This window comes from Ranitomeya imitator, chromosome 8 (assembly GCF_032444005.1).
Source record: "Ranitomeya imitator isolate aRanImi1 chromosome 8, aRanImi1.pri, whole genome shotgun sequence".
Lineage (NCBI taxonomy): Eukaryota > Metazoa > Chordata > Amphibia > Anura > Dendrobatidae > Ranitomeya > Ranitomeya imitator.
The window spans coordinates 61,211,449-61,283,537 of record NC_091289.1 but is presented as its reverse complement, the minus strand read 5'-3'; the positions used below and the strand labels follow the sequence as shown (position 1 = coordinate 61,283,537).

Here is a 72,089-nt window from a genome sequence, read left to right as displayed (position 1 = left end):
CCCCAGCTGGATACCGACATGGAATTCCAATCCAATACTGGATTATGGGTTTGTAGCCATGGCAACCCCAACACGACCACATCATGCAGATTATGCAACACCAGAAAGCGAATAACTTCCTGATGTGCAGGAGCCATGCACATGGTCAGCTGGGCCCAGTATTGAGGTTTATTCTTGGCCAAAGGTGTAGCATCAATTCCTCTCAATGGAATAGGACACCGCAAAGGCTCCAAGAAAAACCCACAACGTTTAGCATAATCCAAATCCATCAGATTCAGGGCAGCGCCCGAATCCACAAACGCCATGACAGAAAACGACGACAAAGAGCATATCAAGGTAATGGACAGAAGGAATTTGGACTGTACAGTACCAATGACGGCAGACCTAGCGGACCGCTTAGTGCGCTTAGGACAATCAGAAATAGCATGAGTGGAATCACCACAGTAGAAACACAGACCATTCAGACGTCTGTATTCCTGCCGTTCAACTCTAGTCATAGTCCTATCGCACTGCATAGGCTCAGGTTTAACCTCAGGCAGTACCGCCAAATGGTGCACAGATTTACGCTCGCGCAAGCGTCGACCGATCTGAATGGCCAAAGACAAAGACTCATTCAAACCAGCAGGCACAGGAAATCCCACCATGACATCCTTAAGAGCCTCAGAGAGACCCTTTCTGAACAAAGCTGCCAGCGCAGATTCATTCCACTAAGTGAGTACTGACCATTTCCTAAATTTCTGACAATATACTTCTATATCATCCTGACCCTGGCACAAAGCCAGCAAATTTTTCTCAGCCTGATCCACTGAATTAGGCTCATCGTACAGCAATCCGAGCGCCAGGAAAAACGCATCGACACTACTCAATGCAGGGTCTCCTGGCGCAAGAGAAAAAATAATCAAAACCTGTTGAATAGGATTACCAGAAGAATGAGGTTTCAAGGCCAGAAATAGCTTACAATTATTTTTGAAACTTAGAAACTTAGTTCTATCTCCAAAAAACAAATCAGGAATAGGAATTTTTGGTTCTAACATAGATTTCTGATCAATAGTATCTTGAATTTTTTGTACATTTATAACGAGATTATCCATTGAAGAGCACAGACCCTGAATATCCATGTCCACACCTGTGTCCAGAATCACCCAATTGTCTAGGGGAAAAAAAAAATGAACACAGAGCAGAAAAAAAAAAAATGATGTCAGAACTTTTTCTTTCCCTCTATTGAGAATCATTAGTTAGGCTCCTTGTACTGTTATGTTTGCTAATGACAGGTGTTATGAAGGCAATCCAGAAACACAGTGTGCTTAGCGATCAGAGCGCACACAGTGATCTGACAAATACCCAAAAATACAAGAACGAGCTCTGAGACGTGGAAACTCTGTAGACTGCACACCTGATCCTATCCTAAACACAACTAAAAGCGGCTGTGGATTGCGCCTAACAACTACCTAGGCAACTCGGCACAGCCTAAGAAACTAGCTAGCCTGAAGATAGAAAAATAGGCCTGACTTGCCCCAGAGAAATTCCCCAAAGGAAAAGGCAGCCCCCCACATATAATGAATGTGAGTAAGATGAAAAGACAAAACGTAGGGATGAAATAGATTCAGCAAAGTGGGGCCCGATATTCTAGGACAGAGCGAGGACAGTAAAGCGAACTTTGCAGTCTACAAAAAACCCTAAAGCAAAACCACGCAAAGGGGGCAAAAAAAAACCCACCGTGCCGAACTAACGGCACGGCGGTACACCCTTTGCGTCTCAGAGCTTCCAGCAAAACAAAAGACAAGCTGGACAGAAAAAAAGCAACAAAAAAACAAAAAGCACTTAGCTATACAGAGCAGCAGGTCACAGGAACAATCAGGAGAAGCTCAGATCCAACACTGAAACATTGACAAGGAGCAAGGATAGCAGCATCAGGCGGAGTTAAGTAATGAAGCAGTTAACGAGCTCACCAGAACACCTGAGGGAGGAAGCTCAGAAGCTGCAGTACCACTTGTGACCACAGGAGTGAATTCAGCCACAGAATTCACAACAGTGCTTCTCTACTTAACTCCACCTAATGCTTTGATCCTGGCTTCCTGTCAATGTTCCAGTGTTGGTCTTGTTTTTCCCTGGATCATTCCTGTGGCCTGCTGCTCTGCATAGCTAAGTTCTTCTTTGCTATTTGTTTGCTATTTTTTCTGTCCAGCTTGTCTAATTTGTTGCTGGAAGCTCTGGGACGCAAAGGGTGTACCTCCGTGCCGTTAGTTCGGTACGGAGGGTCTTTTTGCCCCCTTTGCGTGGTTTTCTTTAGGGTTTTGTGTAGACCGCAAAGTTACCTTTTCTATCCTCGATCTGTTAAGAAAGTCGGGCCTCACTTTGCTGAATCTATTTCATCTCTACGTTTGTCTTTTCATCTTAACTCACAGTCATTATATGTGGGGTCTGCCTTTTCCTTTGGGGTTTTTCTCTGAGGCAAGGGAGGCTTATTTTCTATCTTCAGGCTAGTTAGTTTCTCAGGCTGTGCCGAGTTGCATAGGCAGAGTTAGGCGCAATCCACGGCTGCCTCTAGTGTTGTTTGGAGAGGATTAGGGATTGCGGTCTGCAGAGTTCCCACGTCTCAGAGCTCGTTCTATGATTTTGGGTTATTGTCAGATCACTGTATGTGCTCTGACCGCTATGTCCATTGTAGTACTGAATTGCCTTTCATAACAGTACAGGAAGCCAAAAGTACTAATGATTCTCAATAGAGGGAAAAAAGAAGTTCTGAGGTTCCAGCGTTCTTGTCTGATTACCGGGATGTATTTGATGAGCCTAAGTCCGATGCCCTACCTCCGCATAGGGATTGTGATTGTGCTATCAATTTGATTCCTGGTAGTAAATTCCCAAAAGGTCGACTGTTTAATTTATCCGTGCCTGAGCACGCCGCTATGCGCAGTTATGTGAAGGAATCCCTGGAGAAGGGGCATATTCGCCCGTCATCGTCACCATTAGGAGCAGGGTTCTTTTTTGTAGCCAAGAAGGATGGTTCGCTGAGACCTTGTATAGATTACCGCCTTCTAATTAAGATCACGGTTAAATTTCAGTACCCCTTACCATTGTTATCTGATTTGTTTGCTCGGATTAAGGGGGCTAGTTGGTTCACCAAGATAGATCTTCGTGGTGCGTATAATCTGGTGCGAATCAGGCGAGGAGATGAATGGAAAACTGCATTTAATACGCCCGAGGGTCATTTTGAGTATCTAGTGAAGCCATTCGGACTTGCCAATGCTCCATCAGTGTTTCAGTCCTTTATGCATGACATCTTCCGAGAGTACCTGGACAAATTCCTGATTGTGTACTTGGATGACATTTTGATCTTCTCGGATGATTGGGAGTCTCATGTGAAGCAGGTCAGAACAGTTTTTCAGGTCCTGCGTGCTAATTCTTTGTTTGTGAAGGGATCAAAGTGTCTCTTTGGTGTGCAGAAGGTTTCATTTTTGGGGTTCATCTTTTCCCCTTCTACTATCGAGGTGGATCCTGTTAAGGTCCAAGCCATCCATGATTGGACTCAGCCAACATCTCTGAAAAGTCTGCAAAAGTTCCTGGGCTTTGCTAATTTTTATCGTCGATTCATCTGCAATTTTTCTAGTATTGCCAAACCATTGACCGATTTGACCAAGAAGGGTGCTGATTTGGTCAATTGGTCTTCTGCTGCTGTGGAAGCTTTTCAAGACTTGAAGCGTCGTTTTTCTTCTGCCCCTGTGTTGTGTCAACCAGATGTTTCTCTTCCGTTCCAGGTCGAGGTTGATGCTTCTGAGATTGGCGCAGGGGCTGTTTTGTCGCAGAGAGGTTCTGATTGCTCAGTGATGAAACCATGCGCTTTTTTTTCCAGGAAGTTTTCGCCTGCTGAGCGAAATTATGATGTGGGCAACCGAGAGTTGCTGGCCATGAAGTGGGCATTCGAGGAGTGGCGTCATTGGCTTGAAGGAGCTAAGCATCGCGTGGTGGTATTGACTGATCATAAGAACTTGACTTATCTTGAGTCTGCCAAACGGTTGAATCCTAGACAGGCTCGTTGGTCGCTATTTTTCTCCCGTTTTGATTTTGTGGTTTCGTACCTTCCAGGCTCTAAGAATGTGAAGGCTGATGCTCTGTCAAGGAGTTTTGTGCCTGACTCTCCGGGTTTGTCTGAGCCGGCGGGTATCCTCAAGGAAGGAGTAATTGTGTCTGCCATCTCCCCAGATTTGCGGCGGGTGCTGCAAAAATTTCAGGCTAATAAACCTGATCGTTGTCCAGCGGAGAGACTTTTTGTCCCTGATAGGTGGACCAATAAAGTTATCTCTGAGGTTCATTGTTCGGTGTTGGCTGGTCATCCTGGAATCTTTGGTACCAGAGAGTTGGTGGCTAGATCCTTTTGGTGGCCGTCTCTGTCGCGGGATGTGCGTGTTTTTGTGCAGTCCTGTGGGATTTGTGCTCGGGCTAAGCCCTGCTGTTCTCATGCCAGTGGGTTGCTTTTGCCCTTGCCGGTCCCGAAGAGGCCTTGGACACATATCTCTATGGATTTTATTTCTGATCTTCCCGTTTCTCAAAAGATGTCGGTCATTTGGGTGGTCTGTGATCGCTTTTCTAAGATGGTCCATCTGGTACCCTTGTCTAAATTGCCTTCCTCCTCTGATTTGGTGCCATTGTTCTTCCAGCATGTGGTTCGTTTACATGGCATTCCAGAGAATATCGTTTCTGACAGAGGTTCCCAGTTTGTTTCAAGGTTTTGGCGAGCCTTTTGTGGTAGGATGGGCATTGACTTGTCTTTTTCCTCGGCTTTCCATCCTCAGACTAATGGTCAGACCGAACGAACCAATCAGACCTTGGAAACATATCTGAGATGCTTTGTTTCTGCCGATCAGGATGACTGGGTGTCCTTTTTGCCTTTGGCTGAGTTCGCCCTTAATAATCGGGCCAGCTCGGCTACCTTGGTTTCGCCATTTTTCTGCAATTCTGGGTTCCATCCTCGTTTCTCTTCAGGACAGGTTGAGTCTTCGGACTGTCCTGGTGTGGATACTGTGGTGGACAGGTTGCAGCAGATTTGGACTCATGTAGTGGACAATTTGACCTTGTCCCAGGAGAAGGCTCAACGTTTCGCTAATTGCAGACGCCGTGTGGGTCCCCGACTTCGTGTTGGGGATCTGGTTTGGTTATCTTCTCGTCATATTCCTATGAAGGTTTCCTCTCCTAAGTTTAAACCTCGTTTCATTGGTCCGTATAGGATTTCTGAGGTTCTTAATCCTGTGTCTTTTCGTCTGACCCTTCCAGATTCTTTTTCCATACATAACGTATTCCGTAGGTCATTGTTGCGGAGATACGTGGCACCTATGGTTCCATCTGTTGATCCTCCTGCCCCGGTTTTGGTGGAGGGGGAATTGGAGTATATTGTGGAGAAGATTTTGGATTCTCGTGTTTCTAGACGGAAACTCCAGTATCTGGTTAAATGGAAGGGTTATGCTCAGGAAGATAATTCCTGGGTTTTTGCCTCTGATGTCCATGCTCCCGATCTTGTTCGTGCCTTTCATGTGGCTCATCCTGGTCGGCCTGGGGGCTCTGGTGAGGGTTCAGTGACCCCTCCTCAAGGGGGGGGTACTGTTGTGAATTCTGTGGCAGAGCTCCCTCCTGTGGTCACAAGTGGTACTTCGGCTGATTCTCTCTGTGAGCTTCTGTTGGTGGAGGGAAGTGTTATGTCTGCAAATGAAAGGTGTTATGAAGGCAATCCAGAGACACAGTGTGCCTAGCGATCAGAGCGCACACAGTGATCTGACAAATACCCAAAAACAAAAGAACGAGCTCTGAGACGTGGAAACTCTGCAGACTGCACACCTGATCCTATCCTAAACACAACTAAAAGTGGCTGTGGATTGCGCCTAACAACTACCTAGGCAACTCGGCACAGCCTAAGAAACTAGCTAGCCTGAAGATAGAAAAATAGGCCTGACTTGCCCCCAGAGAAATACCCCAAAGGAAAAGGCAGCCCCCCACATATAATGACTGTGAGTAAGATGAAAAGACAAAACGTAGGGATGAAATAGATTCAGCAAAGTGGGGCCCGATAATCTTAGACAGAGCGAGGACAGTAAAGCGAACTTTGCAGTCTACAAAAAACCCTAAAGCAAAAACCACGCAAAGGGGGCAAAAAGACCCACCGTGCTGGACTAACGGCACGGCGGTACACCCTTTGCGTCTCAGAGCTTCCAGCAAAACAAAAGACAAGCTGGACAGAAAAAAAAACAACAAAATACCAAAAAAGCACTTAGCTATACAGAGCAGCAGGTAACAGGAACAATCAGGAGAAGCTCAGATCCAACACTGGAACATTGACAAGGAGCAAGGATAGCAGCATCAGGTGGAGTTAAGTAACGAAGCAGCCAATGAGCTCACCAGAACACCTGAGGAAGGAAACTCAGAAGCTGCAGTACCACTTGTGACCACAGGAGTGAATTCAGCCACAGAATTCACAACAGTACCCCCCCCTTGAGGAGGGGTCACCGAACCCTCACCAGATCCCCCAGGCCTACCAGGATGAGCCGCATGAAAGGCACGAACAAGATCGGAAGCATGAACATCAGAGGCAAAAACCCAGGAATTATCTTCCTGAGCATAACCCTTCCATTTAACCAGATACTGGAGTTTCCGTCTAGAAACACGAGAATCCAAAATCTTCTCCACAATATACTCCAATTCCCCCTCCACCAAAACCGGGGCAGGAGGATCAACAGATGGAACCATAGGTGCCACGTATCTCCGCAACAACGACCTATGGAATACATTATGTATGGAAAAGGAGTCTGGGAGGGTCAGACGAAAAGACACAGGATTGAGAATTTCAGAAATCCTATACGGACCAATAAAACGAGGTTTAAATTTAGGAGAGGAAACCTTCATAGGAATATGACGAGAAGATAACCAAACCAGATCCCCAACACGAAGTCGGGGACCCACACGGCGTCTGCGATTAGCAAAAAGTTGAGCCTTCTCCTGGGACAAGGTCAAATTGTCCACTACCTGAGTCCAGATCTGCTGCAACCTGTCCACCACAGAATCCACACCAAGACAGTACGAAGACTCAACCTGTCCTGAAGAGAAACGAGGATGGAACCCAGAATTGCAAAAAAATGGAGAAACCAAGGTAGCCGAGCTGGCCCGATTATTAAGGGCGAACTCAGCCAACGGCAAAAAGGACACCCAATCATCCTGATCGGCAGAAACAAAACATCTCAGATATGTTTCCAAGGTCTGATTGGTTCGTTCGGTCTGGCCATTAGTCTGAGGATGGAAAGCCGAGGAAAAGGATAGGTCAATGCCCATCCTACCACAAAAGGCTCGCCAGAACCTTGAAACAAACTGGGAACCTCTGTCAGAAACAATATTCTCAGGAATGCCATGCAACCGAACCACATGCTGAAAGAACAAAGGTACCAAATCAGAGGAGGAAGGCAATTTAGCCAAGGGCACCAGATGGACCATTTTAGAAAAGCGATCACAGACCACCCAAATGACTGACATCTTTTGAGAAACGGGAAGGTCAGAAATGAAATCCATCGAAATATGTGTCCAAGGCCTCTTTGGGACCGGCAAGGGCAAAAGCAACCCACTGGCACGAGAACAGGAGGGCTTAGCCCTAGCACAAATCCCACAGGACTGCACAAAAGTACGTACATCCCGTGACAGAGATGGCCACCAGAAGGATCTAGCCACTAACTCTCTGGTACCAAAGATTCCAGGATGACCAGCCAACACCGAACAATGAAGTTCAGAGATAAGTTTATTAGTCCACCTATCAGGGACGAACAGTTTCTCCGCTGGACAACGATCAGGTTTATTCGCCTGAAATTTTTGCAGCACCCGCCGCAAATCAGGGGAGATGGCAGACACAATGACTCCTTCCTTGAGGATACCCGCTGGCTCAGATAAACCCGGAGAGTCGGGCACAAAACTCCTAGACAGAGCATCCGCCTTCACATTTTTAGAGCCCGGAAGGTACGAAATCACAAAGTCGAAGCGGGCAAAAAATAAGGACCAACGGGCCTGTCTAGGATTCAAGCGCTTGGCAGACTCGAGATAAGTCAAGTTCTTATGATCAGTCAATACCACCACGCGATGCTTAGCTCCTTCAAGCCAATGACGCCACTCCTCGAATGCCCACTTCATGGCCAGCAACTCTCGGTTGCCCGCATCATAATTACGCTCAGCGGGCGAAAACTTCCTGGAAAAGAAAGCACATGGTTTCATCACTGAGCAATCAGAACCTCTCTGTGACAAAACCGCCCCTGCTCCAATCTCAGAAGCATCAACCTCGACCTGGAACGGAAGAGAAACATCTGGCTGACACAACACAGGGGCAGAACAAAAACGACGCTTCAACTCCTGAAAAGCTTCCACAGCAGCAGAAGACCAATTAACCAAATCAGCACCCTTCTTGGTCAAATCGGTCAATGGTTTGGCAATGCTAGAAAAATTACAGATGAAGCGACGATAAAAATTAGCAAAGCCCAGGAACTTTTGCAGACTTTTCAGAGATGTCGGCTGAATCCAATCCTGGATGGCTTGGACCTTAACTGGATCCATCTCGATAGTAGAAGGGGTAAAGATGAACCCCAAAAATGAAACTTTCTGCACACCGAAGAGACACTTTGATCCCTTCACCAACAAAGAGTTAGCACGCAGGACCTGAAAAACCATTCTGACCTGCTTCACATGAGACTCCCAATCATCTGAGAAGATCAAAATGTCATCCAAGTAAACAATCAGGAATTTATCCAGGTACTCACGGAAGATGTCATGCATAAAGGATTGAAACACTGATGGAGCATTGGCAAGTCCGAACGGCATCACTAGATACTCAAAATGACCCTCGGGCGTATTGAATGCAGTTTTCCATTCATCTCCTTGCCTGATTCTCACCAGATTATACGCACCACGAAGATCTATCTTAGTGAACCAACTAGCCCCCTTAATCTGAGCAAACAAGTCAGATAACAATGGCAAGGGATACTGAAATTTAACAGTGATCTTATTAAGAAGGCGGTAATCAATACACGGTCTCAGCGAACCATCCTTCTTGGCTACAAAGAAGAACCCTGCTCCCAGTGGTGATGACGATGGGCGAATATGTCCCTTCTCTAGGGATTCCTTCACATAACTGCGCATAGCGGCGTGTTCGGGCACGGATAAATTAAATAATCGACCTTTAGGGAATTTACTACCAGGAATCAAATTGATAGCACAATCACAGTCCCTATGCGGAGGTAGGGCATCGGACTTGGGCTCTTCAAATACATCCTGATAATCAGACAAGAACTCTGGGACCTCAGAAGGGGTGGATGACGAAATCGACAAAAATGGAACATCACCATGTACCCCCTGACAACCCCAGCTGGATACCGACATGGAATTCCAATCCAATACTGGATTATGGGTTTGTAGCCATGGCAACCCCAACACGACCACATCATGCAGATTATGCAACACCAGAAAGCGAATAACTTCCTGATGTGCAGGAGCCATGCACATGGTCAGCTGGGCCCAGTACTGAGGTTTATTCTTGGCCAAAGGTGTAGCATCAATTCCTCTCAATGGAATAGGACACCGCAAAGGCTCCAAGAAAAACCCACAACGTTTAGCATAATCCAAATCCATCAGATTCAGGGCAGCGCCTGAATCCACAAACGCCATGACAGAAAACGACGACAAAGAGCATATCAAGGTAATGGACAGAAGGAATTTGGACTGTACAGTACCAATGACGGCAGACCTAGCGGACCGCTTAGTGCGCTTAGGACAATCAGAAATAGTATGAGTGGAATCACCACAGTAGAAACATAGCCCATTCAGACATCTGTATTCCTGCCGTTCAACTCTGGTCATAGTCCTATCGCACTGCATAGGCTCAGGTTTAACCTCAGGCAATACCGCCAAATGGTGCACAGATTTACGCTCGCGCAAGCGTCGACCGATCTGAATGGCTAAAGACAAAGACTCATTCAAACCAGCAGGCATAGGAAATCCCACCATGACATCCTTAAGAGCCTCAGAGAGACCCTTTCTGAACAAAGCTGCCAGCGCAGATTCATTCCACTGAGTGAGTACTGACCATTTCCTAAATTTCTGACAATATACTTCTATATCATCCTGACCCTGGCACAAAGCCAGCAAATTTTTCTCAGCCTGATCCACCGAATTAGGCTCATCGTACAGCAATCCGAGCGCCAGGAAAAACGCATCGACACTACTCAATGCAGGGTCTCCTGGCGCAAAAGAAAATGCCCAGTCTTGAGGGTCGCCGCGCAAAAAAGAAATAATAATCAAAACCTGTTGACTAGGATTACCAGAAGAATGAGGTTTCAAGGCCAGAAATAGCTTACAATTATTTTTGAAACTTAGAAACTTCGTTCTATCTCCAAAAAACAAATCAGGCATAGGAATTCTTGGTTCTAGCATAGATTTCTGATCTATAGTATCTTGAATCTTTTGTACATTTATAACGAGATTATCCATTGAAGAGCACAGACCCTGAAAATCCATGTCCACACCTGTGTCCAGAAACACCCAAATGTCTAGGGGAAAAAAAAAAAAAGTGAACACAGAGCAGAAAAAAAAAAATGATGTCAGAACTTTTTCTTTCCCTCTATTGAGAATCATTAGTTGGCTCCTAGTACTGTTATGTCTGCAAATGAAAGGTGTTATGAAGGCAATCCAGAGACACAGTGTGCCTAGCGATCAGAGCCCACACAGTGATCTGACAAATACCCAAAAACAAAAGAACGAGCTCTGAGACGTGGAAACTCTGCAGACTGCACACCTGATCCTATCCTAAACACAACTAAAAGTGGCTGTGGATTGCGCCTAACAACTACCTAGGCAACTCGGCACAGCCTAAGAAACTAGCTAGCTTGAAGATAGAAAAATAGGCCTGACTTGCCCCCAGAGAAATACCCCAAAGGAAAAGGCAGCCCCCACATATAATGACTGTGAGTAAGATGAAAAGACAAAACGTAGGGATGAAATAGATTCAGCAAAGTGGGGCCCGATAATCTTAGACAGAGCGAGGACAGTAAAGCGAACTTTGCAGTCTACAAAAAACCCTAAAGCAAAAACCACGCAAAGGGGGCAAAAAGACCCACCGTGCCGGACTAACGGCACGGCGGTACACCCTTTGCGTCTCAGAGCTTCCAGCAAAACAAAAGACAAGCTGGACAGAAAAAAAAACAACAAAATACCAAAAAAGCACTTAGCTATACAGAGCAGCAGGTAACAGGAACAATCAGGAGAAGCTCAGATCCAACACTGGAACATTGACTAGGAGCAAGGATAGCAGCATCAGGTGGAGTTAAGTAACGAAGCAGCCAATGAGCTCACCAGAACACCTGAGGAAGGAAACTCAGAAGCTGCAGTACCACTTGTGACCACAGGAGTGAATTCAGCCACAGAATTCACAACAGGGAAGTGGTACTGCGGCTTCTGAGTTTCCTCCCTCAGGTGATCTGGTGAGGTCGTTAGGTGCTTCTCTACTTAACTCCACCTAATGCTTTGATCCTGGCTTCCTGTCAATGTTCCAGTGTTGATCTTGCTTTTCCCTGGATCATTCCTGTGGCCTGCTGCTCTGCATAGCTAAGTTCTTCTTTGCTATTTGTTTGCTATTTTTTCTGTCCAGCTTGTCTAATTTGTTGCTGGAAGCTCTGGGACGCAAAGGGTGTACCTCCGTGCCGTTAGTTCGGTACGGAGGGTCTTTTTCCCCCTTTTCGTGGTTTTCTTTAGGGTTTTGTGTAGACCGCAAAGTTACCTTTTCTATCCTCGATCTGTTAAGAAAGTCGGGCCTCACTTTGCTGAATCTATTTCATCTCTACGTTTGTCTTTTCATCTTAACTCACAGTCATTATATGTGGGGGGCTGCCTTTTCCTTTGGGGTATTTCTCTGAGGCAAGGTAGGCTTATTTTCTATCTTCAGGCTAGTTAGTTTCTCAGGCTGTGCCGAGTTGCATAGGCAGAGTTAGGCGCAATCCACGGCTGCCTCTAGTGTTGTTTGGAGAGGATTAGGGATTGCGGTCTGCAGAGTTCCCACGTCTCAGAGCTCGTTCTATGATTTTGGGTTATTGTCAGATCACTGTATGTGCTCTGACCGCTATGTCCATTGTAGTACTGAATTGCCTTTCATAACAATGTGCGTTCTTTTGTGCAGTCCTGTGGGATTTGTGCTCGGGCTAAGCCCTGCTGTTCTCGTGCCAGTGGGTTGCTTTTGCCCTTGCCGGTCCCGAAGAGGCCTTGGACACATATCTCTATGGATTTTATTTCAGATCTTCCCGTCTCTCAAAAGATGTCAGTCATTTGGGTGGTCTGTGATCGCTTCTCTAAGATGGTCCATTTGGTACCCTTGTCTAAATTGCCTTCCTCCTCTGATTTGGTGCCATTGTTCTTCCAGCATGTGGTTCGTTTACATGGCATTCCAGAGAATATCGTTTCTGACAGAGGTTCCCAGTTTGTTTCGAGGTTTTGGCGAGCCTTTTGTGGTAGGATGGGCATTGACTTGTCTTTTTCCTCGGCTTTCCATCCTCAGACTAATGGCCAGACCGAACGAACCAATCAGACCTTGGAAACATATCTGAGATGCTTTGTTTCTGCTGATCAGGATGACTGGGTGTCCTTTTTGCCTTTGGCTGAGTTCGCCCTTAATAATCGGGCCAGCTCGGCTACCTTGGTTTCGCCATTTTTCTGCAACTCTGGATTCCATCCTCCTTTCTCTTCAGGGCAGGTTGAGTCTTCGGACTGTCCTGGTGTGGATACTGTGGTGGACAGGTTGCAGCAGATTTGGACTCATGTAGTGGACAATTTGACCTTGTCCCAGGAGAAGGCTCAACGTTTCGCTAATCGCAGACGCTGTGTGGGTCCCCGACTTCGTGTTGGGGATTTGGTTTGGTTATCTTCTCGTCATATTCCTATGAAGGTTTCCTCTCCTAAGTTTAAACCTCGTTTCATTGGTCCGTATAGGATTTCTGAGGTTCTTAATCCTGTGTCTTTTCGTCTGACCCTTCCAGATTCTTTTTCCATACATAACGTATTCCACAGGTCATTGTTGCGGAGATACGTGGCACCTATGGTTCCATCTGTTGATCCTCCTACCCCGGTTTTGGTGGAGGGGGAGTTGGAGTATATTGTGGAGAAGATTTTGGATTCTCGTGTTTCAAGACGGAAACTCCAGTATCTGGTTAAGTGGAAGGGTTATGCTCAGGAAGATAATTCCTGGGTCTTTGCCTCTGATGTCCATGCTCCCGATCTTGTTCGTGCCTTTCATTTGGCTCATCCTGGTCGTCCTGGGGGCTCTGGTGAGGGTTCGGTGACCCCTCCTCAAGGGGTGGTACTGTTGTGAATTCTGTGGCAGAGCTCCCTCCTGTGGTCACAAGTGGTAGTTCGGCTGATTCTCTCTGTGAGCTTCCGTTGGTGGAGGAAAGTGGTACTGCGGCTTCTGAGTTTCCTTCCTCAGGTGATGTGGTGAAGTCGTTAGGTGCTGCTCTATTTAACTCCACCTAGTGCTTTGATCCTGGCCTCCAGTCAATGTTCTAGTATTGGACCTGTTTCCTCCTGGATCGTTCCTGTGGCCTGCTGCTCTGCATAGCTAAGTTATAGCTTAGCTCTGCTCTGCATAGCTAAGTTATAGCTTTGCTATTTTGTTTGCTGTTTTTTCTGTCCAGCTTGTCTATTTGTTTTTTCTGCTTGCTGGAAGCTCTGGGACGCAGAGGGTGTACCTCCGTGCCGTTAGTTCGGTACGGAGGGTCTTTTTGCCCCCTTTGCGTGGTTTTTGTAGGGTTTTGTGTTGACCGCAAAGTTACCTTTCCTATCCTCGCTCTGTTCAGAAAGTCGGGCCTCACTTTGCTTAATCTATTTCATCTCTACGTTTGTCTTTTCATCTTAACTCACAGTCATTATATGTGGGGGCTGCCTTTTCCTTTGGGGTATTTCTCTGAGGCAAGGTAGGCTTATTTTCTATCTTCAGGCTAGCTAGTTTCTCAGGCTGTGCCGAGTTGCATAGGGAGCGTTAGGCGCAATCCACAGCTGCCTCTAGTGTGGTTGGAGAGGATTAGGGATTGCGGTCAGCAGAGTTCCCACGTCTCAGAGCTCATTCTATGTTTTTGGGTTATTGTCAGGTCACTGTATGTGCTCTGACCTCTATGTCCATTGTGGTACTGAATTACCTTTTCATAACAGCGAGGGAGACGCGGTCAGGATCATCATACACATGACCCAAGGCTTGAAAAAACTCCTCCACAGTCCGTAACGGCAAAGCGTCAGAGGAAAGTGAAAATGCCCAGGCTTGGGGATCACCTTGTAAGAGCGAGATTACAATCCCGACCCTCTGCTCCTCAGAACCTGAAGTGTGGGGACGCAACCTAAAGTATAATTTACAGGCCTCCCTGAATGTAACAAACTTGTCGCGCCCCCCAGAGAACCTGTCAGGTAATGCAATCTTAGGCTCCAATGAAGCTTGTGGAGGTGTAGCAACCCCTGCAGTGGCCACTGGAGTGCGCTGTAAAACCGCCGAGCGGAGGTCATCCACCTCTAGACTGAGTTGCTGCAATTGTCCAGCTAACGCAGCAATGGGGTCCATATTAGATCAAGAAAATTCTTTATGGTCAGTGATTCTGTCATGCCGTTAACGGCGATAAAGGGGCAGGACGGCGTACTGGGACCCGCACCTGTCCCTATAATGGGGCCCTGGCTTTCCCTTATCTCAGGGGTACCTATGATGGTTAGGAGGCCTGAGCCGCCAGCGTATCCCTGTCTCCTGGACAGACCCGATCAGTGGCCCCCTCTCCCCCCAAGGGCGGTGGACTGCTTCAGTGTATAAATACAACAATTAACAGGGTATACAGACATGGTAACTAAAAGTCTCAAACTCACCAAATGCTCACACAACTACAGAGGTAACACAGAGAAGGGAAGAGAAGGAAAAAACTAGGAAGGAAAACAGGTTTATCATGCAACCAAAACAGCAGACACCAATCTCTAAATAAATAAACCTCCAAGCTCCTAATACCACGCTCCTTCAACCTCCAAGCCAGGCAGAACTGATCACTGACAGTAGATGTAGTCAAGGCTGGGTCTATATAGAGGAGGAGATTACAAAATCCACTTCAGCTGAGAGACCCAGCTCTCAGCAACTCAGCAACAAGGTTAACTCCTGCACTGCTGGCACAATGCAGCCAGGTCAGAATACAGGAGAAGAGTTTCTGTTCACTGTGTGTGAATGAGGCCCAGAGCGCTGCGGTTCTCTGGAACCTCTCTGTCGCGGTAGCCCCGTGACAGCTATCCTCGAATTTTGGATGACTCAGACTTTAAGGTTTGACTTCAAAAAGGCAGATTTTAATGGACTCAGAAAAAGGGTAGGATAGGCCGAATGGCTGGGTGTTCTAAAGGACAGAAATGTCCAAGAAGGATGGGAGATTTTGCTGCATGAAATCCTCACTGTACAATCGGTAACAATCACAAAAAGAAAGAAAAATTGGAAGCTTTTACAGAGACCAGGATGAATGAACTGTTGTGAATTCTGTTGTCAAGCTCCCTCCTGTGGTCATGAATGGTACTTCGGCTGGTTCTGTCCATGGGCTTCCTCTGGTGGTTGTGAGTGGGGCTGCGGCTTCTGAGGTTCCTTCCACAGGTGACGAGGTTAATTCGTTAGCTGGCTGCTCTATTTAACTCCACCTAGATCATTGCTCCATGCCACCTGTCAATGTTCCAGTATTGGTCTAGTTCACTCCTGGATCGTTCTTGTGACCTGTCTTCCCAGCAGAAGCTAAGTTCCTGCTTGTTTTTCTTTGGTTTGCTATTTTTCTGTCCAGCTTGCTATTTTGATTGTTGTCTTGCTTGCTGGAAGCTCTGGGACGCAGAGGGAGCGCCTCCGCACCGTGAGTCGGTGCGGAGGGTCTTTTTGCGCCCTCTGCGTGGTCTTTTTGTAGTTTTTTGTGCTGACCGCAAAGTTACCTTTCCTATCCTCTGTCTGTTCAGTAAGTCGGGCCTCACTTTGCTAAATCTATTTCATCTCTGTGTTTGTAATTTTCATCTTTACTCACAGTCATTATATGTGGGGGGCTGCCTTTTCCTTTGGGGAATTTCTCTGAGGCAAGGTAGGCTTTATTTTTCTATCTTTAGGGCTAGCTAGTTCCTTAGGCTGTGACGAGGCGCCTAGGGAGCGTCAGGAGCGCTCCACGGCTATTTCTAGTGTGTGTGATAGGATTAGGGATTGCGGTCAGCAGAGTTCCCACGTCTCAGAGCTCGTCCTATATTATTAGTAACTATCAGGTCATTCTGTGTGCTCTTAACCACCAGGTCCATTATTGTCCTGACCACCAGGTCATAACAATGAACACAGAACTTAATCTCTTGTTAAAATGGAAAAAAAATGTATATTGAATGGAAAGAGGAGGGCAAATCTAAAGAAGAGTATAATGCTGTTTGCAGGGAATGCAGGGCAAGTGTTAGAAGAGCTAAAGCCAGTAATGAAGTGAAGCTTGCAAGGGAGACCAAAAGCAGCAAAAAAATTTGGGGGGTATTTCAAAAGCAAAATAAAAGTCAAAATTTCTATAGAATTTTTACAGGATGAATTCGGTGCAGTGGTCAAAAATGATGTTGAGCTTTTAAATTCCTATTTTGTATCTGTGTTCTCTAAGAAACCAATTGTAACATCATCTGATATTCATGGTGCTATTGAAGGAATACAGGAATCCACACCATCTATAAACAGAGAGATAATGAGGGAATACTTAGCTAATTTAAATTAATTTTAACCAAAGCCAGCATGGGTTTTCAGCAAACAAGTCATGCCAGACTAATCTAATTTCCTTCAATGATGGAATCACTGACTGAGTGGATCAGGGAAATAAGGTAGAGATAGTATATCCATAACCTGTCTCCTCATATCTCTGAGCTAATCTCCTGATATCTTTCCTCCCATAATCTCCGGTCCTCCCAAGACCTCCTTCTCTCCTCCACACTTATTCTCTCCTCACCCAACCGCCTCCAAGACTTCTCCCGAATATCCCACATCCTCTGGAATTCTTTGCTCCAACACATGCAACTATCAACCTCATTCGGATCCTTCAGACGGAACCTGAAAACCCACCTCTTCGGGAAAGCATACAGCCTGCATTGACCCTGCTGCCTCCTCACCACTACCGGAGCTACAGCCTCACCAACACCGGAGCTTCTGCAACCCTTGACCTACTGTCTCCATCCGCACCATCCTGTAGAATGTAAGCCCCCAAGGGCAGGGTCCTCGCCCCTCTGTATCAGTCTGTACTTGTTAGTTTGCTTACTGTAAGTGGTATGTGTAATTTGTATGTGACCCCTTCCCATGTACAGCACCATGGAATCAGTGGTGCTATACAAATAGTAATAAAAAAAATAATCTGGTGTTCAGCATAGTATTTGATAAAGTATCTCATACTATCCTTATTGAAAAAAATGACCAAGTGTGGGATTGACAAGGCTACAGTTAGGTGGATTCAATACTGGCTCAGTGATCATTCTCAAACAGTGGTAATAAATGGTTGCGCCTCCAACTGAAATGGTGTTTCAAGTTGGGCACCACAAAGCTTTGTCCTGGGCCCATAGTTGTTCAACATTTTTATAAATGATCTAGATAAGGGAACTGAAGATAAACTGATCAAACTTGCAGCCGATGCAAAGCTCGGAGGGATAGCTAACATTAGAGAAGACAGAAAAAGGATTCAGAGAGATCTAGATAAGTTTTAACAATGGACAGTGACTAATAGAATGGTATTTAAAGGGAACTTGTCACCCCCAAAATCGACAATGAGCTAAGCCCACCAGCATCAGGGGCTTATCTACAGCATTCTGGAATGCTGTAGATAAGCCCCCGATGTATCCTAAAAGATGAGAAAAAGAGGTTAGATTATACTCACCCAGGGGCGTTCCCGCTGCGGTCCGGTCCGATGGGTGTCGAAGTCTGGGGCCTCCCATCTTCTTACAATGATGTCCTCTTCTTGTCTTCACGCTGGGGCTCCGGCGCATGAGTACTTTGTCTGCCCTGTTGAGGGCAGACCAAAGTACTGCAGTGCGCAGGCGCCGGGTCTCTCTGACCTTTCCCGGTGCCTGCGCACTGCAGTACTTTGCTCTGCCCTCAACAGGGCAGACAAAGTACGCATGCGCCGGAGCCACAGCGTGAAGACAAGAAGATGACGTCATCGTAAGAAGATGGGAGGCCCCGGACCAGACCGCAATGCCCACCCGCCCCTGGGTGAGTATAATCTAACCTCTTTTTCTTATCTTTCAGGATACATCGGGGGCTTATCTAGAGCATTCCAGAATGCTGTAGATAAGCCCCTGATGCTGGAGTGCTTAGCTCATCGTTGATTTTGGGGGTGACAGGTTCCCTTTAACAGAGAAAAATGCAAGATTCCTCATCTGGGCAAGAAAAATGAAAATTACATCTAGAGGAGATTTAACAGCTGTCTAGAAATCTCTGAAGGGATGTCACAGTGTAGAGGGATCATCCTTCTTTTTTTTTTTTTAATTTGTTTATTAACCACAAAATAAATTGTACAATATACACATTTATATTCGTTATTGTGAATACAATACAATGTCGAGTACACATATTTGTATGCATTATTAGATACGGAGGAAGATGTGTACTCCTATTTATGTCCAAAATAATACTTATAATCTATAAAGTATTATAAAAAAGGACAACCAATTGTGTATATCAGATCCTTTACCCCATTCATATAAGCTATATAGGCAGAAACTTGAAACCATGAATATACAAAGTTCCTAAACTACAACCATGATAACTACTATTTCGCCACTTAATACCTTACATTGTACTTTTCTCTGTGCAATGCCTCCAAAACAAATAAGAAAAACCCTATCTACCTGTACTGATACCAAATCACTGTGAGTTTATAGAGTAAGATGGAACACCGTAACGCCAATACTTTCCGAGCCATAAAAAGCGTCTCCCACAGAAAGATCCCGACATAATGATCCCAAGTCTCCTCATTCCATACCTCAAATAAACAAATCAACGGTTCAAGAGGAACAGGAGTAGATAGTAAGAATGTTAATAATGACATCACCTCTTTCCAATAGTGGAGAATAATAGGGCACTTCCATATCATGTGGATAAAATCAGCATCTAATGAGTGACATCGCATACATTCTGATGATTGGAATCGACCCATCCTAAAAAGTCCTGTCGGAGTCAAATATGATTGATACACTATATACAACTGGGTCATCCTGTTGTTAATCGATGGGGACACCCTGATTGGAGACTCTAGAATCTCTTCCCAGTCCTCTTCTTGCACATCAGGGATAAGTCCCTCCCACTTCCCCTTGATAGATCTTACTGCAGACTCAACTCCCACTGACAGCATATAAGTATACAAAGAGGAAATAAGGCCCTGAAGACCCTGCGAGTTAAGAATTCCTATCAAAAGCAGAGATGAGATTGCTCGGCCTGCACCTACACCTCTCATATAAGATTGAAAAGCTAATCTTAGCAGTAGGTAACAAAAAAATGGGATCTCGGGATTGCGTATTTAGCCTGTAATTTTTCAAAAGACATGAAGGTCCCGTGGTCATATAAATCGCCCACTGAGGAGACACCATATGAAATTCAAAAATCAGTGGATGGGTGGTTCAGCAACGCAGGAAAATAATTGTTTTTCCAGAGGGGCATTTCAGCTATAATATCTTTAAATCCAATAACTTTTTTAATTTGTTTCCAAATTGAACGAGCGATTCGAAGCATAGGCAACAAACGGGGAACGTTAATTTTTTCAGGAAGCTCAGAGGACAGTCAATCCGGGCAGAGTAAAGCAAATGGCTTTCAGAATTAGGAATATAATTATTAGGCATTCATTTACATATCGCTCTAGCCTGTCCTGCCAGATAGTACAAAAAAAAAATCCGGTAACGCCGCACCACCCCCTTGTTTAGGTCTCTGTAGAACAGACAACTTAACTCCTTAGTGACAGAGCCAATTTGGTACTTAATCACCGAGCCAATTTTTGCAATTCTGACCACTGTCACTTTATGAGGTTATAACTCTGGAACGCTTCAACGGATCCCGCTGATTCTGAGATTATTTTTTCGTGACATATTGTACTTCATGTTAGTGGTAACATTTCTTCGATATTACTTGCGATTATTTATGAAAAAAACGGAAATATGGCGAAAATTTTTAAAATTTTGCAATTTTCAAACTTTGTATTTTTATGCCCTTAAATCAGAGAGATATGTCACGAAAAATAGTTAATAAATAACATTTCCCACATGTCTACTTTACATCAGCACAATTTTGGAAACAAAATTTTTTTTGTTAGGGAGTTATAAGGGTTAAAAGTTGACCAGCAATTTCTCATTTTTACAATACCTTTTTTCTTTAGGGACCACATCACATTTGAAGTCATTTTGAGGGGTCTATATGATAGAAAATAACGAAGTGTGACACCATTCTAAAAACTACACCCCTCAAGGTTCTCAAAACCACATTCAAAAAGTTTATTAACCCTTTACGTGCTTCACAGGAACTGAAACAATGTGGAAGGAAAAAATGAACATTTAACTTTTTTTTGCAAACATTTTAATTCAGAACACTTTTGTTTTATTTTCACAAGTGTACAAACAGAAATCTAACCATAAATTTTGTTACGCAATTTCTCCTGAATACGCCAATACCCCATATGTGGGGGTAAACCCCTGTTTGGGCGCACCGCAGAACTTGGAAGTGAAGGAGCGCCGTTTGACTTTTTCAATGCAGAATTGGCTGGAATTGAGATCGGACGCCATGTCACGTTTAGAGAGCCCCTGATGCGCCTAAACAGTGGAAACCCCCCACAAGTGACACCATTTTGTAAACTAGACCCCTTAAGGGACTTATCTAGATGTGTGGTGAGCACTTTGAACCCCCAAGAGCTTCACAGAAGTTTATAACGTAGAGCCGTGAAAATAACAAATCGCATTTGTTTACACAAAAATGATCTTTTCGCCCACAAATTCTTATTTTCACAAGGGTAACAGGAGAAATTAGACCACAAAAGTTGTTGTGCGATTTCTCCTGAATATGCCAATACCCAATATGTGGGGGTAAACCACTGTTTGGGCGCACCGCAGAGCTTGGAAGAGAAGGAGTGCCGTTTTACTTTTTCAATGTAGAATTGTCTAGAATTGAGATCGGACGCCATGTCGCGTTTGGAGAGCCCCTGATGTGCCTAAACAGTGGAAACTGTTGTGAATTCTGTGGCAGAGCTCCCTCCTGTGGTCACAAGTGGTACTTCGGCTGATTCTCTCTGTGAGCTTCAGTTGGTGGAGGAAAGTGGTACTGCGGCTTCTGAGTTTCCTTCCTCAGGTGATGTGGTGAAGTCGTTAGGTGCTGCTCTATTTAACTCCAACTAGTGCTTTGATCCTGGCCTCCAGTCAATGTTCTAGTATTGGACCTGTTTCCTCCTGGATCGTTCCTGTGGCCTGCTGCTCTGCATAGCTAAGTTCCGCTTTGCTATTTTGTTTGCTGTTTTTTCTGTCCAGCTGTCTATTTGTTTTTTTCCTGCTTGCTGGAAGCTCTGGGACGCAGAGGGTGTACCTCCGTGCCTTTAGTTCGGTACGGAGGGTCTTTTTGCCCCCTTTGCGTGGTTTTTGTAGGGTTTTGTGTTGACCGCAAAGTTACCTTTCCTATCCTCGCTCTGTTCAGAAAGTCGGGCCTCACTTTGCTAAATCTATTTCATCTCTACGTTTGTCTTTTCATCTTAACTCACAGTCATTATATGTGGGGGCTGCCTTTTCCTTTGGGGTATTTCTCTGAGGCAAGGTAGGCTTATTTTCTATCTTCAGGCTAGCTAGTTTCTCAGGCTGTGCCGAGTTGCATAGGGAGCGTTAGGCGCAATCCACGGCTGCCTCTAGTGTGGTTGGAGAGGATTAGGGATTGCGGTCAGCAGAGTTCCCACGTCTCAGAGCTCGTTCTATGTTTTTGGGTTATTGTCAGGTCACTGTATGTGCTCTGACCTCTATGTCCATTGTGGTACTGAATTACCTTATCATAACAGTACTGGAGGCCCAAAGTACTAATGATTCTCAATAGAGGGAAAAAAGAAGTTCTGAGACCATTTTTTTTTCTCTGCACTGTGTTTTGCCTTTTTTTTCCCCTAGACATTTGGGTGGTTCAGGACACAGGTGTAGCGATGGACATTAAAGGTCTGTCTTCATGTGTGGATCAGCTCACGGCAAGAGTACAAAATATTCAAGACTTTGTGGTTCAGAATTCTATGTTAGAACCGAGAATTCCTATTCCTGATTTGTTTTTTGGAGATAGAACTAAATTTCTGAGTTTCAAAAATAATTGTAAACTATTTCTGGCTTTGAAACCTCGCTCCTCTGGTGACCCAGTTCAACAAGTTAGGATCATTATTTCTTTTTTACGTGGCGACCCTCAGGACTGGGCATTTTCTCTTGCGTCAGGAGATCCTGCATTAAGTAATATCGATGCGTTTTTCCTGGCGCTCGGATTGCTGTACGATGAACCTAATTCAGTGGATCAGGCAGAGAAAAATTTGCTGGCTCTGTGTCAGGGTCAGGATGAGATAGAGGTATATTGTCAGAAATTTAGAAAGTGGTCCGTACTCACTCAATGGAATGAAGGTGCGCTCGCAGCTATTTTCAGAAAAGGTCTCTCTGAAGCCCTTAAGGATGTCATGGTGGGATTTCCTATGCCTGCTGGTCTGAATGAGTCTATGTCTTTGGCCATTCAAATCGGTCGACGCTTGCGTGAGCGTAAATCTGTGCACCATTTGGCGGTATTACCTGAGCTTAAACCTGAGCCTATGCAGTGCGATAGGACTTTGACCAGAGTTGAACGGCAAGAACACAGACGTCTGAATGGGCTGTGTTTCTACTGTGGTGATTCCACTCATGCTATCTCTGATTGTCCTAAGCGCACTAAGCGGTTCTCTAGGTCTGCCACCATTGGTACGGTACAGTCAAAATTTCTTCTGTCCGTTACCTTGATCTGCTCTTTGTCATCGTATTCTGTCATGGCATTTGTGGATTCAGGCGCTGCCCTGAATTTGATGGACTTGGAGTATGCTAGGCGTTGTGGGTTTTTCTTGGAGCCCTTGCAGTGTCCTATTCCATTGAGAGGAATTGATGCTACGCCTTTGGCCAAGAATAAGCCTCAGTACTGGACCCAGCTGACCATGTGCATGGCTCCTGCACATCAGTAGGTTATTCGCTTTCTGGTGTTGCATAATCTGCATGATGTGGTCGTGTTGGGGTTGCCATGGCTACAAGTCCATAATCCAGTATTAGATTGGAAATCCATGTCTGTGTCCAGCTGGGGTTGTCAGGGGGTACATGGTGATGTCCCATTTCTGACTATTTCGTCATCCACCCCTTCTGAGGTTCCAGAGTTCTTGTCTGATTACCGGGATGTATTTGATGAGCCCAAGTCCGATACCCTACCTCCGCATAGGGATTGTGATTGTGCTATCGATTTGATTCCTGGTAGTAAATTCCCAAAAGGTCGACTGTTTAATTTATCTGTGCCTGAGCACGCCGCTATGCGGAGTTATGTGAAGGAGTCCTTGGAGAAGGGGCATATTCGCCCGTCATCGTCGCCATTAGGAGCAGGGTTCTTTTTTGTAGCCAAGAAGGATGGTTCACTGAGACCTTGTATAGATTACCGCCTTCTAAATAAGATCACGGTTAAATTTCAGTACCCCTTGCCGTTGTTATCTGATTTGTTTGCTCGGATTAAGGGGGCTAGTTGGTTCACCAAGATAGATCTTCGTGGTGCGTATAATCTTGTGCGTATTAAGCGAGGCGATGAATGGAAAACTGCATTTAATACGCCCGAGGGCCATTTTGAGTATCTAGTAATGCCAGTCGGACTTGCCAATGCTCCATCAGTGTTTCAGTCCTTTATGCATGACATATTCCAAGAGTACCTGGATAAATTCCTGATTGTGCACTTGGATGACATTTTGATCTTCTCGGATGATTGGGAGTCTCATGTGAAGCAGGTCAGATCGGTGTTTCAGGTCCTGCGTGCTAATTCTTTGTTTGTGAAGGGATCAAAGTGTCTCTTTGGTGTTCAGAAGGTTTCATTTTTGGGGTTCATCTTTTCCCCTTCTACTATCGAGATGGACCCTGTTAAGGTCCAAGCCATCCATGATTGGACTCAGCCGACATCTCTGAAAAGTCTGCAAAAGTTCCTGGGCTTTGCTAATTTTTATCGTCGCTTCATCTGCAATTTTTCTAGTATTGCTAAACCATTGACCGATTTGACCAAGAAGGGTGCTGATGTGGTCAATTGGTCTTCTGCTGCTGTGGAAGCTTTTCAAGAGTTGAAGCGTCGTTTTTCTTCTGCCCCTGTATTGTGTCAACCAGATGTTTCGCTTCCGTTCCAGGTCGAGGTTGATGCTTCTGAGATTGGAGCAGGGGCTGTTTTGTCGCAGAGAAGTTCTGATTGCTCGGTGATGAAACCATGTGCCTTCTTTTCCAGGAAGTTTTCGCCTGCTTAGCGAAATTATGATGTGGGCAATCGAGAGTTGCTGGCCATGAAGTGGGCATTCGAGGAGTGGTGTCATTGGCTTGAAGGAGCTAAGCATCGCGTGGTGGTCTTGACTGATCATAAAAACTTGACTTATCTCGAGTCTGCCAAGCGGTTGAATCCTAGACAGGCTCGTTGGTCGCTGTTTTTTGCCCGTTTTGACTTTGTGATTTCGTACCTTCCGGGCTCTAAAAATGTGAAGGCGGAGGCTCTGTCTAGGAGTTTTGTGCCCGACTCTCCGGGTTTATCTGAGCCGGCGGGTATCCTCAAAGAGGGAGTAATTGTGTCTGCCATCTCCCCTGATTTGCGGCGGGTGCTGCAAAAATTTCAGGCTAATAAACCTGATCGTTGCCCAGCGGAGAAACTGTTTGTCCCTGATAGGTGGACGAATAAAGTTATCTCTGAGGTTCATTGTTCGGTGTTGGCTGGTCATCCTGGAATCTTTGGTACCAGAGAGTTAGTGGCTAGATCCTTTTGGTGGCCATCTCTGTCGCGGGATGTGCGTACTTTTGTGCAGTCCTGTGGGATTTGTGCTCGGGCTAAGCCCTGCTGTTCTCGTGCCAGTGGGTTGCTTTTGCCCTTGCCGGTCCCGAAGAGGCCTTGGACACATATCTCTATGGATTTTATTTCAGATCTTCCCGTCTCTCAAAAGATGTCAGTCATTTGGGTGGTCTGTGATCGCTTCTCTAAGATGGTCCATTTGGTACCCTTGTCTAAATTACCTTCCTCCTCTGATTTGGTGCCATTGTTCTTCCAGCATGTGGTTCGTTTACATGGCATTCCAGAGAATATCGTTTCTGACAGAGGTTCCCAGTTTGTTTCGAGGTTTTGGCGAGCCTTTTGTGGTAGGATGGGCATTGACTTGTCTTTTTCCTCGGCTTTCCATCCTCAGACTAATGGCCAGACCGAACGAACCAATCAGACCTTGGAAACATATCTGAGATGCTTTGTTTCTGCTGATCAGGATGACTGGGTGTCCTGTTTGCCTTTGGCTGAGTTCGCCCTTAATAATCGGGCCAGCTCGGCTACCTTGGTTTCGCCGTTTTTCTGCAACTCTGGGTTCCATCCTCGTTTCTCTTCAGGGCAGGTTGAGTCTTCGGACTGTCCTGGTGTGGATACTGTGGTGGACAGGTTGCAGCAGATTTGGACTCATGTAGTGGACAATTTGACCTTGTCCCAGGAGAAGGCTCAACGTTTCGCTAATCGCAGACGCTGTGTGGGTCCCCGACTTCGTGTTGGGGATTTGGTTTGGTTATCTTCTCGTCATATTCCTATGAAGGTTTCCTCTCCTAAGTTTAAACCTTGTTTCATTGGTCTGTATAGGATTTCTGAGGTTCTTAATCCTGTGTCTTTTCGTCTGACCCTTCCAGATTCTTTTTCCATACATAACGTATTCCATAGGTCATTGTTGCGGAGATACGTGGCACCTTATGGTTCCATCTGTTGATCCTCCTGCCCCGGTTTTGGTGGAGGGGGAGTTGGAGTATATTGTGGAGAAGATTTTGGATTCTCATGTTTCAAGACGGAAACTCCAGTATCTGGTTAAGTGGAAGGGTTATGCTCAGGAAGATAGTTCCTGGGTTTTTGCCTCTGATGTCCATGCTCCTGATCTTGTTCGTGCCTTTCATATGGCTCATCCTGGTCGTCCTGGGGGCTCTGGTGAGGGTTCGGTGACCCCTCCTCAAGGTGGGGGTACTGTTGTGAATTCTGTGGCAGAGCTCCCTCCTGTGGTCACAAGTGGTACTTCGGCTGATTCTCTCTGTGAGCTTCCGTTGGTGGAGGAAAGTGGTACTGCGGCTTCTGAGTTTCCTTCCTCAGGTGATGTGGTGAAGTCGTTAGGTGATGCTCTATTTAACTCCACCTAGTGCTTTGATCCTAGCCTCCAGTCAATGTTCTAGTATTGGACCTGTTTCCTCCTGGATCGTTCCTGTGGCCTGCTGCTCTGCATAGCTAAGTTCCGCTTTGCTATTTTGTTTGCTGTTTTTTCTGTCCAGCTTGTCTATTTGTTTTTTCCTGCTTGCTGGAAGCTCTGGGACGCAGAGGGTGTACCTCCGTGCCGTTAGTTCGGTACGGAGGGTCTTTTTGCCCCCTTTGCGTGGTTTTTGTAGGGTTTTGTGTTGACCGCAAAGTTACCTTTTCTATCCTCGCTCTGTTCAGAAAGTCAAGCCTCACTTTGCTAAATCTATTTCATCTCTACGTTTGTCTTTTCATCTTAACTCACAGTCATTATATGTGGGGGCTGCCTTTTCCTTTGGGGTATTTCTCTGAGGCAAGGTAGGCTTATTTTCTATCTTCAGGCTAGCTAGTTTCTCAGGCTGTGCCGAGTTGCATAGGGAGCGTTAGGCGCAATCCACGGCTGCCTCTAGTGTGGTTGGAGAGGATTAGGGATTGCGGTCAGCAGAGTTCCCACGTCTCAGAGCTCGTTCTATGTTTTTGGGTTATTGTCAGGTCACTGTATGTGCTCTGACCTCTATGTCCATTGTGGTACTGAATTACCTTATCATAACAGGAAACCCCCCACAAGTGACCCCATTTTGGAAACTAGACCCCCCATGGAACTTATCTAGATGTGTGGTGAGAACTTTGAATGCCCAAGTGCTTCACAGAAGTTTAGAATGCAGAGTCGTGAAAATAAAAATTATTTCTTTTTCCACAAAAAAGATTTTTTAGCCCCCAAGTTTTTATTTTCACAAGGGTAACAAGAGAAATCGGACCCCAAAAGTTGTTGTCCAATTTGTCCTGAGTATGCTGGTACCCCATATGTGGGGTAAACCACTATTTGGGTGCACGGCAGATCTCGGAAGGAAGGAGCGCCGTTTTGGAATGCAGACTTTGATAGAATGGTCTGCGGGCGTTATGTTGCGTTTGCAGAGCCCCTAATGTACCTAAACAGTAGAAACCCTCCACAAGTGACCCCATGTTGGAAACTAGACCCCCTAAGGAACTTATCTAGATGTGTGGTGAGAACTTTGAATGCCCAAGTGCTTCACAGAAGTTTAGAATGCAGAGTCGTGAAAATAAAAAAAAAATTTTTTTCCACAAAAAAGATATTGTAGCCCCCAAGTTTTTATTTTCACAAGGGTAACAGGAGAAATTGGACTGCAATAGTTGTTGTCCAATTTATCCCGAGTACGCTGATGCCCCATATGTGGGGGTAAACCACTGTTTGGGCACACGGCAGAGCTCGGAAGGGAAGGAGCGCTGTTTTGGAATGCAGACTTAGATAGAATGGTCTGTGGGCATTATGTTGCGTTTGCAGAGCTCCTGATGTACCTAAACAGTAGTAACCCCCCACAAGTGACCCTGTTTTGGAAACTAGACCCCCCAAGGAACTTATCTAGATGTGTGGTGAGAACTTTGAATGCCCAAGTGCTTCACAGAAGTTTAGAATGCAGAGTCGTGAAAATAAAAAAATATTTTTTTTTCCACAAAAAAGATTTTGTAGCCCAAGTTTTTATTTTCACAAGGGTAACAGGAGAAATTGGACCCCAAAAGTTGTTGTCCAATTTATCCTGAGTACGCTGATGCCCTGTTATGATCCGGTGACCTTGGAGCTGCATGAGAACTTTCACTGGAGAAGATGGCCACTATACTGACCGCAATCCTGAACTTAACACCGCAACTAGAAGTAGCCGTGGAGTGTACCTAACACACCTAGACACCTCGTCACAGCCGGAGGACTAAATACCCCTAAAGATGGAAATAGGAATACTATCTTGCCTCAGGGAAAATCCCCAAAGGATAGACAGCCCTCCACAAGTATTGGCGGTGAGTCGGAGAGGAAAAAACATACACAGGCAGAAAAACAGGATTTAGCACAGGAGGCCACTCTAGCTAGATAGGACAGGATAGGACAGAGTTCTGTGCGGTCAGTATTAAAACCCTTCAAAAACATCCACAGCAGAATATACAAAAACTTCCTACATCTAACTAAAAGATGTAGGAGCATAAATCTGCGACTCCAGTGAATCCTACAATCAGAGCAGGAATAAAACTGAAACAAGCACACAGCAGTGTGCCACAGAAACAAAAACCAAACATTTATCTTTGCTGAATTTGGCAGCAAGCAGGAGAAGCCAGAAAGTGATCCAACACTTCACAAGGAACATTGACAACTGGCAACGGCTAAAGGATCCTGCACACCTAAATATCCCAGTCAGAATTGTAATCATCCGATACACCTGGCCAGGACTGCGACCCAGAGACAACTGCATTCCCACCTACAACCACTGGAGGGAACCCAAGAGCAGAATTCACAACAGTACCCCCCCTTGAGGAGGGGTCACCGAACCCTCACCAGGGCCCCCAGGATGATCAGGACGAGCCAGATGAAAGGCACGGACCAAATCAGCAGCATGGACATCAGAGGCAAAAACCCAAGAATTATCCTCCTGGCCATAACCCTTCCATTTGACCAGGTACTGAAGCTTCCGCCTCGAAAAACGGGAATCCAAAATCTTCTAAACAACATATTCCAACTCCCCATCAACCAACACAGGGGCCGGAGGATCAACAGAGGGAACAACGGGCTCCACATATTTCCGCAACAAAGATCTATGGAAGACATTATGGATAGCAAAAGAGTCCGGAAGCGCCAGTCGAAAAGACACCGGATTAATAATCTCAGAAATCCTATAAGGACCAATAAACCGAGGCTTAAACTTAGGAGAAGAAACCTTCATAGGAACATGACGGGAAGACACCCAGACCAGATCCCCAACCCGAAGCCGGGAACCAACACACCGACGACGATTAGCAAAACGTTGAGCCTCCTCTTGAGACAACACCAACTTGTCCACCACATGAGCCCAAATCTGCTGCAACCTGTCTACCACAGAATCCACACCAGGACAGTCAGAAGGCTCAACCTGCCCAGAAGAAAAACGAACATGAAAACCAAAATTACAAAAGAAAGGCGAAACCAAGGTAGCAGAACTAGCCCGATTATTAAGGGCAAACTCGGCCAATGGCAAGAAGGCCACCCAATCATCCTGACCAGCAAACACAAAGCATCTCAAATAAGTCTCCAAGGTCTGATTAGTTCGCTCGGTCTGGCCATTTGTCTGAGGATGAAATGCAGAAGAAAAAGACAAATCAATGCCCAGCCTAGCACAAAAGGCCCGCCAAAACCTAGAAACAAACTGGGAACCTCTGTCGGACACAATATTCTCCGGAATACCATGCAAACGAACCACATGCTGAAAGAACAACGGAACCAAATCCGAAGAGTAAGGCAATTTAGGCAAGGGCACCAAATGAACCATCTTAGAGAACCGGTCACAAACAACCCAGATAACAGACATCTTCTGGGAGACCGGAAGATCAGAAATAAAATCCATTGAAATATGCGTCCAGGGCCTCTCAGGGACCGGCAATGGCAAAAGCAACCCACTAGCACGGGAACCACAAGGCTTGGCCCGCGCACAAGTCCCACAGGACTGCACAAAACGCACATCACGTGACAATGAAGGCCACCAAAAGGACCTACCAACCAAATCTCTGGTACCAAAAATGCCAGGATGACTGGCCAACACGGAACAGTGGACCTCAGAAATCACTCTACTAGTCCATCTGTCAGGAACAAACAATTTCCCCACAGGACAGCGGTCAGGTTTGTCAGCCTGAAATTCCTGAAGAACCCGTCGTAAATCAGGGGAAATGGCAGAAAGGACCACCCCCTCTTTCAGAATACCGACCGGCTCTAAGACCTCAGGAGAATCAGGCAAAAAACTCCTAGAGAGGGCATCAGCCTTAATATTCTTAGAACCCGGAAGGTACGAGACCACGAAATCAAAACGGGAAAAAAAACAAGGACCATCGAGCCTGTCTAGGATTCAGCCGTTTAGCAGACTCGAGGTAAATCAAATTCTTATGATCGGTCAAGACCACAATACGGTGCTTAGCTCCCTCAAGCCAATGTCGCCACTCCTCAAACGCCCACTTCATAGCCAACAACTCCCGATTGCCGACATCATAATTGCGTTCAGCAGGTGAAAACTTACGGGAAAAGAAGGCACACGGTTTCATTAAGGAACCAACAGGATCCCTCTGAGACAAAACGGCCCCTGCCCCAATCTCAGAAGCGTCAACCTCAACCTGAAACGGAAGAGAAACATCCGGTTGGCGCAACACTGGAGCAGAAGTAAATCGACGTTTAAGCTCCTGAAAGGCAGAGACAGCCGCAGAGGACCAATTCGCCACATCAGCGCCTTTCTTCGTCAAATCGGTCAAGGGTTTAACCACACTGGAAAAATTAGCAATGAAACGGCGATAAAAATTTGCAAAACCTAAAAATTTCTGAAGGCTCTTCACGGATGTGGGCTGAATCCAATCATGAATGGCCTGAACCTTAACCGGATCCATCTCTATAGACGAAGGAGAAAAAATGAAGTCCAAAAAAGAGACTTTCTGCACCCCAAAGAGACACTTAGACCCTTTCACAAACAGGGCATTGTCACGAAGGATCTGAAATACCATCCTGACCTGTTCCACATGAGACTCCCAATCATCGGAAAAAATCAAAATATCGTCCAAATATACAATCAAGAATTTATCAAGATAAGTCCGGAAGATATCATGCATGAAGGACTGAAAAACAGATGGAGCATTAGAGAGTCCGAATGGCATCACAAGGTATTCAAAATGGCCTTCGGGCGTGTTAAACGCAGTTTTCCATTCATCACCCTGCTTAATACGAACAAGATTATATGTCCCTCGAAGGTCAATCTTGGTAAACCAACTAGCTCCCTTAATCCTAGCAAACAAATTGGAAAGCAAAGGTAAAGGGCATTGAAACTTGACCATGATTTTATTCAAGAGGCGATAATCTATACAGGGTCTCAAGGAACCATCTTTTTTAGCAACAAAAAAGAACCCCGCTCCCAACGGTGAAGAAGATGGTCGAATATGCCCTTTCACCAAAGACTCCTTAATATAGCTCCGCATGGCGGTATGTTCAGGCACAGACAGGTTGAAAAGTCGACCCTTAGGAAACTTACAGCCTGGAATCAAGTCAATAGCACAGTCGCAGTCCCTGTGCGGTGGAAGGAAACTGGACTTAGGCTCATCGAATACATCCTGAAAATCAGACAAAAACTCTGGAATTTCAGAAGAGGAAGAAGAGGAGATTGACATCAAAGGAACATCATTATGAACCCCTTGACAACCCCAACTAGTCACAGACATGGACTTCCAGTCCAACACAGGATTATGTACCTGCAACCATGGAAAACCCAGCACGATAGCATCATGCAAGTTATGCAACACCAGAAATCGACAATCTTCCTGATGGGCTGGCGCCATGCGCATGGTCACCTGTGTCCAAAACTGGGGCTTAATTTTAGCCAAGGGTGTAGCATCAATGCCCCTTAAAGGAATAGGGTTCTGCAAAGGCTGCAAGGGAAAACCACAATGCTTGGCAAACTCAAAGTCCATTAAATTCAAGGCAGCACCTGAATTCACAAACGCCATGACAGAAAATGATGACAATGAGCAGATCAATGACACAGGTAAGGCTACGTTCAGACTAGCGTTGTGCTAGTGTGCGTTGGGCGACGCAGCGGCGACGCACGCGTCATGCGCCCCTATGTTTAACATGGGGGACGCATGCGTTTTTGTTTGTTGCATTTTGCAACAAATGCGTCTTTTTTGCCGCAAGCGTCGGACCAAGAAAACGCAACAAGTTGCATTTTTCTTGCGTCCGATTTTTGGCAAAAAACGACGCACGCGTCGCAAAACGCAGCGTTTTTGCGTGCGTTTTGCCGCGTTTTTGCGTGCGTTGTGCGTTGCGTCGCTGACGCAGCGGCGCACAACGCTAGTCTGAACGTAGCCTACCAAAAATTTAGGTTGTACAGTACTGATGGTAATTGAACTGGCGATCCTCCTTGTCCACTTACGGCAGACAGAAATGACATGAGAAGCGTCGCCACAATAATAACACAACCTATTTTGACGTCTGAAACCTTGTCGTTCCATTCTAGACAGAATTCTATCACACTGCATAGGCTCAGGAATTTGCTCTGAGGATAACGCCATAGCACGCACAGTTCTGCGCTCCCGCAAGCATCGGTCAATCTGAATGGCCAGAGACATAGAATCACTCAGAACGGAAGGCGTGGGAAACCCCACCATAACATCTTTAATGGATTCAGAAAGCCCCCTTCTGAAAATTGCCGCCAAAGCATCATTATTCCATTTAGTCAACACAAACCATTTTCTGAATTTCTGACAATACAATTCTGCCGCCTCTTGACCCTGAGACAGGGCCAACAAGGTCTTCTCAGCTTGATCCACAGAATTAGGTTCATCATATAATAATCCCAAAGCCTGAAAAAAGGAGTCAATATTAAGCAAAGCCGGATTCCCAGATTCCAGGGAAAACGCCCAATCCTGCGGGTTGCCACGCAGCAGGGAGATTACGATTTTTACCTGCTGAATGGAATCACCAGAGGATCGAGGTCTCAGAGCAAGAAACAGTTTACAGTTGTTTTTAAAACTCAAAAATTTGGACCTGTCACCAGAAAACAAATCAGGAGTAGGAATTTTCGGTTCTAAAGCAGGAGTCTGAACAATATAATCAGAAATACCTTGCACCCTAGCAGCAAGCTGGTCTACATGAGAAGCTAATTCCTGAACATTCATGCTTGCACCAGGCTCCTCAGCCACCCAGATATTAAGAGGGAAGAGAACACAAAACAGACTGGAGAAAAAAAAATGGCTCAAGAGCTTTCTTCCCTTCTTCTGAGATGCATTTAACTCATTGTTGGCCAGTTGTACTGTTATGATCCGGTGACCTTGGAGCAGCATGAGAACTTTCACTGGAGAAGGTGGCCACTATACTGACCGCAATCCTGAACTTAACACCGCAACTAGAAGTAGCCGTGGAGTGTACCTAACACACCTAGGCACCTCGTCACAGCCGGAGGACTAAATACCCCTAAAGATGGAAATAGGAATACTATCTTGCCTCAGAGCAGTTCCCCAAAGGATAGTCAGCCCCCCACAAATATTGGCGGTGAGTCGGAGAGGAAAAAACATACACAGGCAGAAAAACAGGATTTAGCACAGGAGGCCACTCTAGCTAAATAGGACAGGATAGGACAGAGTTCTGTGCGGTCAGTATTAGAACCCTTCAAAAATATCCACAGCAGAACATACAAAAACTTCCTACATCTAACTAAAGATGTAGGAGCGTAAATCTGCAACTCCAGCGAATCCTACAATCAGAGCAGGAATATAAACAAAAAACAAGCACACAGCAGTGTGCCACAGATGCAAAAACCAAACACTTATCTTTGCTGAATTTGGCAGCAAGCAGGAGAAGCCAGAAAGTGATCCAACACTTCACAAGGAACATTGACAACTGGCAAGGGCTAATGAATCCTGCACACCTAAATATCCCAGTCAGAATTGTAATCAGCAGATACACCAGGCCAGGACTGCGACTCAGAGACAACTGCATTCCCACCTACAACCACTGGAGGGAACCCAAGAGCAGAATTCACAACAGCCCGAGTATTTACTAAATTTGTCTATAGCGGCAATTACCTGTGATAATTTTTCCTCTGCCCTGTCCATAAATATCACCATGTCATCAGGATATAGACCAATGGTGTCCACACGGCCTGCTATATCAATACCTCTAATATTAGGGGAAGATCTTATGCGTATTGCCAACGCCTCTATAGCATGAGCGAAAAGAGTCGGGGAAAGGGGGCACCCCTGACGGGTCCCCCTATATAATGAAAAGGACTCGGAAATGGAATTACCGTATATACTCGATTATAAGACGAGATTTTCAGCCCACATTTTTGGGCTGAAAGTGCCCCTCTCGGCTTATACTCGAGTCACGGTCGGCGGCAGGGTCGGCTGGTGAGGGGGAGAGAGGACTGTCGCATACTCACCTGCTTCCAGCGCTCCTGGTGCTGTTCCTGCCTGTCCCATGGTCTTCAGGTGCCACAGCTCTTCCCCGTTCAGCGGTCACGTGGTACCGCTCATTAAAGTTATGAATATGGACTCCACTCCCATAGGGGTGGAGCCGCATATTCATTCCTGTAATGAGCAGTGCCAGTAACCGCTGACAGAGGAAGAGGCTGCAGTGCCCGGAGACAATCTGTCCAGGAGCCAGGGACGCCGGGAGCAGGTAAGTATGTCATATTTACCAGTCCGCATTCCACACGCCGGGCGCCGCTCCGTCTTCCCGTCCTCTTGCTCTGACTGTTCAGGTCAGAGGGCGCGATGACGTACTAGTGTGCGCGCCGCCCTCTGCCTGAACAGTCAGTGCGGAGAGACGGGACGCTGAGGAGCTGCAGGCAGCAACTAGAGGTGAGTATGTCATTTTTTTTTTTATTGCAGCAGCAGCATTATATATGGGGCACAGCTTTATATGGAGCATCTTATGGGGCCATAATGCTTGTGCAGCATTATATGGGGCAAGTGACTGTATGGATGATCTTATCGGGCCATAATGATTGTGCTGCATTATAAGGGGCAAGTGACTGTACGGAGCATCTTATGGGGCCATAACGCTTGTGCAGCATTATATGGGGCAAGTGACTGTATGGATGATCTTATGGGGCCATAACGCTTGTGCAGCACTATAATGGGGCAAGTGACTGTATGGAGCATCTTATGGGGCCATAACGCTTGTGCAGCATTATATGGGGCAAGTGACTGTATGGATGATCTTATGGGGCCATAATGCTTGTGCTGCATTATAAGGGGCAAGTGACTGTACGGAGCATCTTATGGGGCCATAACGCTTGTGCAGCACTATAATGGGGCAAGTGACTGTATGGAGCATCTTATGGGGCCATAACGCTTGTGCAGCATTATATGGGGCAAGTGACTGTATGGAGCATCTTATGGGGCCATAACGCGTGTGCAGCACTATATGGGGCAAGTGACTGTATGGATGATCTTATGGGGCCATAACGTTTGTGCAGCATTATATGGGGCAAGTGTCTGTATGGAGCATCTTATGGGGCCATAACGTTTGTGCAGCACTATATAGGGCAAATATCTCTATGGAGCATCTTATGCAGGATTATATGGGGCATATTTTAATATGGAGCATCTAATGGGGCCCATCAAACTTTATGGAGCATCATATGGGGCTCCTGATTCAGTATGGATATTCAAAAACACTTAACCTACTGATGTCTCAATTAATTTTACTTTTATTGGTATCTATTTTTACTTTTGAAATTTACCGGTAGCTGCTGCATTTTCCACCCTAGGCTTATACTCGAGTCATTAAGTTTTCCCAGTTTTTTGTGGCAAAATTAGAGGGGTCGGCTTATACTTGGGTCGGCTTATACTCGAGTATATACGGTATTTACAATTATACGAGCTTTAGGTTTCATGTATAGTATCAACCCACTTTATAAATTTATCACCAAAACCATACCTCTGCAAACACGCAGACAAAAAGGGCCACTCAAGAGAATCAAAGGCCTTGGCCGCATCCAGCGACGCCAATGCCCAACTATTGTCCGGCACCAAAGAACTATATTGGATTATCGACTGAACTCGTTTAATATTAATAGAAGTACTCTTACCAGGCATAAAGCCATTCTGGTCTGGATGTATAAGGTCCAGTATAACCAAATTCAATCTGATGGCCAATACTTTGGTAAATGTAGACTACAAACTCTTTACTAATGATATGGGGCGATAAGATCCACAATCCAAAGGGTCCTTCCCTTCCTTCCTAAGTACAATAATATTTGCCTCATAAAAGATTTCGGGCATTGCTCCTCCCTCCCAAATCCCCCAAAACACCTTCAATAAAAGTGGTGCTAGTATGTTCCTGTATTTCCTATATAACAATGGGAAGCCCATCCGGCCCAGGAGCCTTCCCAGAGGCCATGTCCGCCATAGCATACCCTATCTCCTCCAAGGTAAATTCAGCATCCAGAGAGGTCCGCTGGGTAGGGCTCAATGCGGGGAACGTTATATCTGATAAATAGTCTAGGCATTCTGAAATACTAAATTCGCTCTTAGACTTATATAACGATTTATAGTAGTCACAAAAACAATTAAGCATTTCTTCAGTCGAGGTTACCAATGCGCCATCTGGTGCACGAATCTGTAGTATTGTATTAGATGTATTATGTTGGCGCACCAGAAAGGCCAAAAATTTACTAGCTTGATTTCCCAGTTCAAAATAGGACTGACGAGTGAAGAATAATTTACGTTTAGACTTGGTGTCTATATGTTGAGCATATAACCTTTGAGAAGCTAGCCATTCTGTTCTATTGCCATTAGTCTGGTTAGATATATCTGCAGCCTCTGAATCTTTCAATTGTCATTCCATCTCATCATCTTCCTTCGAGATCACCCTTTTAATATAAGAAATTGTAGAAGATAGACAGCCCCTTAAATAAGCCTTGAGGGTATCCCATAATAAATTGATATTCTGAGGTTCTGGGTGGGACGAGATGACGCAATCCAACTGGTCAATCGTTCTATCATTAGAATCTAATAATTTCAGCCAGAAAGGGTTTAACTTCTAGCTGCCACCATGACATCGCTTTTAAGTACCAGACCCGGTACTGAGTATCCCCATTGCCCTGTTGGGCGAGTCATTCTCCCTCTGGTTTCTCCATTTAACCCTACTTATTAAATGCTTCTCACTCATTTTCAAGATTGGTGAATGGGGTTTTACGGTAAAAACACAAGGACAGAAGCTGGCACACCTCATACAGATATATTATTGAGCGTCACGAGGAATTGAAGATAAAAATCGCCATGTAGGGGGCGCTGCTGTCCCTGGCAGGTCCGGCGGGGAGCTCTGCATTCCCCGGCAGGCTCGCCAAGGGGCGCTGTAGTAACCTGCAGACTCGGCATAGGGCGCCGCATTCCTCGGCAAGCTCGGCAGGGGGCGCTGCAGTACCCTGTAGTCTTGGCAGGGGGCGCTGCAGTACCCTTTAGTCTTGGCAGAGGGCGCTGCAGTACCCTGTAGTCTTGGCAGGGGGCGCTGCAGTACCCTGTAGTCTTGGCAGGGGGCGCTGCAGTACCCTGTAGTCTTGGCAGGAGGCGCTGCCGTCTCTCAGCAGGCACAATAGGAGGCGCGTCTACTCCTGCGTCATTGACAATAGGAAACGCCTACTTCAAAAGCAATAGTTACGAAAGACGTCACATTGGAGGATGTCTCATATTCCAGAACTTGTCTACGGATTCCGCCGGGTGCTTTTACTAATCCACCATGTAAATTACGCTACGTAAGTAGCGTAGCTCCATTTCGCGTTAACGAGAGTGGAAAGGGAAGACGACGGCGGCCATTTTGTGCTGGCGCGCTTGCAGAGGACAGCTGTTAACGGTCCACGTCCTCAGTTCCCGCAGTTTAGCCTGAGAAGAAAAGGATAATCATCCTCCTTTGCTCTGCACGTTGTGTGACATACGGCTACAGGCTGTTTCCGACAGTTTCATCGTTTTACGGCGACGGCAGAATGAGGGGAAGCTTTATGGATCGTGACCGGGGCGGGTGAGGATCGTGTTCTCCGTGATTCAGTAGCAGTAATGGCGGAAAGATGGTGTCTGTTTTCTGCCACATTCCCGCCATGGGGAGAAGTGCTGGCCGGCAGTGTGCGGAGCCTCCCTTCGGCCAAGTTCACACGTCTGTGTCCGCACTGCACATCCGCAGCCATTTTCAGGGCGATCACACTGCTGCGGCTTTGTGTTCTGCGCGAGGAGCGCTCTCCAGTCTGCAGTGCGATTTCGCTGCGGATTTCACCCGATTTCATGCTTCGTAATGGAGCAGGTTGAAATCCACAACCAAATCGTACACAAGTGACATTTTCTGCGTTGAGTGAACGTGGCCTGATGAGGGACAATCACAATGATTCTATGGCTGCCGTAAATATATAGGCTATGTGCACACGTTGCTGATTTCCTGCAGATCTGCAGTTTTTTTTCCTCGCGGAAACGCTGCAAATCTGCAAGTGATTTACAGTACAATGCAAATCAATGGCAAAAAACTGCTGTGCTAATGGTGCGGAAAAAATCTGCACGGAAAATGCAGCAAATTCAAAAAAAGGACCATGTCAATTATTTTTGCAGATTGCTGCGTTTCTGCACCCATTCCATAATAGAAATCTGCAGGGGTAAAAAAAAAAAAGGGAAGAAATTGCACTTGCACAAAAATCTGTACCGTCTGCACATATCAAAAATAGGCACAGATTCTGACCTGCGGTTTCTACCAAGAAATGCAGAATCTGCACAGAAAATTCCACAGTCACATCTGCAACGTGTGCACATAGCCTTATAGATGTGATGGCCGTGCAGAAAATCTCCTGACGTGCCACTCTTTTGGAATTAAAGAGCTTTTCCCACTGAAAAAAGTCTGCTGAGCTGTGATTCCGTATTTGCAATGAGTTTGTAGTCATGTGACCTCATGTGTTGTGTGCCTTTGGTTACATGACAACGGTTACACAAATTGCTTGTATGTGAATCCATGACTGACCACTCGCGATGTGACTACATGGTATAGCAGTACCATTCCCGGCCACTACATGTTGTACATAGCTGTGCCACTGCTGGTGCCTGCAGTACCATTCCCGGCCACTACACAATGTACAGAGCTGTGCCACTGCTGGTGCCTGCAGTACCATTCCCGGCCACTACACGATGTACAGAGCTGTGCCACTTCTGGTGCCTGCAGTACCATTCCCGGCCACTACACGGTGTACAGAGCTGTGCCACTGCTGGTGCCTGCAGTACCATTCCCGGCCACTACACGATGTACAGAGCTGTGCCACTTCTGGTGCCTGCAGTACCATTCCCGGCCACTACACAATGTACAGAGCTGTGCCACTGCTGGTGCCTGCAGTACCATTCCCGGCCACTACACGATGTACAGAGCTGTGCCACTTCTGGTGCCTGCAGTATCATTCCCGGCCACTACATGTTGTACATAGCTGTGCCACTTCTGGTGCCTGCAGTATCATTCCCGGCCACTACACGGTGTACAGAGCTGTGCCACTTCTGGTGCCTGCAGTACCATTCCCGGCCACTACACGATGTACAGAGCTGTGCCACTTCTGGTGCCTGCAGTACCATTCCCGGCCACTACACGATGTACAGAGCTGTGCCACTGCTGGTGCCTGCAGTACCATTCCCGGCCACTACACGATGTACAGAGCTGTGCCACTGCTGGTGCCTGCAGTACCATTCCCGGCCACTACACGGTGTACAGAGCTGTGCCACTGCTGGTGCCTGCAGTACCATTCCCGGCCACTACACGATGTACAGAGCTGTGCCACTGCTGGTGCCTGCAGTATCATTCCCAGCCACTACACGGTGTACAGAGCTGTGCCACTGCTGGTGCCTGCAGTACCATTCCCGGCCACTACACGATGTACAGAGCTGTGCCACTGCTGGTGCCTGCAGTACCATTCCCGGCCACTACACGGTGTACAGAGCTGTGCCACTGCTGGTGCCTGCAGTACCATTCCCGGCCACTACACGATGTACATAGCTGTGCCACTGCTGGTGCCTGCAGTATCATTCCCGGCCACTACACGGTGTACAGAGCTGTGCCACTGCTGGTGCCTGCAGTATCATTCCCAGCCACTACACAATGTACAGAGCTGTGCCACTGCTGGTGCCTGCAGTACTGTTCTCGGCCACTACACTGTGTACAGAGCTGTGCCACTGCTGGTGCCTGCAGTACCATTCCCGGCCACTACAGGGTGTACAGAGCTGTGCCACTGCTGGTGCCTGCAGTATCATTCCCGGCCACTACACGATGTACAGAGCTGTGCCACTGCTGGTGCCTGCAGTATCATTCCCGGCCACTACAGGGTGTACATAGCTGTGCCACTGCTGGTGCCTGCAGTATCATTCCCGGCCACTACACAATGTACAGAGCTGTGCCACTGCTGGTGCCTGCAGTACTGTTCTCGGCCACTACACTGTGTACAGAGCTGTGCCACTGCTGGTGCCTGCTGTACCATTCCCACCCTCTACACAGTGTCCAGAGCTGTGCCACTGCTGGTGCCTGCTGTACCATTCCCACCCTCTACACAGTGTACAGAGCTGTGCCACTGCTGGTGCCTGCTGTACCATTCCCACCCTCTACACAGTGTACAGAGCTGTGCCACTGCTGGTGCCTGCTGTACCATTCCCACCGTCTACACAGTGTACAGAGCTGTGCCACTGCTGGTGACTGTAGTACCCTTCCCGGCTACTACAGGGTGTACAAAGCTGTGCCACTGCTGGTTCCTGCAGTACCATTCCCGGCCACTACACAGTGTACAAAGCTGTGCTACTGCTGGTGACTGCAGCACTGTTCTCTGCCACTACACCATGTACAGAGCTGTGCCACTGCTGGTGCCTGCAGTACTGTTCTCGGCCACTACACTGTGCATAGCTATGCCACTTCTGGTGCCTGCAGTACCGTTCTCGGCCACTACACTGTATAGAGCTGTGCCACTGCTGGTGCCTGCAGTACTGTTCCCGGCCACTACACGGTGTACAGAGCTGTGCCACTGCTGGTGCCTGCAGTACTGTTCCCGGCCACTACACGGTGTACAGAGCTGTGCCACTGCTGGTGACTGCAGTACTGTTCCCGGCCACTACACGGTGTACAGAGCTGTGCCAGTGCTGGTGCCTGCAGTACTGTTCTTGGCCACTACACGATGTACAGAGCTGTGCCACTGCTGGTGCCTGCAGTACTGTTCATGGCCACTACACGATGTACAGAGCTGTGCTAGTGCCTGCAGTACTGTTCATGGCCACTACACGGTGTACAGAGCTGTGCCACTGTACTGTACTGCAGTACCATGAACTTGGGCAGGGTGGGTAAGGCTGGGTTCACATTGCGTTAATAGCAGCCCGTTAAACACATACATTAACGGGCTGCTGTTAACGCAAGTGCCGTTATGGCAACACTCTAGCCCAGATAGAGCATCTGCTAGCTCTATCTGCGCTAGTAGTGACGGACCTGGAAACGCTGCAGCCCGCGTCTCAGGGTCCGTCACTCAATGACGGCACATGGCTAGCGCACGCCCATTGTGGGCATGCGCTAGTGATGCGTCCGACATTGCATTCAATGGCGGCGTTACCGGACTACGTTACACCGCGTTATGCCGCGGTGTAACGTAGTCCGTCTTAACGGATTGGGGGGACGCAATGCGAACCCAGCCTAAAGCAGAAGGGTTTTTTGATAATCGGCAGGATTTATCCCCATAAGCTAAAGACAAGGCTATAATGGTGCTGTGATTCTGATGAATATGATACTGATGTGAAGGCATCCACTCAGTGGCAGCTGAATATTCACCTTATGAAGTTTTCAGAAGATGACGTCTTCTGTGTGATTCGGGGTAAAGGCCCCGTCACACATAGCGACGCTTGAGCGATTCCGACAACGATACGACCTGTCGGGGATCGCTCACGCGTCGCTATGTGGTCGCTGGTGAGATGTCAAACAGTGAGATCTCACCAACGACGCAGCAGCGATGCGGCGACCTGTAGCGACCTGTAGAACAATGCTATTTCATGATGATTCAATGGGACGTCCTGTCAGCGAGGTCGTTGGTAAGGTGTCAAACACAGCGATGTGTGTTACCCAGCGGGACCTCAACGATCAAAAAATGGCCCAGGCCATTCCGACACGACCAGCGATCTCACAGCAGGGGCCTGGTCGCTGCTACGTGTCACACATAGCGAGATCGTTACTGAGATCGCTGTTGCGTCACAAAACTTGTGACTCAGCAGCGATCTCGCTAGCGATCTCGCTATGTGTGACGGGGGCTTAAGACATGGGGGTAGGGTCTTCTTCTCGTTCTCCGCTCCATCCCCCTCTGCTTCTTGTACAGGTCACTAATTATTCACTGACCTGCCTCCTTTTTAAAATTCTGTGCCGCCATCGTGTGGGCGTCGCGTGCAGTGGTAATCGGGAGTCCTGTGTGCAGGACTTCAATAAAATGGCGCCGGAGGTGGAGAATGTGCAGATAGAGATTTTGGCGGATCATATTAATCGGCATCATTGCGCCATTCTAGCCATGTCTTTATTCTTTTATGTTTATAGGCTAAATCCTGCTGACTGGTTCTCTGTTAAAGTTTTCTTTTGTCTTCTCATTTGTTCTTGTAGCAGCTGATGAAGGGCAAAAATTATAACCTGAAAATGTTTTTAAAACTTTGCTGTAGAATTAAAGGGAATCTGTCGGAAGGATTTTGCAGTGTGATCTGATTGCAGCATGATGTAAGGCAGGAAACCCTGGTTCCAGTGATGTCACTTACTGCTGCTTGGTGCAGTTTTGATAGAATACCTACCGTACTTCTTTTTGTCTGATGCAGTCTTCTGCTCTGTGTAACCCCGCCCACACACCTGATTGGAAGCTTCCTGTGTACTTTGTCCGCAAGCTGCCAATCAGTGGCACAGACTAGCTGGACTGCCCTGCACATGACAGCAAGTCCTGCAGTAATGATCTCCTATTAATAAAACACTGTGTTTAAACTACAGAATAAAGCCTAATAAATGACTCAGCCCTGGAATCGGGCTCTCTGCCCTATATTATGCAGATCTCAGATTAAATATCAAAACTGTACTGACAGATTCCCTGTAAGATGTGTGCACACAGGGCCGCCAAAAAACGCTAAGGGTATGTTCACACGTTCAGGATTTCCATCCTTTTTTTTTCCTGACTGTTTTTTAAAAAACTGCAGCTCTTGGCAGAAAACGCAGGTCCTTTTTTTGGTCCTTTTTTGGTCCGTTTTTGATGCGTTTTTTGATGCGTTTTTTTGATGCAGTTTTCTAGCCAGAGTCTGTGTGTTTTCTAGGAATTTTTTTAGGGTTAAAATGGCTGAAAATACCCTAACCCTACCCCTAACCCTACCCCTAACCCTACCCCTAACCCTACCCCTAACCCTACCCCTAACCCTACCCCTAACCCTATTCTAACCTTAGTGAAAAAAAAAAAAAAAAAATTCTTTATTTTTTTTATTGTCCCTACCTATGGGGGTGACAAAGTGGGGGGGGGGGTGTCATTTACTATTTTTTTATTTTGATCACTGAGATAGGTTATATCTCAGTGATCAAAATGCACTTTGGAACGAATCTGCCGGCCGGCAGATTCGGCGGGCGCACTGCGCATGCGCCCGCCAGTTTGCAAGATGGCGGCGCCCAGGGAGAAGACGGCCGGACGGACACCGGGACGCCGGGTGAGTATAAGGGGGGGAGATTAGGGCACGGGGGGGGCATCGGAGCACTGGGGGGGGCATCGGAGCACTGGGGGGGGGCATCGGAGCACGGGGGGGCGGGATCGGAACACGGGGGGGGGCAGCCACACTCCGCCCACGCACTTCCGCCCGCTCCCCCGCACTTCCTGCTGCAGCGGTTCTGCACATCAAACCGCAGTAAAACCCGCAGATATATTTTTGATCTGCGGGTTTTACTGCGGTTTGGACCTCACAATGGAGGTCTATGGGTGCAGAACCGCTGCGGCTCCGGAAAAAGAATTGACATGCTCCTTCTTTTTTCCGGGAGCTATTCAGCGCGTCTTTTTTTTTTACAATTTCCGGACCATGTGCACAGTGTGTCCTGTATTCCATAGGGTACAGTGTACTGTACCCTGCATGGAAAACAGCTGCGGAACCGCAGCGGCAAAACTGCCGCGGTTCCGCGGTAAAAAACGCACTGTGTGAACATGGCCTTAGACTCGTCATATCCATTTCTATTGTAAAACAACTTGCTGCTCATATGTTCAGATTTTGGAGCATTTTTCTTAACGTTTTGAAAAAAAAAAAAAAAAGTCTGGTTGGAGACCATAAGTGCATGTCACAACATTAAAGTGTCTCATGATGGAACACGCTACAAACTAGGCATTGTCCAATCAGAAGCCTGCAAAAAATGTTTCAAGAAAACCCCTCAAAATCGCTTTAGGAAAATAAAAACTCACCATGGAAAGAGCATTTGCTATAGTCTGACGGCTCGGCTTCATGGGGGAAATGCAATAGAGGCGGCTCAGACTGGGCTGCTGAATCTCCACGTGACAGCCCAACAGTCTTCTCATCCTCCCGCACCTTTTGGCTGCTGTGATCGGCCTGGGCTGTACCTGGCACCCCAGTATTTGCCCAAACCACCCTAATTATATACTGCTGATCTGAGCCCAGGTGGTCTGCCCCAGGGGGCACATGCTTGACACCCAGCTCAATCTTGGTCATAGGTATCCGTGTTGGACATTTCATGTAAGACGGCTCACTAAACTTATTAGCAATATTTGACACTTAAGGTCTCTTTGTCCACTAATGTAGTGCCGGTGGCTCTCGCTTTCCAAAATTTGGTAACCCAGGAGAACGCCTTCGCAAGAAGCGCTGGGATTTGAATGAGCTTCCAAAGTTTGAGAAGAACTTTTACACTGAGCATCCTGAAGTACTTCACATGGCAATGGTAAGAAAATCCTGATCTCTGCAGCTTGTGACCTCCGAGTCCTTTATAGCTTTTATTTAATTGGTTTTACACTGCTCTGAAGGTGACGGCTACCGAGAAGTGATGGTCCAGCGGGCACAATAGAAAGTGTAATGTCATAGGTTAGGAAGAGTCTTATAGATGAGCTAGTAGGGTAAGTAAAGCCAGCTGTCTAGCACTAGTGTGTAACACCGCTCAGTAGTCTGTCATTGGTATTGTACGGTTGCATGGGCTTTATAGCCTACAATGTGTGTACGGTATTTAAAGGGAACCTGTCACCCCGAAAATCGCGGGTGAGGTAAGCCCACCGGCATCAGGGGCTTATCTACAGCATTCTGTAATGCTGTAGATAAGCCCCTGATGTTACCTGAAAGAGGAGAAAAAGATGTTATATTATACTCACCCAGGGGCGGTCCCGCTGCTGGTCAGGTCAGATGGGCGTCTCCGGTCCGCTGCGGCGCCTCCCATCTTCATTACAAGACGTCATCTTCTGATCTTCAGCCACGGCTCCGGCGCAGGCGTACTTTGCTCTGCCCTGTTGAGGGCAGAGGATAGTACTGCAGTGCGCAGGCGCCGGGCCTCTGACCTTTCCGGAGCCTGCGCACTGCAGTACTATCCTCTGCCCTCAACAGGGCAGAGCAAAGTACGCCTGCGCCGGAGCCGTGCTGAAGATCAGAAGATGACGTCTTGTAATGAAGATAGGAGGCGCCGCAGCGGACCGGAGACGCCCATCTGACCTGACCAGCAGCGGGACCGCCCCTGGGTAAGTATAATATAACGTCTTTTTCTCCTCTTTCAGGTAACATCAGGGGCTTATCTACAGCATTACAGAATGCTGTAGATAAGCCCCTGATGCCGGTGGGCTTACCTCACCCGCGATTTTCGGGGTGACAGGTTCCCTTTAAATCGCACCTAGCATGTTGGGTAACTTTTATTTGTTTTTTCCTTCTTTAAGGGTATGTGCACACGTCAGGTTTTTTTCCTGACAAAATCCGGAGATTTCTGGCAGAAATTCGCGTTTTTTTCCGCGCTGATTTTTTCCGGTATTTGCGCGGATTTTTTGCGGAATTTTTGTGTTTTTTTTTTTTCCCTGAAAGTCATTTTGGCTAAGAAATCCGCAAAAAATCCGCAAAAAAAATGAGCATGTTCATTTTTTTTGCGGAATGCGTTTTTTTTGCGGTAAAAAACGCATCCATCTGAACAAAAAATCCGGAATGCATTCTAAATGATAGGATGCATATTTTTAGCGTTTTTGATGCGGAATTATAGCGTTTTTATAGCGAAATTCCGCAAAAAAAAACGCTAAAAATCCGGACGTGTGCACATACCCTCAAAGCGCTAATTTGTCACTTATCACTGACTAGTGGATCTAGGCTAGCTGCTCTGGTATTTCCGAAGTGAGCCCACAGTTTTTGTTTTTTATTTCCCCATCTCTAACAACGAAGTACATTATACAGCAGTGCTGAACATGACTAGAAAAAAGGCAATAATCGCACATCCAAATACACATCCATCCGTAGCGATAAGCAAAATTTAGTAAGGTTCCTCATAAATCTTTTAAAGCCACATCACAACGGCCATCTTAGTAGGTCCCAAACCTTTAAAGGGAACTTGTCACATGAAAAAAATGCTATTAACCTGCAGGTATGGAGTTAATCTGCAGGATAAGGCCGGCTTCACACTTGCGAGTTTTACGGACGTAAGAGCGCAGAAACTACGTCCGTAAAACTCGCAAAAAATACGGCACAATTATTCTCTATGCCCCTGCTCCTATCTGCCGTATTTTACTGATCAGTATTATACGGCTTTCTACGGCCGTACAAAATCGCAGCATGCTGCGTTTGTCACCGTACTGCGCAAGAAATACGCCAATGAAAGTATGGAAGCGTGAAAAATACGGATTACACACGGACAAGCAGTGTGACTTGCGAGAAATACGCAGCGCTGTTAGAGAGAAAAGCCGGTAATTCAGTGCGGTGTACAGTAAAATCACACTGACAGCTTACAGTCCAATAGGTAGAATAAATGTGTACACATAGAATAGGTATATATATATATATATGTCAGTGAGACACATATATGTATATATATTAATATTTATTCCAGCGCTATACAGCTTGAAAGCCGGTAATTCAATTACCGGCTTTTTCTTTCTCCTTCCTAAAACCCGACATGATTTGAGACATGGTTTACATACAGTAAACCATGTCTTCTCTCCATTTTTTTTGCAGATTCCACACTACTAATGTCAGTAGAGTATATCTGCAAAATTTGGCCGTTCTAGCTCTTAAAATAAAGGGTTAAATGGCGGAAAAAATTGGCGTGGGCTCCCGCGCAATTTTCTCCGCCAGAGTAGTAAAGCCAGTGACTGAGGGCAGATATTAATAGCCTGGAGAGGGTCCATGGTTATTGGCCCCCCCCTGGCTAAAAATATCTGCCCCCAGCCACCCCAGAAAAGGCACATCTGGAAGATGCGCCTATTCTGGCACTTGGCCACTCTCTTCCCATTCCCGTGTAGCGGTGGGATATGGGGTAATGAAGGGTTAATGCCACCTTGCTATTGTAAGGTGACATTAAGCCTAATTAATAATGGAGAGGCGTCAATTATGACACCTATCCATTATTAATCCAATTGAATGAAAGGGTTAAATAAAACACAAACACATTATTTAAAATTATTTTAATGAAATAAAAACAATGGTTGTTGGAGTATTTTATTCTACGCCCAATCCAATCACTGAAGACCCTCGTTCTGTGAAAGAAAAACATAATAAACCAACAATATACTTACCCTCCGCAGATCTGTAACGTCCAACGATGTAAATCCTTCTGAAGGGGTTAAAACATTTTGCAGCAAGGAGCTTTGCTAATGCAGGCTGCTCCTCACTGCAAAACCCCGGGGAATGAGTCTAAATATAGATCAATGAGCTATATTTAGCTTCATTTGCGGTGAGGCGCCCTCTGCTGGATGTTCATAGATCGTGGGAAATTTCCTAGAAAGCTCCCAGGCTTTCTAGGCAAGTTCCCACGATCTATAAACAGCCAGCAGAGGGCGCCTCACCGCAAATGAAGCTAAATATAGCTCATTGATCTATATTTAGACTCATTCCCCGGGGTTTTGCAGCGAGGAGCAGCCTGCATTAGCGGAACTCCTTGCTGCAAAATGTTTTAACCCCTTCAGAAGGATTTACATCGTTGGACGTTACAGATCTGCGGAGGGTAAGTATATTGTTGGTTTATTATGTTTTTTCTTTCACAGAACGAGGGTCTTCAGTGATTGGATTGGGCGTAGAATAAAATACTCCAAAAACCATTGTTTTTATTTCATTAAAATAATTTTAAATAATGTGTTTGTGTTTTATTTAACCCTTTCATTCAATTGGATTAATAATGGATAGGTGTCATAATTGACGCCTCTCCATTATTAATTAGGCTTAATGTCACCTTACAATAGCAAGGTGGCATTAACCCTTCATTACCCCATATCCCACCGCTACACGGGAATGGGAAGAGAGTGGCCAAGTGCCAGAATAGGCGCATCTTCCAGATGTGCCTTTTCTGGGGTGGCTGGGGGCAGATATTTTTAGCCGGGGGGGGGCCAATAACCATGGACCCTCTCCAGGCTATTAATATCTGCCCTCAGTCACTGGCTTTACTACTCTGGCGGAGAAAATTGCGCGGGAGCCCACGCCAATTTTTTCCGCCATTTAACCCTTTATTTTAAGAGCTAGAACGGCCAAATTTTGCAGATACACTCTACTGACATTAGTAGTGTGGAATCTGCAAAAAAAATGGAGAGAAGACATGGTTTACTGTATGTAAACCATGTCTCAAATCATGTCGGCTTTTAGGAAGGAGAAAGAAAAAGCCGGTAATTGAATTACCGGCTTTCAAGCTGTATAGCGCTGGAATAAATATTAATATATATACATATATGTGTCTATTGATATATATATATATATATATATATATATATATATATATATATATATATATATATATATATATATATATATATATATATATATATATATATATATATATATATATATATATATATATATATATATATATATCTCTATATATATATATATATATATATATATATCTCTATATATAAGCGGTATGTTGGTTTTGCAAGCCAGCGAGAAAACCACGCAGTACGGATGCCATACGGATTACATACGGAGGATGCCATGCGCAAAAAACGCTGACACACCCTGCCTACGGAGGAGCTACGGACCACTATTTTCGGGACATTTCAGCGTATTACGGCCGTAATATACGGACCGTATTTTCATACGCTGAGTGTGAAGCCGGCCTAATAGTGAGAGCCCCGCTGCCAGGAGGAAATTAACTTTATTCCTCCCAGCAGTGTTCGGGTGTCTGTCATGGGGGCGACACTGGCGCTTGTTCAAGAAAAAGAAAAGATGGCCAACAGCACTCACAGCCCGGAGCGCTCGTCCCGGTCCAGAGAACCCACTAGGACCACAGAAGACTCAGGCAATGAAATGACAGCGCTCCATCCAGGTGTATAGTCCAAAACGAATCAGTTTATTGAGCCACCAAACAGCAACGTTTCGACCCAATGGGTCTTTGTCAAGAATACTGGCGCTTGTTCAGTCACCACTCTTGTGTAGAGAGTGGCAGCTGAAACCGTGCCCAGGACTGACTGACAGCAGCTCAGCATTAGACCCGGCTGTCAGTCAGTGCTGGGGCACGGCTAAAGAAGAGAAAGTAAGGTCAGGCCAAGTATGTTATGCAAAGGGTGTCCGTGTCGCGTATCCCATGATTCTGAGCGTTCGATCTTCTATATTTTAATCAAATGTTGGGAAGTTTTCTTTAATAGATGCATATTTGTATAATGCCGTACAGTTACTGTTATTTTCTGTTATTATACAGCATGAAGTTGAAGAACTGCGCAGAAAGAAAGAGATTACAGTCAGAGGGGTAAACTGCCCCAAACCTGTCTATGATTTCCAACAGGCTAATTTTCCTCGTAAGTTGTTCTACTTAGTCTTTTCATTTTTTTTGTTTTTCTGCACTTTTAAGGGAGTCTGTCGCCCCGAGACGACCGGTGATGTGGAGTTGCGGCACTGCAATCCCGCGCAAGCGCTGTGCACCTTCATGGTTATGGGAGTCTCATCCGTCCTTCTGTGTGCAGTGTCTTCATCATGCTTCTTCGCATGCGCCAGCTAGTCTCTGCCTGCGCAGAAGCAGGATAAAGACACTGCCCTCAGAAGGACGGATGAGGCTCACATGACCATGTGCGGGATTACAGTGCCGCAACTGCACGTCATCGATCAGTATGATGTGCATGGGAGTGGGGTGTTCTTATAATGAAGAGAGGAGACGGATTTCTTCCAGCACCGAATGCCCCAGAGCCTGGAACACAACATTAACATAAAACATTTAATTTCTCAACATCTTGACCACTGCTATGAAGCATACAGGTAAGACTGGTTTAACCATTCTCTTACCTGTATGCCCATAGTAATAGTGAGCGAATATACTCGAGATTTCTCGAGCATGCTTGGGTGTCCTCTGAGTATTTTTTAGCGCTCGGAGATTGTTTTTATCGCCGCAGTTGAATGATTTACATCTGTTAGCCAGCATAAGTACATGTGGGGTTGCCTGGTTGCTAGTGAATCCCCACATGTAATCAAGCTGGCTAAGAGATGTAAATCATTCAGCTGAGTTGAGGAAAACTAAATCTCCGAGTACTAAAAAATACTCGGAGGACCCCCGAGCGTGCTCGAGAAATCTCGAGTATATACGGTATATTCGCTCATCATTAATCCCTAGTTCTGCTACCACTGTGGCAATGACTACTGCTTACAAGATGTATTACCAGTGTTTCATATTGGTTTATTTTCTCATTCTGCAGAGTATGTTATTGATGTTCTTGTGGATCAGCGATTTAAGGAACCCACCCCTATCCAGTGCCAGGGGTTTCCGCTTGCATTGAGTGGTCGAGACATGGTGGGAATTGCCCAGACTGGATCTGGAAAAACACTTGCGGTATTTATTTTACCTTCTAAATATTTCAACTGAAAAAAAACATCAATCCCTCTAAAGACATGCTTGTTCTCAGAGTAGAAATGTTCTGACATTTCATTAAAAATATCTTTAAATATTAAAGTAAAATGGCGGTGTCTGTTTTAGGGAAAGTAATGCGGTTATGTAATTCTGAGAAAATACCAATATCTATATGGCTTTTATAGTCTGATTTCTTAACTCTTTATTTTGATTTTCTTTTTCTAAAGTATCTGCTGCCAGCCATGGTGCACATCAACCATCAGCCTTATCTGGAGCGAGGGGATGGGCCAATCGTACGTAAAAAGTTCCTTTACAATATTTGTAAAAGTTAATACATTTTTTTTAATCTCTTTTAAGCATTGTCTATGCTTTGTGTGTTGCAGTGTTTGGTCCTTGCACCAACCAGAGAATTGGCTCAGCAAGTACAGCAAGTAGCAGATGAATATGGAAAATCATCTCGGCTGAAGAGTACCTGCATTTATGGTGGCGCTCCTAAGGGTCCACAGATACGTGATCTTGAGAGAGGTAATAATAAAAGCGTAGTAGGAAAAATGGTATTAAAGGGAACCTTTCATTAGATTCATGCTGCTTGAACCACTGGCAACATAAATTAGGCCTCTTTCACATTTCCGTCAGTACGGGGCCGTCGCAAACCGTCGGCCCGACGTACCGACAGACGTTGTGCAAATAGTGCACAACGTGGGCAGCGGATGCAGTTTTCAGACGCATCCGCTGCCCATTATAAGTTCCGGGGAGGAGGGGGCGGAGTTCCGGCCACGCATGCGCGGTCGGAAATGGCGGTTCCGATGGACGAAAAACCGTTACATTGAACGTTTTTTCGTTGCGACGGGCCGCAAAATCACAACGCATCCGTTGCACGACAGATGCGACGTGTGGCCATGCGTCGCTAATGCAAGTCTATGGAGAAAAAACGCATCCTACGGGTAAATTTGCAGGATGCGTTTTTTTTCTCCAAAACGACGCATTGCGACGTTGGCCAAACGACGGAAGTGTGAAAGAGGCCTTAGCCTGGCTGTGTGATGTATGTTTTACTTTGAAAATCTGTCCGGTGACAATAGGGAGAAACCTGACTAGTCTAATATGGTCCCTGGCCGGTTTCTCCCCACCACGGTTGAATGACGGGTGTCTCCGATGTGCCTACATAAGGAGAGGCCTACCAAGCATCTGGAGCTGTTTGGGGAGAAGCCGGCCGGGGACGTCGTCGGACTATTCATGGCTCCCTATAGTCGCTGGATGGCTGTTTAATCTGTTGATTCTGAAACGCTGCAGTGTCTCAAGGCTGCCGTCACACGTTCAGTATTTGGAAAGTATTTTACATCAGTATTTGTAAGCCAAAACCAGGAGTGGGTGATAAATGCAGAAGTGGTGCATATGTTTCTATTATACTTTTCCTCTAATTGTTCCACTCCTGGTTTTGGCTTCCAAATACTGATGTAAAATCTGACCACATACTGCTAGTGTGACGGCAGCCTAAGGCTGGAGTCACACTGCCGTATTTCTCCTGCGAGAATCGCATTGTAAAACTTGTACTGGCTGACGACTCTCCTGACCTGAGCTTGACAGCTGCATGAACTAATTGCATTTTTTTTGTCTTATGTCAAGGTGTGGAGATTTGCATTGCCACCCCAGGTAGACTCATTGACTTTCTGGAGGCGGGGAAAACGAATTTGCGGCGGTGTACCTACCTTGTGCTGGATGAAGCCGACAGAATGCTTGACATGGGTTTTGAGCCACAGATACGCAAGATCGTGGACCAGATCAGGGTACTTATATGTATATATTATGTTTTTCCTTATACATTTTCTATAATTTTACATTTCTACCTCCATTATTAGACTCTGCTATTATTGGCTTTTGTAGATGATTTGCCCCAAAATCCTGAAATTGTTTATTTTGATTAGCCCGACAGGCAAACGCTAATGTGGAGCGCCACGTGGCCAAAAGAGGTGCGACAACTAGCTGAGGACTTTTTGAGGGATTATGTACAGATCAATGTAGGAAATTTGGAGCTCTCGGCCAATCATAATATCCTCCAGATCGTTGATGTTTGCATGGAGAATGAGAAGGATCACAAGTAAGTGTGAAGTGTGGGTTTTTTTTTTTTTTTTTAATTAATAGTTTTTATGTTTTGAGGACCTATTGTTGTTTATGCATTTTTTTTCAGACTTATTCAACTGATGGAAGAAATCATGGCAGAAAAAGAAAACAAAACTATTATATTTGTAGAAACCAAACGTCGCTGTGATGAACTCACCCGCAGAATGAGGCGTGATGGGTAAGCCACAAAACATTCTTCTACTGTTTGGTTTATTGTTCCTCTTTGCCCATAAAAAGTGTTTTACTTCTTGCATATACTTTATAGGTGGCCCGCTATGTGTATTCATGGGGACAAGAGTCAACAGGAACGAGACTGGGTCTTGAATGGTAAGTTAACCATCACAAAGTAATTTTCGTAAAGCAATTCTGACAAATGGTAGTCAAGGAGTCATACACACCATTATACTTTTAGGCTCCAAACTAGCCCAAAACATTGTTATTTCTGACTTTTCAGTAGAATTCTAATAAATTATAGAAGGACGATTGAACAAGAAATTCTTTTTAGTGGCTGGAGGTGATCAGAATAGGCAAGTTTCAGTGGCAAAACTTGATTCTTTTTAATCGGGGTCTTCAGTACTTTTTTTTTTTTTTTTTTTTAAATCCAAATGGGTCTAAAATACTGTACTAATTTAAATATGTTTATGGATAAATATAAAAAGCGTCAAATCCCTTGCTTATCTTTCAACCAATATAGAGTTAAATGCTTTTTACATATTAGTGGTTATCTTTTAGTAATTAAAATTGCACTAAGTTTCAGTCTGCAATTTTTAGTCCTTCGTTCATTTGCAGACCCTTGATATGTACAGTCATGGCCAAAAGTTTTGAGAATGACACCAAAATTATATTTTCACATGATCTGCTGCCCTCTGGTTTTTATTAGTGTTTGTCTGATGTTTATATCACATACAGAAATATAATTGCAATCATATTATGAGTACCAATAGGTTATATTGACAGTTAGAATGAGTTAATGCAGCAAGTCAATATTTGCAGTGTTGACCCTTCTTCTTCAAGACCTCTGCAATTCTCCCTGGCATGCTCTCAATCAACTTCTGGACCAAATCCTGACTGATAGCAGTCCATTCTTGCATAATCAATGCTTGCATTTTGCCAGAATTTGTTGGTTTTTGTTTGTCCACCCGTCTCTTGATGATTGACCACAAGTTCTCAATGGGATTAAGATCTGGGGAGTTTCCAGGCCATGGACCCAAGATCTCTATGTTTTGTTCCATGAGCCATTTAGTTATCACCTTTGCTTTATGGCAAGGTGCTCCATCATGCTGGAAAAGGCATTGTTGGGCGCCAAACTGCTCTTGGACGGTTGGGAGAAGTTGCTCTTGGAGGACATTCTGGTACCATTCTTTATTCATGGCTGTGTTTTTAGGCAAGACTGTGAGTGAGCCGATTCCCTTGGCTGAGAAGCAACCCCACACATGAATGGTTTCAGGATGCTTTACAGTTGGCATGAGACAAGACTGGTGGTAGCGCTCACCTCTTCTTCTCAGAATAAGCTGTTTTCCAGATGTCCCAAACAATCGAAAAGGGGATTCATCAGAGAAAATGACTTTGTGCCAGTCCTCAGCAGTCCACTCCCTGTACCTTTTGCAGAATATCAGTCGGTCCCTGATGTTTTTTCTGGAGAGAAGTGGATTCTTTGCTGCCCTCCTTGAAACCAGGCCTTGCTCAAAGAGTCTCCGCCTCACAGTGCGTGCAGAAGCACTCACACCAGCCTGCTGCCATTCCTGAGCAAGCTCGGCACTGCTGGTAGTCCGATCCCGCAGCTGAAACAGTTTTAAGATATGGTCCTGGCGCTTGCTGGTCTTTCTTGGGCACCCTGGAGCCTTTTTGACAACAATGGAAGCTCTCTCCTTGAAGTTCTTGATGATGCGATAGATTGTTGACTGAGGTGCAATCTTTGTAGCTGCGATACTCTTCCCTGTTAGGCCATTTTTGTGCAGTGCAATGATGGCTGCACGTGTTTCTTTAGAGATAACCATGGTTAACTGAAGAGAAACAATGATACCAAGCACCAGCCTCCTTTTAAAGTGTCCAGTGATGTCATTCTTACTTAATCATGACTGATTGATCGCCAGCCCTGTGCTCATCAACACCCACACCTGTGTTAATGGATCAATCACTAAAACGATGTTAGCTGCTCCTTTTAAGGCAGGACTGCAATGATGTTGAAATGTGTTTTGGGGGTTAAAGTTCATTTTCTGGGCAAATATTGACTTTGCAAGTACAGTAATTGCTGTTAAGCTGATCACTCTGACATTCAGGAGTATATGCAAATTGCCATTAGAAAAAATGAAGCAGTAGACTTTGGAAAAATTAATATTTGTCTCATTCTCAAAACTTTTGGCCATGACTGTACTTTGAAGCTTGATCCAAGCTTCAGATTTTTCTCTTGAGGGAGTGTCTCTCCCAGTATTATAGGCCTGGATGTGAGGTCGGTGTATAATACTGTGCTTTCCACCTTGTCTACAGCCTGTTATCTCCACTCTCCATAAAACTAGATACTTTGTTACCTCTCTGCACTGCAGAACTGTGTACAGTTCTTTCCTCCTATCTTGAAGGCCTACATCACATGTCAGTGTTTCCAGTATGTGTGGTGACAGTTTCCACATGTACTGGAGACACTTGCACATGCACATTCATTATAATCTGTGAGGCTGAACACATGTCCGTGTGTTCACACAGACACTCATGTGGACATACCGGTTTTTTTCTGGCAGCACGGACATCAATATGTCCTTCACATGGATGACATAAAGTGTGATATCTCTGTGCCATCTATGTGACACGTACTGGAATAGAATGCAGAGCATAAATGACATATTAAAAGGGGTATCTGGGACTTTACAACAAAAAAAAATGTACCTAAGAACTTACAGGCAGGCAATTACAACGTACCTGCTTGGTGTGATCAGCACCTGTTCTTCCCCGGTACAGAGCAGTCACACACCGCTCCTTCCTGGGATCCAGCTGCCTATGCCGGCAGGGCGGGCCTTCTGGCGTTATTCTATCTGAATGAATCCCTGGCAGGAGCTTCTGTGACCGCTCTCTAAAGAAAGAATGGTGTCTTTTGCACAACAGACAGGTAAGATGCAATTGCCTGCCTGATCGTGCTCAGGTACATTTTTTGTAAAGTGTCGGATACCCTTTTTAAAGATGTACAAAGATAATAGATGCATATGGTTATAGATGGAAAGATATCTATGAGATATATTATTAGTGTTGTGCGTGTAGTTTACTGTACAAGTATTTACATCAAATTTTTTTTTTTTTTTAAATAACCAGCAAAAGAGAGCTGTGGATTTATCAGGCTGGGAAGGTTCATGGTTGTGGGGCCTTTCCCAGCCTAAAAATATCCATCCCACAGCTGGTGGGCTGATATTTTTAGATGAGCCAATTCTGGCACTTTGCCCAGCTCTTCCCTCTTGCCCTGGTGCGGTGGCAATTGAGGTAATGGTAGTTGGACTTCAAGACAGCTGTGATTTGTCAAAAATAACAGCCGCCATCAAACCCTATGGTAAGTAATGGAGAGGTGTCTATCAGACACCCCTGTTATTAACCCAGTAATCAAAAAATTAAAAAAACACTTTATTTGAATAAAGACTTCCTCAAACTATTCCTTTAAAAAAAAAAAAAAAATCCCATCATGCAGGTCAGCCGTAATCCAACGGATCTGATGTAGTCCAGAAATGGATACCTGAAAAACATAAAGACAGACAGAAACACGAGTCAGTCCCTCGTTCGCCAATTTATTTGTAAAAATGTTCCCATGAAGCGCTGTCAGTCTGTTCCCAAGTCTGGCTCCAGCGAGAGTAAATAGCAGTAAAGTTCCTGCTGGTCAAAGGCGCCAGGTAGAGACTACAATGCACATCAGCCTCGCTGCAATACTTGGCGGCTCTGATGAGCGTTGGATTTCCGTGCGATACATCTACCCCATATCTAGGGCCTAAACATCTTGTTTCTATTCCAGTAGTGTGCAGGGACGGTGCACCCAGATGGCACACGGATAGCAGCTGTACTGGTTGTTCCATTACTGGAAATATCAGGACTTGTGATGGGGGTCTTACACAGGGAAGGAAGGAGAGCAGAGACATAAGCTTTGAATGGTTTTTTTTTCTTAATGACTGCCAAAAATTAGCGAAGACTATTTAGAAAATTGCTTAGCTGTGCATCTATGAAGCAAATGAATGGAATTAGTAAAGTAGAAACACTTGTGACTGTTTGCTTCTTACATTTACAGAATTTCGCAGTGGCAAAGCACCGATTCTGATCGCTACAGATGTGGCCTCGCGAGGTCTAGGTTTGTAACATTACAGGGTGAATGCAGCCGATACGTTCCCTAACAGATAAAGCTATGGACAGATGAAGCTTCCTTTATAGCCACATAAAGACTGATATTATGTCAGTTTTTATCATTGTTTCCATTATCTTTAGGGAGCAATTAGGATCGCCTATTAATTATTCTTGAATATTAGTTTTATTGATTGCTTAGCCTTTTTCTACAATGCGGGAAGTGTATTATCTTCCCATAATTTTTTTTTTCTTCCCTTCCTGGTCAGTGCCCCATCCATACTCTTAATAGAAAATCAAAACCTAAATGAGTCTGTTTCTTGTTACTTACAGACTTCCTACTCTTTAGTTTTATTCCATTATTTTCCTACTTGATGGAAGGATGAGCCTGATTTTAGCATGTTCTATATGTATTACTGAGGATTGGAGAGTTTGCTCCTGGTGGAAGTTCACCATTGGCTAAATGACAAAACATGATCATGTTCCGAAAACTTCCTGGTCTCCTTCTCCCCAATGGAAAGGTGGTTCACTAGTGTGTGATAATGTGATGTACCAGAGGTACTGTGTAGGAACCCTAGGGCTTTCACTATTAGTTATGTTGCCTTCTTTTTATTACTATGATAAATCGATGCATGGCTAGCTGCTGTGCGTGACATTTTGCCTTAGGTGACAGGTAAGTTGTATTATTGGTAATGAAATCGTTCTGCTCACTGTAGGGATTTTATATATAAGGTATAAATATAACTTTTTAAAGTAGTTTTGTAATATTAAATCTTATCTTTTTTTTGTTTGTTTTTGACAGAGGCTGCAGATCACTCTCAGTACAGGGCCAGCTGCCTGTCGAAAATAGAGGGGAGATGAACACTGGAAGCTGCCCCGCTAAAAGGGCACTGGCTTCTTACACTCTTCCCTCGCAAAGGTCTTGTACTGAAGAGGCAGTTTTTGGGTCTGCATCTCCACCCCCCTAACTTTCCCACTCTACATCGGGGTGCAAAAATGTGTGCTTTCCACCCTGACAGCTGAGATGGGTGTACACCCCTTTTCCTTATGGCTGCTGGTATGATGCCATATTCAATAGAAGGACCACCTTTCTAGAAGGGAGATCACCTGGTGCTTCCCACTATGCTATCTGCTGAGCAACTGTGGGAAAGTTCCGAGCCAAGGAAGACTTGGGAAGTCGCTTGGCTTTCGAGCAGAAGAATTGCCCCTTCTGCTGTATTTTTTTTTCTACAGACTCCTGTGACTTCCTCCATTTCCAAATATATTAGCCCTCCTCTCTATCTTAAAATGAGCTAGAATGCTGCAAGGTATGTTTCGTTGTCTATTTTCTTGGTGGCCTTAAAAGAAAAAAATGCCACTTAAATCAACTTTTTCCCTACTTACAACTTCCCAGCCTGAAGAAGCCCAAAATTTCAGCAAGCTAACCACTTATTTTTTTTATTTTTTTACATAATTTCTCCATAAAGCTAAAATGGCCTGCAGCATTCATAAATAATCTTCCTGTAATAAGAAACAGACCTATACAAGGCCACCATTTTATTTCTCCTGTAGTGGGCTGGGCACACTACACTGTGGAGCTCCCACTTCACAGGTGTGTGTTAACTGTCCACAGCAGATGAGTGGTGGTGGCCGATGGGTTCTCACAGCAGATGAGTGGTGGAGGATGGGTTCTCTCTTTGCATATTAACAGGCTCGCTGGAGTTGGAGCTAGTGGTTCTCCCACAGAAGCATCTAGCCAAGCCAGAGCACGCGTTGGGACCTCTTGCTGCGACTGGACAATTGATGCATGCTCCCTGCTTCGGTGGCCCTGTGTCCATGGATGAAGGCGGTAGGACCGCTAAATGCCAAACGGATGGGATTAGCAACAGCTGGTTCCCCACGTCACTGAGGGAGTGTGCATCGGTCCGGACAAAAGCTCACCCGAGGATGAATCCCATGGAGTAGCTCGACTTCAGCTTCATAATAAGGAACCAAATGATTGTGAAAATGTGTGCATTTAAATTATTTATTTCTCAAAGGGATTTAGTGTGAGCATAGTTGTTAATGAAAGGTGTAGAAGATTGGTCATACACGGGATTATGTATTTTAACACTTTGCATAAACCTTAATTCTGCAGGTGTGGATTCACACATTTAATGTTTGTAAATGTATATGGCTTTCTCTTAGAAAATAGTTAGCATCCCTTGTTATTAAAGTAGACGTTTGTCAAAATCATAGTATCCGATCATAAGGTTTACTCATTAGACATGTAGATGTTTGATCAGAAGGGGCTAGTCCTAAAATTCATAGCATTTCTTAGAATAGTCGTAGTGGAGGGATCCGATTGTTGATTTGTTGGTAATTTATTTTCCCCTTTCCCTACATCTTTTTATTTTGCCCCCTTTATCATATGTGTGGGATGTTTCTTTTTGTTTTTTTAGTTCTTACCTAAATTCCCTAACTTTGTATTTTTTTTCTTGTTCCTTTCCTCAATTGTATTACTTTCCTCAACACATCAATTGTCCTAATCGCTGAACAGACGTGGAAGATGTCAAGTTCGTCATTAACTATGATTACCCAAATAGCTCCGAGGATTATGTGCACCGTATTGGACGCACGGCCCGTAGCACAAATAAAGGCACAGCGTACACTTTCTTCACCCCAGGAAACCTTAAACAAGCTCGTGAGCTGGTCAAGGTGCTGCAGGAAGCTAACCAGACTATCAATCCTAAACTCATGCAGCTGGTGGATCATGGACGTGGTGGTGGTGGAGGAGGTGAGCCTTTCTTGTGCTGATAAAGTAGACCCGTTCTACTGAGCTCTTGTGTAATGCATAATGATTGAAAAATGCTAAAAGGATTCTGTCCACAGGTTTTTGCTATGTAATCTGGTTGCAGCCCCGATTCCCCTGATGTATTACTTAGTATGGTGCAGCAGTCATGATAATCAGTTGTCTCTGCTTCGGTTCTAGCAAAGCCTAGTTGTTGAGCTGTGTATAACCACACCACAGCTTTCTGTGTACATTGTATAGTTAGGAGAGCTGCTAATCAGCGCTGGGGTATGGTTTGACTAGGGTTCATGAGGGAAGTTCTCCTGTACTGATTCTCTGCTGATCAAACACTGATTGTCTTGAAACGGCAAAACACAGTCCAATAAGTGATACATTATTGTAATCTGGGTCTTTGCTCGTACATTATGGTGCTCTCTGTGATACGTTGTTGTAATCGGGGTCTTTGCTCATACATTATGGTGCTCTCTGTAACAAAAACCAGGTGCCAGATTCAAAAGGAATCTGCCACAATAATTTGAGAGCAGCATAATGTAGAGGCAGGGATCTTGATTCCAGCGATGTGTCACTTACTGAACTGCGTAGTGTAGTTTTGATAAAATCACTTTTATCAGCAGGAGATTATCACTAGAGGACTAGTATTAATAGTAGTACTCCTCCATATTCATGAGCTCTGTTTGACCCTGTCCCAAACGGATTGTCGGCTTTGTGTGCACAGTACATGGGTAGAAAGCTGCCAGTCAGTGGTGTTGGCGGGGTTATACAGAGCTTAGCATTCAGAGCACTGCTAGATCTGCAACACTTAAAACAGATTTGATAAAAATGATAGCAAAAAGTCCAGTAAGCGATACATGACTGGAGTCGGGGATCTGTTTCCTGACACTGCTGCTCTCAGATGAGTAGCAAAAACCTAGTGACAAATTCCCTTCACTTTTAAAAGCAAAGAAATTAAATACTCTAACTGCCTCGTTGTTTTTAGGAGGCCGATCTAGATACCGTAGTATTCCAACCAGCAATAACCCAAACATGATGTACCAAGAAGAATGTGACCGGAGAATGCGTGGCAAAGATGGTGGCAGACGCGACGGCCGAAATAATCGTGATGGAATGACAAGCAATGGAACTGGAAGAGACCAGGGTCGTCTGACTTATGGTTACGGAGGCCAGAGTTCCAACTTCCAGCCCAGCCAGTATGGCTACGGGCAGGGCGCATTTACAGCAGGGGCAGCTGGCAGCTATGGTGCGGCAGCATATGGCCAAGCACCACAGCCGCTGATGTCCCAGCAGTTCGCCCCGCCCGGTACTCCGTTATTGAACTATATGAATCAAGCAGCTAGTTATCAGTACCCACCCCCTCCCCCACCTCCTCCGCCCCCTGCTCGAAAATGATTCATTCATTGCTTCACTTATTTTTTTTTATTCCAGTTCTGTTGTGCGAGATACTTTTATTTTTTAAACTGAATATGTTGAGATTTGTTTTGTCAACGGCAAGAAATCGAATTTGAGGAAAAACCTTTAATCTCATAATACCTCCTCTTCAATTTCCATACCGTTGACATGATTTTAGGACCACGATTCTCCAGTTTGTTTGTTTTTTTTGTTTTTTTTTTTGTGTATGGAGGCCTATGATGGGGGAAGATGGCCATTGATAAGGGTAGTTGGTTTTCTGCTTCGTGTTAAAACATCCCTTTACCTCCATGTATCTGTTCCCATCTGTGAGACATTCAGTAATTTGTTGGTTTTGTACAAAAAAATCTTTTTTTTTCCTGTTAATTTCTGTTTTTCTCCAGGTAGGTACCCAATCCTGAATATGAGCACATATGTTCCCCTCCTTCAGCTGTTATTTATCTGTGTCTATTTTCATAGTTCATTACTTACATTTTGCCCATTTTTCACCCATCTCCCTGCTATACCAAGCTGCCCACTATTTAGCTTGGTCACATGTTATTTTTACGGAGTGATACTGCCATAGAGATGCTGCATTCACCAAAATCTCAGGTGATGATGGGTTTCCAGAGCCTCCACCCTATATTTTTTTTTAAGGGAGATTCTTCTCACTAGAGTGGTTACATCCATACTAGTGAAGGGCTTCCTTGCAAGATTTTTTTTCTTCCTGTCAAGTTTTTTGTTTTTTCTCTGCTCACAAATGACACATTGTAGCAATTCTATTGACAGTGCAGTCTCCCTGTTGCTTTGAGAGTGCAGCTTTGTTCCCACACCAAATCCATGATTGATACCATTTTGTTTTTTTGTAAATAAAAATGTCTCAAAGGATGACTTTTTGTTTTTTGTCATGGAAAATCGTGGGGAGTAGGTAAAAGGTTAGATCTGTAATAGAGTACAGCGCTGTATTTATAATGACTACTACCTAGTGGATAAAATAAAAGTAGATTTGTCAGGATGGGTTGTAAAATAACTAAGCAGGTCCTAGCAGACAACTGACTTTGTGGCATGTTAGGAGTTGTAATTTGTCAACATTTGGAAAGTCCCAGATTTAGATGAAGCTAAGCCCCACTTACTGTGGGTAACGATTCTATAACGAGATCTGTTTCAGAGGATTGGTGCATAGCGAATGTATCTGCAGTTATTCTAGTTTAATTCTCCTAGGGCAAATGAGGGAAAGCAGACACCACCCCTGATACTTTCCCATAACCAATGTAATGCTTTCTGATGTTGACCTGTATGCATAAATTTTTGCAGTAGGAGCAAAATATAGCAACTTCTCCCACCGGATAACGTTTGGACCAAAATCAAACCTCCAGAACGTTCCACAGATGTCTCCACTATCGAATTCCTTAGCAGCATCATTCTAGAGACAATAAAGCTCTGGTGTGGAGCTTACTGCTACTGCCTGAGTGGTCAGTAAGAATCGGCACAGTTACTGCCTGAGTAACTGTGCCGATTCTTACTGACCACTCGGGCAGTAACTGTGCCGATTCTTACTGACCACTCGGGCAGTAGCAGTAACTGTGCCGATTCTTACTGACCACTCAGGCAGTAGCAGTAACTGTGCCGATTCTTACTGACCACTCAGGCAGTAACTGTGCCAATTCTTACTGACCACTCAGGCAGTAACTGTGCCGATTCTTACTGAGTAGTCAGTAAGAATTGGCACAGTTACTACCTGAGTGGTCAGTAAGAATCGACAGTTACTGCCTGAGTGGTCAGTAAGAATCGGCACAGTTACTGCCTGAGTGGTCAGTAAGAATCGGCACAGTTACTGCCTGAGTGGTCAGTAAGAATCGTCACAGTTACTGCTACTGCCTGACTGGTCAGAACAAATCTGCTAAGTTACTGCTGTTGATTTTTCAGGCATGAATCCTACTTGATCAGTGCGCACTCTGTATGACGCCACCTTAGATAATCACATACTGAATACTTTTACCTTGATATCTGATGTCAATAAGGACATCGGCATCCTATAGTAAGATATCACTACAATTCTTACTTACACACAACGAAGATGGATTAGCTCCTCTTCATATTTATATACTTCCAGCGCTGGCAAAAAGGAAAACATCACATGTAAAATCCGCGTTTGGATTCACTTGTTAAAAGTGCACACAATGGAGGAGATAATCAAGAAATGACTAATGGCAAAACTGGCTTACCTGCCCATAACAACCAATCAAAGCTGACCTTTCACTTCTCACACTGCTCTGGTAAAACCGGTGGGGAGTCCCTTTGCCCAGAGACCAGTTGAGCGGACGGGCTCCTGAGTAGAACCGCTTCCTCCCGGTGGGGGGCTCTCGGTTCAGGCGCCAGGTGAGAAGAGGCGCCGCATGGAGGAGAATCCGGCGCCAGCAGCAGGCGCAGTGTGCGTTCCACAGTGTGGAACGCGGAAGTAAGAATTCATGTACCTGAGGGAGCTTCCGGTGACATCGCAGGGTAAGGTGACGTCATATCCGGGGGGCGGCATCTCTGCGTGCGTTCCACCTCGTGGAACGCGGAAGTGTGCGTCTTTTAGGCTACGTTCAGACTAGCGTTGTGCGACGCGTGCGTCGTTTTTTGCCAAAAATCGGACGCAAGAAAAATGCAACTTGTTGCGTTTTCTTGGTCCGACGCTTGCGGCAAAAAAGACGCATGCGTCACACAACGCAACAAACAAAAACGCATGCGTCCCCCATGTTAAACATAGGGACGCATGACGCGTGCGTCGCCCACTAGCACAACGCTAGTCTGAACGTAGCCTTAAAGGCGCAAATCCAGAGTTGCCCGCAGATATTCATCCAGCATTCCTTCCTGTGTGAAGGAAGGTGGAGGCGCCAGATTTGAATTCCTGGAAGGTATCTCGGCTGCAGGACACGGGATTATCGTGGGGTCCGTGCTAGCCAGGCGATTACAAATGCCGGAAACTAAGGGTGAGTGCAGCAGAAGCTGCTATATTCCTTAATTGATTAAGAGATCACACATTTATCCTGTGCATCTCAACAGAAAATATGGAGGCCAGAAATGAGACAGGGGTAAGTGCGCAGAGTACATACATACGCCCGCACACACACTGAGCAGTTCTTATTATGTTTAGGATAAAAATGCCACTTGGACACCCCTCCCTCAGACAAAAAAGTCTGGCAAGGTGTTATCAAAATATAAGAGGTGCTCTATATGTAATGTGAAGCTTCCAGAAACATACAAGAAAGCTCTCTGCAGCTCTTGTATTACTAAGATTGTCAGAGATGAACAACCGGCGATGTTATCGGAGATGAGTCTAATCCGGGAGGAGGTCCAAAATTCTTTGGCCTCAATGTCTCAACGGGATCTGTCCAATCCGGCCCCGGCTCATAAGAGACCAAGTGATCCAGACCAAGAGGATCAGGATGGTTCCTCGGAAGCAGAATCAGAATTTAGAGGTTCAGACCAGGAAGAAGGAGAGTTGCCACGAAGAGCAGGAGCAAGGAAGAAAGTATTACTTTCCAGTGGAAGACACGGAAGAGCTGGTTCAAGCAGTAAGAAGTACTATGCAGATAAAGGAAGAACCACGTCCAAGATCTAGACAAGATCAGATGTTTGGAGGTCTCACATATCAGGAACAGACAGTGTTCCCAGTAAGCGAACACATTCGTCGGATGATATCACAGGAATGGAAAGATGCGAAACGTAGATTTGTGATGTCCCGAGAGTTTAAAAACAGTCTACCATTTGATCCAGAAGAGATCAAGACATGGGAAGAAATTCCTAAAGTAGATGTTCCCATAGCCAAGGTTGCAAAAAAGACAACCATTCCTTTTGAGGATTCATCTAGACTCAAGGATGCAATGGACCGCAAGGCGGATATCCTTTTACGTCGAGCCTGGGAGACCACAGCAGCTCTAATAAAGACTAACATCGCAGCCACGTCAGTAGCAAGATCTATGTTCCTGTGGATGGGACAATTGGAAGAACATTTAATTAATAAAACCCCGCAGGCAGATATAATTGCTTCCCTGCCTATCATAAAGTCAGCCACGGCCTTCATGGCGGACACTTCAGCTGAGTCTGTTAGATTTGCAGCTAGAAATAGCTCCTTGTACCCTCCCCCAACCCCCCGCCCCCCCCAACCCCCCCCCCCCCCCCCCCCCCCCCGCAGACAACCTGAGTATAGAGAACAATGGAGATCAAGCAGAGAGACCTTCAAGGGCTCCTATGCTCAGAACAGAAGGGGAAGAAGTTCCCTTTTTGGTTCAAGCTATAGGCCAAGGAGACAATGACGCCATAGGTATAGGCGGGAGACTAAGCCTCTTTCTAGAACACTGGAGTCGGATCTCAGACAACAGTTATGTCCTCAAAATAATTTCAGAGGGTTACAGAATAGAGCTGATATCCCACGTACCACAAAGGTGTATCGCACCTACAGTGGTAGCTACAAACTCCCCAATGTTCGCAGACCTGCAAAATCTGTTCAGCTCCCAGGTCATAGTTCGGGTTCCCTCTCCAGAAATAGGCACAGGTCACTATTCTCTTTTTTCAATTCCAAAATCGTCAGGAGAAACCCGTACAATAATAAATTTAAAACCTCTGAATGTATACGTTAGGTACAAAAGATTCAGAATGGAGTCGATCAGGTCAACCATTCACCTTATAAGCAAGGATTCGGTAATGTGCACTCTCGATCTGAAGAGTGCATATTATCAGGTTCCAATACATCCCTCATCTCAGGAGCTGCTGAGATTCTCGGTGAGATTCCCGGACCAAACCTGCCACTTCCAATTTCAATGCCTCCCATTCGGTCTAGCATCGGCCCCAAGAATTTTCACAAAATTGGTAGCAGAGGTGGTGGCTTTCCTAAGAAACCAAGGAATACCAATAATTCCATACTTGGACGATTTTCTCGTACTAGCACGAACAAAGGACATTCTGCTGCAACGCAGAGATCGGGTCATAGCAGTATTGGAACAGCTAGGATGGGTGGTAAACCGAAAAAAGTCGCATCTAAGGCCCGAATCCCGGAAAATATTCCTGGGAGTACTCTTGGATTCTACAACCAGACAATCCTTCTTGCCAAAGGACAATCTGATCTCAATAAAGAAGATGATTTTAGAGTTCCTAAAAAGTCCAGTTACTATAAAATCTGCCATGAAAATTTTGGGGAAGATGACCGCTTGCATCCCTTGTCAGATGGGCTCAGGCTCACTCAAGGCCATTACAAAAACAAGTCCTCACAGTATGGGATCGTTGTCGTTCGTCATTAGACAAAGCTACAGCTATCAAAGAATGTAAGAAGGTCGCTACGATGGTGGACTCAGGACTGCAACCTAAGAATGGGTGTCCCTTGGATCTCAACCCCTTGTGTGGTAATCACCACGGACGCAAGTCAGTGGGGATGGAGAGCACACTTGGGAGGAAGATTCTTTCAGGGCAAGTGGTCCGAAGAGATCAGTCAGATGTCATCAAATTACAGAGAACTATACGCAGTCTGGGAAGCTCTCAGAAGAAACCATTCCTGTCTAAAGGACAGACATGTAAAAATCCTATCAGACAACGTGACAGCAGTATCCTTTTTGAGACACCAAGGAGGTTCCAGACACAAGGCTCTTCAAGATCTAGTGCAAAGAATATTTGCTTGGTCAGAAAACACGGTCCTGTCAATAACAGCAGTGCATCTAGAAGGATCTCAAGATATTCTAGCCGACTACCTGAGCAGAAGAAAGGTTTGTCCAACAGAATGGGAATTAAATCAAATTTTTTTTCAAATACTATGCCACCGTTGGGGAACTCCCGGGATAGATTTGTTTGCCACAAGGAAAAATTCAAAGGTGCCCAGATTTTATTCCCTCAACCCTTCAGACATGCCGGAAGCAGTCGACGCTTTAAGTCAAACATGAAACGAATCTCTGTCATGCCTTTCCCCCAATAGCACTTATTCCAATAGTGCTCAGGAAAATTCAAGAGGACCAGGCAACAGTACTGACAATTGTACCATTTTGGCCAAAGAGAAGCTGGGAGCCATGACAACGGAAAACCCTATCAAACTCCCATTATGGAAGGATATCATTCATCAAGGGCCTGTATTACACCAAGACCCGGAGAGATTACATCTATCAGCATGGATCCTGAGAGGGACATCTTGAAATCCAGAGGTCTTTCGGATGAAGTAATTACAACCGTCCAGGCTAGTAGGAAGCCTGTGACCGCAGCCATCTACCACAAAATCTGGAGTAAATTTTGTATGGAAAGTGGCAGGTCAGCCGTGGTACCGGGAACCTTGGATGTTCCTAGAGATTTGAAATTTTTACAATCTGGCTTTAACTTGGGGCTCAGGCCGCGTACTCTAAAGGTACCTTTACACATAACGATTTCGTTAACGATATCGTTGCAACGTCACGCTTTTTGTGACGTAGCAACGATCCCGCTAACGATCTCGTTATGTGTGACAGCGACCAACGATCAGGCCCCTGCTGGGAGATCGTTCGTCGTTGGGGAATGATCAGGACCCTTTTTTTGGTCGCTGATCACCCGCTGTCATCGCTGGATCGGCGTGTGTGACGCCGATCCAGTGATGTGTTAACTTGTAACCAGGGTAAATATCGGGTTACTAAGCGCAGGGCCGCGCTTAGTAACCCGATATTTACCCTGGTTACCATTGTAAAAGTAAAAAAAAAAAAAGTACATACTCACATCCTGATGTCTGTCACGTCCCCGCCGTCAGCTTCCCTGCGCTGACTGTCAGTGCCGGCCATAATGCAGAGCACAGCGGTGACGTCACTGCTGTGCTCTGCTTTACGGCCGGCGCTGACACAGTGCGGGAAGCTGACGGCGGGGGACGTGACAGACATCGGAATGTGAGTATGGTTTTTTTTTTTTTTTTTTAACTTTTACAATGGTAACGAGGGTAAATATCGGGTTACTAAGCGCGGCCCTGCACTTAGTAACCCGTTGTTTACCCTGGTTACCCGGGTGCTGCAGGGGAACTTCGGCATCGTTGAAGACAGTTTCAACGATGCCGAAGTCTTTCCCCTGATCGTTGGTCGCTGGAGAGAGCTGTCTGTGTGACAGCTCCCCAGCGACCACACAACGACTTACCAACGATCACGGCCAGGTCGTATCGCTGGCCGTGATCGTTGGTAAGTCGTTTAGTGTAACGGTACCTTTAAAGTTCAGATCTCGGCCCTCAGTACTTTCTTGGATTATCCTTTGGCCTCCCACCCCTGGATAATTAGATTTGTGAAGGCTATCCAGAGATTACGGCCTACCTTAAGACAGCTAGCTCCTACATGGGACTTAAATCTGGTCCTCAGGGCTCTATGTAAAAATCCTTATAATCTTGAGGAGGACATGCCTATTTCAATACGTACCTGGAAGACGGCCTTTTTAGTAGCGATCACAACAGCTAAACGCGTAGGTGAAATTCAGGCTCTATCAATTAAAGATCCATACCTTCAGGTCCGAGAGGACCATATAATACTAAAATTAGATCCAGCATTTATCCCTAAAATAGCCTCAGTTAAATTTCGAAACCAGGAGATAATTTTACCTTCCTTTTGTGAGAACCCTTCTAATGAAAAAGAACAGGCATTACACTCCCTTGATGTCAGACGGGCAGTATTAAACTATCTAGAGGCCACTAGCTCCTGGAGGAAGGATTCTAATTTTATTCTATTTGGGGGTAAGAATAAAGGTAAAAAAGCTTCCAAGGCTTCAATAGCTAGATGGATCACGACTATAATTTCAAAAGCCTACTCATCAGAGGGGATAGATTGCCCAATAGGAATTAAAGCGCAGCCTACTAGGGCTGTTTCAGCATCATGGGCTGAGCGAGCAGGGGCGTCCCTAGATCAGATTTGCAAGGCCACAACTTGGGCCAGGGTAAACACGTTCTGTAAGCATTATAAACTTGACGTATTAGCAGCCCAGCAAACGTCATTTGGGAGAAAAGTTCTCCAAGCAGTTCTCCCACCCTAAAGGAGGTTTTCTTTGGTATTCTCCAATGTGCTGTCAGGGGGACGTCCTGGAAAATGGGTATTATACCTACTGATAATTCGGTTTCCAGGAGTCCATCTTGACAGCACCGTTACTCCCCCCCCATGTATACTATTTCATATGCTGTAATATGTTTGGTTAATAAAGATTTCAAAGTATATCTATCCATGGTGTGGTACTTGTCAAAACACTAAAGGAAAGGGGGCGGAGTGGGACCTTTTAACCTCTCGTGTTGTTTTTCCTGTCCCTGCAAGGAGGAGGAGGACGTCCTCCAATGTGCTGTCAGGATGGACTCCTGGAAACCGAATTATCGGTAGGTATAATACCCATTTTTTGCTGGCACTATCTACTTGAATGCCCTTTACCCCGACAGCTCTCATTCACCATTTTATATGCTGCTTGCCATATGTCTAGTTCTTCTCTTTCAGTTGGAATTAAATGGGTTGTTTGGGCTTTGGGTTCTAGTTTGCAGTCACACTATGTGACTACAGCCTTGGTTATCCTCACCATGTGTGTAGGCAGGAGCGGGTGGTCTTGTGACTACAAGTACACGACATGCATACTTTCGGCAACATTACGACTAGAAGTGTCTGTCCTCGCTCAATGCACTTGTATTGAGTGAGGCTGCGCATGTCTAGTTGGCATGCAAATCACATACTTGTGGTCACCGGAAAGGCCTGACAGGACACATTGCATAAAAAACTTTCCAAGTTTAGCGATTCTCGTGTTCTCTTCCACTCCCCTCCTTAGGAAACACATCTGTGTTAATATCATTATTGAAATCCCCGAGTAAAGGTATATCTGGTAACATAGAAAAATTGTCTAATACTTATTTCAGTGTCCACTGGAGTACAGGGAGGACACATACACCAATACATTAACATGGCACAATTTATCAATGAATGCTGACATCTCCCTTGTATTTCTTATGTCATGGCTTCTTCAAAGATATGTGAGCTACTTCCCTAGAGTAAGATGTATGAAATGCATGATACCAACATTATATCCTGACTCTGTAACGACAAGTGGTTTTTTTTTTAAACCAACTATAGCTGGAGACCACCTATTTTTGAGTATTTAAAAAGTTTTAATATTATTTGTTATTATAGCGCCATTTATTCCATGGCGCTTTACAGAGGGGTTATACATAATAAAAACAAGTACAATAATCTTGCACAATACAAGTCACAACTGGTACAGGAGGAGAGAGGACCCTGCCTGCGAAGGCTCACAATCTACAAGGAATGGGTGAGAATGCAATAGGTGAGGGTAGAGCTGGTCATGCAGTGGTTTGGTCGATCGGTGGTTACTGCAGGTTGTAGGCTTGTCGGAAGAGGTGGGTCTTCAGGTTCTTTTTGAAGGTTTCGATGGAAGGTGAATGTCTGATATGTTGTGGTAGAGTTCCAGGGTAGGGGTGATGTGCAAAATAAATCTTGTATGTGATTGTGGGATGAGGGGAGTAGAGAAGGAGATCTTGTGAGGATCGGAAGTTGCGTGCAGGAAAGTACCGGGAGAAGAGGTCACAGATGTATGGAGGAGACAGGTTATGGATGGCTTTTGTACTGGAGTCTCTGGGTAATGGGGAGCCAGTGAAGGGATTGACAGGGGAGAGGCTGGGGAATAGCAGGGTGAAAAGGTGGATTAGTTGGGCAGTTGAGTTTAGAATAGATTGGAGGAGTGTGAGAGGGGAGGCCACAGAGCAGGAGGTTACAGTAGTCGAGGCGGGAGATGAGGGCATGGACTAGGGTTTTTGCAAATTCTTGGTTTAGGAATGTACGGATCCGTGAAATATTTTGGAGTTGAAGGCGGCAGGAAGTGGAAAGGGCTTGGATGTGTGGTTTGAAGGAGAGATCAGTGTCAAGGATTACCCCGACACAGCGAGCTTGTGGGACTGGGGAGAGTGGGCAGCCATTTACTGTAATCGATAGGTTTGTTGGGGGGGTCGTGTGAGATGGGGGAAGGACGATGAATTCTGTTTTGTCCATGTTAAGTTTTAGAAATCTAGCGGAGAAGACGGATGAAATGGTGGACAGACATTGAGGGATTCTGGTTAGTAGGGTGGTGATATCTGGTCCAGAGATATAGATCTGTGTGTCGTCAGCATAGAGATGATACTGAAAACTGTGAGATTCTATGAGCTGTCCCAGGCCAAAAGTGTAAATGGAGAAGAGCAGAGGGCCTAGAACTGAACCTTGCGGGACTCCGACAGATAGGGGGTGAGGTGGAGTGTGAGACGGTTTCAGTGGAGTGGTGTGACCGGAAGCCTGATTGTAAGCGGTCGAAGAGGGAGCAGGAAGATAGATGGGGGACAGTTCAAGATGGACGTGTTGTTCCAGTAGTTTTGAGGCATAGGGGAGAAGTGATATAGGGCGATGGCTAGATACAGAGGATGGGTCAAGAGCGTGCTTTTTGAGGATAGGTGTGATTGAGGCATGTTTAAAGCTTGAGGGGAAGACACCAGTTGTTAGTGATAGGTTGAAGAGATGGGTTAGGGT

General features: G+C 45.5%; 1 protein-coding gene across 3 annotated transcripts; it reads left to right on the top strand.

Annotated features, from left to right (window-relative positions):
* Positions 1-37,825: 37,825 nt before the first annotated feature.
* On the top strand, positions 37,826-62,472 carry DDX17 (DEAD-box helicase 17). 3 transcript variants are annotated; one of them, XR_011315032.1, is made up of 14 exons: positions 37,826-38,045; positions 44,816-44,951; positions 49,872-49,968; positions 50,857-50,990; positions 51,236-51,301; positions 51,392-51,533; positions 52,632-52,792; positions 52,931-53,103; positions 53,194-53,304; positions 53,392-53,453; positions 57,382-57,441; positions 58,234-59,419; positions 59,950-60,186; positions 61,178-62,472. XR_011315032.1 is itself a non-coding variant. In XM_069737018.1 (13 exons), the coding sequence occupies exons 1-13, from the start codon at positions 38,011-38,013 to the stop codon at positions 61,585-61,587; spliced, it is 1,824 nt and encodes a 607-aa protein (XP_069593119.1). In that variant the 5' UTR covers positions 37,826-38,010; the 3' UTR covers positions 61,588-62,472. The 3 variants fall into 3 exon arrangements, 1 of the variants encoding a protein (XP_069593119.1); XR_011315031.1 differs by having other exon boundaries at positions 58,234-60,186; XM_069737018.1 differs by lacking the exon at positions 58,234-59,419.
* The last annotated feature ends 9,617 nt before the right edge of the window (positions 62,473-72,089 follow it).

Bases quoted from the DNA above. Each gene is read 5' to 3' on its own strand.
- DDX17 (XM_069737018.1), top strand. From the start codon at position 38,011: ATGAGGGGAAGCTTTATGGATCGTGACCGGGGCGG. The intron at 49,969-50,856 runs GTAAGTTGTTCT...CTCATTCTGCAG, and splicing joins CCAACAGGCTAATTTTCCTC to AGTATGTTATTGATGTTCTT. The intron at 53,454-57,381 runs GTAAGTTAACCA...TTACATTTACAG, and splicing joins ACGAGACTGGGTCTTGAATG to AATTTCGCAGTGGCAAAGCA.